Source organism: Onychomys torridus, chromosome 4 (assembly GCF_903995425.1).
Source record: "Onychomys torridus chromosome 4, mOncTor1.1, whole genome shotgun sequence".
Lineage (NCBI taxonomy): Eukaryota > Metazoa > Chordata > Mammalia > Rodentia > Cricetidae > Onychomys > Onychomys torridus.
Window position 1 is genome coordinate 22825522 of NC_050446.1, and position 72089 is coordinate 22897610.

General features: G+C 39.5%; 1 long non-coding RNA gene across 1 annotated transcript; it reads left to right on the top strand.

Moving 5' to 3' along the window:
- The first annotated feature begins 39178 nt into the window (after positions 1 to 39178).
- Positions 39179 to 45216, top strand: LOC118581319. The gene is made up of 4 exons (XR_004944681.1): positions 39179 to 39343; positions 39890 to 39912; positions 42872 to 43024; positions 43751 to 45216. It is a non-coding gene; the product is annotated as an uncharacterized LOC118581319 (long non-coding RNA).
- The last annotated feature ends 26873 nt before the right edge of the window (positions 45217 to 72089 follow it).

Consider the following 72089-nt stretch of genomic DNA (forward strand, 5'->3'; position numbering starts at 1 on the left):
TGATGAACTCAGCACAACGTTGAATGGGAGCTTTTTGGCAGCTGAGACACTGGGGCTAAGCTGCAGGTCAGAGATAAACCAGTGCGGATCTACTCCTGCACGCGGCTCCTCGCACGCTTTCTTCCCTCCTGAGTGCAGGAAATGGCTCATGCTAAACACGTTCACTTTTCAGCTTGCCTTTCTTCTAAAATGGAGCTTGACAGATTGGACTTTGCAGCTTCCCCATATTTTTTTCATCACCTCTGCCTTCTACCTCAGAAATCCTCTTCAGGAAGCAGGAGTTCATCTTGGTGGGGAAGCAATAGGGTGTTGCTTGACTTTCAAGGATAACAGAAGGCTATGGCTGCCTGGTTGCTGAACACAAACTTAACAGCTGGCCATCTTTGAGGCTCCCTTTAGCATTTCCCTTCCCATCTCTTCAGTACACACCAGTAGGATGATACAGGGCAGAGTCTATTGTCCAGATGAATGCAGGCAAACACCATGCAACAGTAGGCCACATGAGAGGAAAGAAAGATCAGATTTGGGAGGTCATACTGATTTTAAAAGATTATTTCCCCCACAAGCATGTGGCCTTCTACTCACAGGGTGCACTGCTGTTCATTCCAAACTTTGGTGTTGTTTTACATGCAGTTGGGTTTTGCAGGTTTCTGAGACGTAGAGAATAAAGAGGAACTGCCAGTAAAGAGTTACTCTGAAATCTTTTGTGAACATCTTGGTAGAAAGGATTCCATCTAATTCTTGTATCTGCCCTACACTTGGTCAGTCAAAGCTTTAGTTAAAAAGAACATTTGAAGTAGATCCTGTTGTGGTATTAATTCTGGGCTGTGAAACCACTCTCTAACCAAGTCAAAGTTTGAGTCAGAGGGCATGTGCCTGGCTTCAGTGGGACAGGAATGTTTCCTTTTCTCTAAGCTGAATTTCTAATGTCCTTTGAAGTAAAGGAAGTGTGTGTGTGTGTGTGTGTGTGTGTGTGTGTGTGTGTGTATCTGTGTGTATGTTTGTGTGTGTGTGTATCTGTCTGTGTGTGTGTGTGTATGTATCTGTCTCTGTGTGTTTGTGTGTGTGTGTGTGTGTGTGTGTGTGTGTGTGTGAATGTCACTGTAGGTAAGGGTGACAGAAGGGGAGAAAGAGATAGAAAATAAAAGGCTGTGGGTGGAATTGAGAGTAACAGTACAGTCCCAGGGCTAACACCTTGGAACAAGTTGGTGATTCTGCCTTTTGATCTCTGCCACCTCTCACCAACTTCGTGTATTCTCTGCCACCTCTCACCAACTTTGTGCATTCTTTTGGTCTCATGGGGAAAGAGGGAGGGAGGGAGAGGAGGAGGGAGGGAAGAAGGGAGGGGGAGAAGGGGGAGGCAGGGAGGGAGGAAGAAAGAAAGAATGAATGAATACGAGAGAAGGCACCAAATACATCGAGCTGGTAATGATCCCGCTTTAAACTCTTTCAGAATTTTCTCTGAAGCAAGACAGGGGTGCTGGGCCCTCCATAGTGAAGTAGGGTTCCCAGGCCTCCCCCTGCTTTCACACAAGGTTATCTTCATCCTCTCTGAGTGAATGGAACATTAAGTTTGATGTCCCTAAACTTAATATACTTACTCTTACACTATTGAAGGGGGGTTTCTACTGTTTTCCAACTTTGCTTACCTGTCACCCAAGGCCACTAGGTAGAACAGGACAGCATTGAGAACCCAAAGAAATAGAAATGGCTGTAAAGTATGATGTTCACTAGTCAGCACACAGCAGACACTGTATTTTTAGTGTTTCTTGTGAAGACTGAAGTTGGCTTTACTTCTTGTTCATTGTACCCTTTGGCTGTGCTTGCTAGTTGTAATACTGTATGAGGAGGCAGTTCAGCTTGGTAGGAGCTCCTATCTTGAATGGAAGATGGGATTGTTTGTACTTTTCTATCAGTGTAAAAGTGTGACTATATGAATTAACTCCAAATATTCAAATTCTAGATATGTGTGTGTGCAAGCCACTGTCAGGAGATCCAAGGGAGACAGACTCTGTGACTTGAAGAATCTGAAATCTCTCTCCTGGATAACCGTGGCATGTACCATCACACCCAATATTTCACTAGTACAGCAATTCCTTGAAGTAAAATCATGTTTTCCTGTAGTTGGATACATCTACATTTTCCTGATATTCCTTTTGTGTTGCAATTGTGATATCTGACAGGGATTGTATCCTACACTGCGGATTATGCTGACTTCTTATTTACTGACCAGAAAGAGGGAAACTATGTCTGTCAGCTAATTGGAAATTACAGCTATATTATATATTACATATCTCATGTATATTACAGTTTTTGACCATAGAAAGGGTCAAAGAAGTTAACTAAGGTTAAGGTTTGTGTTCTCCCAAGTAATTTGAATCTGACAAGATGCACAGATGTCAGAGAAACTTCTAGTCAGTCTTGTGGAACGAACAACGCTAAAGATTTCTAAACAATACCTTTAATTTCTGACCACTTTACCCTCACCTGCAAGAGGAGCAACTTGAGCTCACATTGCCTTGTACAATTCAGCCTCTCCACTAGCTCTGTCTCTCTGTCTCCATCTCTTTCTCTCTTGCAAGTTTTGACTTTCACACTGTTACTAAGGCCAATATTGAACACTTGGGCTCAAGTTAGCTTCCTCCTTCAGCCTCCTGAAAGCTCACATAACAAATGTACCCTCAAGCTTGACTTCACTAAATATGGATGCTTGTCTTTTGGGGAAGACATGTTCCTCTCTCCTCTTGTTCGTGTTCTCTATTTTTATTTACGACTACCATGTAGGTGTTACTACTTTAAACAATAGACTGATTACCTGAGTGTTTGCTTTCATACTATTTGAATGAGCCTTGTCATTACTATTATGAATAAGACTCCCTGTGACTGAGTACATACCTTTGCATGTATGCGTACAAATATATGCATCTGAAATGTGAAATAAACCTGTTGTAAGTTTACAGAATGTTTCTGTAAATGGTTATGATAGTCTTGTGTTTTTGCATCTATAATCTTTATCCTTTGTCCTTTGCTCCATCTAACCCATGATTTTCTCTCTTCTTTTTTTCTTTTTTTAAAGACGTTTATTTTTATTTTATTTTTTTGTGTAAGTGTGCTTTGCCTGCATGTATTGCATGCATTTCTGTTGCATGTAGGGGCCAGAAGAGGACATCATATCTGCAGTTACAGTGGGTTGTGAGCTGCTACAGGGGTGCTGGTAACTGAACTAGATCCTCTGGAATAGCAGCAAGTACTCTTAATTGCTGAGCTTTCTCACCACCTCATTGTCTCATTTTTTTTGTGTGTGACTTAAAAATGTATATTGTTTTCTTTATGACTGCCCCAGTTCTATATACATACTGTGTAATGTTTTGACATACAGAAAATATGGGCAAGAATAAACTTACCTATAATCTTATCATTGAGAATTGAACACTGCTATATTTTGATTGTTTTTTTTAAGATTTATTTATTTATTACGTATACAGTGTTCAGTTTGCATGTATCCCTGCATGCCAGAAGAGGGAGACAGATCTCATTACAGATGGTTGTGAATCACCATGTGGTTGCTGGGAATTGAACTCAGGACCTCTGGAAGAACAGCCAGTGTTCTTAACCTCTGAGCCATCTCTCCAGCCCCTTGTTTTGTTTTTGTTTTTTTTAAATCTTCTGGTTTATTGTTTTATGTACCAAAAATGCATGTATTGCTTTACAGTTTAAAAAAATGTTTCTTCTCTTATGTACTATCTTCGAGTTCTACTCACTTTCTTTCTCTCTTTTTCTTTTCCTTTTTATAAAGGATTTATTTATTTAAGTTTATGTGTAAATGTATGTACCTGAGTTTATGGGAGGGAACCATGTGCATGCAGGTGTCCACAGAAGTCAGAAGAAATATTGGATCCTCTGGAACTGGAGTTACAGATGGTTGCAGGCCACCATATGGGAGATGGGAATCAAACCCAGGTCGTCTGGAAGAGCAGTCAGTGCTCTTAACTGTTGAGCCACCTCTCCAGTCCCAAGGCTTTTTTTTTTTTTTTTTTTTTTGCTTTGTTTGAGACAGGGTCTCACTATGTAGATTTGTCTTTCCTGGACCTCACTGTGTATAACAGGCCTTTCTCAAACTCACAGAGAACCACTGCCTCTGCCTCCTGAGTTCTGGGATTAAAGGATCGTGCCACCATGCCCATCCTTCTACTCATTTCTTTTACATTGATGGGCCCATGTGGGGTTGATATAACACACCTGAGTGCTAAAAGCAGGATCCAGTTTGTGCTATAGGGTGGCTATCTCACAGCATCTGCAGACTGTTTTGGTCTTCTTGACATGTGTTTTTTTTTTTTTTTCTTCTTTTTTTGCTATGAGTTGGTGATTTTGTTTTTGATCTTTGTTAATACTTCTTTCTAGTTCAAAATAAAAGAAATTAGCTAAAAATAACCAAATATTATTATCCAAGACTTTAAAGTAGCATGAAACAATAGGTTGATAACTTTGGTTCTTAGGTTAAAAAGTATAGCTCTTTTATTGGCTCTCTGCAAGAGGAGGAAGTTGGGGCCAAGTACACGGTTGATGCTACTCTGTGCATGAAGGAGCCTACTTTTGGCAGCTAGTGAATAAGTTTCAGTATTTTAAGAAAAAGTAGCTCATTCCTTTCACACTTAGTTGATTTAATCCCTTTCTACATGGCAGACACTGTTGTAGTCATAGAGATAGGACAGCAAATAAAACAAATCAAAACATGTCTTTGTGATAGCTTGCTACTTACAAGTAAACTAGCTGAAAGTTTAAGCTTCCTACTTGATTTTACACTTTAAGAATGGATTTCACTCCGTCTTCTAAATTCAGAATCAGCTTTGGGTCATGTAGGGAAAGGTTCATTATTACAGAATTATTCGGATATCATGTCTCTCTTTTCAAGTCTCTTTCACTTGCTCCTTTCCCTGTTCCGACTTTCAGTAGGTAGGAAGGCAAACAAAAGTAGTGGTCCAAACCACTTTTGATGAATTAAACATCAATACCTTGATTTGAATGCATATTATTTCTTGAAGACGAGGGTAGGAAGCCAGGAGAAGTAAGAGCAAATATGCTTTTCTAATCTCTCTCAAGAGCAAATGATAGATGCAAAGTGTGAGAGGTTTTTCACTTTCAAATAGAGCTGAACAGGTGTTTATTTGCAATTACGGGCTTTGCCACTTATGATAAGTAATGGAGAAGTATGAATAGCAAGGAAGAAAGATAAAAAGAGAAAGACAAGGTCCAAAAGACCAAACATGAACTGAATTCATGCATGAGTCCATACGGTTCTGGATATGAAGCCATGGCAGACAGTGAAGCATGAAGAAATTAAGAAACAGGATTTCATGGTTATCTTGGTGGTTTCCTCACCCATTTCTTTCAGACTGAGTGTGCTCTAGTTTCTCAATCAGACATCTGGAGAGATGAACTTTATGCACAGAATTGGGCAGTTTTTTTTTAACATCATAATTCAGGATATGTCACAGATTGTGACGTAGAAATTTTGATAATTTAAAGGGTGCTGCATTAGAAATTTAGCCTGGGTTTTGTGTTACTGTGTAAGAGTGAAGTCTTTGTCAGTCTCTTCAGGAGTTGATGAAAAAAGTATGTGCTATAACTGAGCCGAGAAAAGATGAGTTAGTCGACGAGACAAAGATTCCTGCAGTTAAGTGGCTCAGTCTGTGGACCAGAGGGTCGCTGCTGACTAGAGCCTGAAGATACAGCCTATCAGCTAAGAGAGAGTGCCAAATTGTTTACAAATGGTAAAGCACGCAGGAGAGCAAAGGGAGGGGATGGAAAAAAGTGAAGGTAGGTAAGGAGGAAAGCTCAAATGAACAGAGAGAGCTGTAATGAATTATAGATGGTGTAATTGCTCTGGAGTTTTAACATTAGTTCATTACTGCTGAAAAATGCTATTCTTTAGGTAGGATGGTAAAAATTACCTTTATAATTACTTTGGTATGTGATTACCTAGGAACAAGGAATATAATAAAATCATGTTCATGGAGATGATAGAAAATCCTGTTTAGGAAAAAAAAAACCCTCCTATTTAGCATAGGTGATGTTTTGTGAACAGAGATGTCCAGCCTGCACATTAACATAGCTTTGGTGCTGCTGGGATGATACCTGCAGCCTTACCTGACTAAGCATTTGGTGCTTAGTTTTGAAAAAGGTAAGCTCTGATCACTGTTGATTTAGTTTCATATCCACACACTTCCCCTTTATGTCTCCACAAAACTCTGTCCCTGTGATATCTTAAAGTCAGGAAATACCTATATGTTTGATAAGGTTTCCTTTCTTACATGCAATGAGATTCTACACTATGGACAAACCTGTGGCACCATCAATGCTTATTATTAACTGTGGTCATGAGCAATACATACATATAGAAACATAGTCTCACAATATGCAGCCCTGGCTTCCTGGAAGTCATTATATAGACTGGGCTGGCCTTGAAATCATAGAAATCAGCCTGCCTCTTCTGCCTCCCTAGAATTAAATGTGTAAGTACATACATCTTGCATGAACATTCTTTATTGATGTAAGAGAAAGCAGACATAAGATCTTTATGTTTAAAGGACATGTACAGAATGACCTGACTCGTGGCCCATACCCACACCTTGTACAAGAAATATTAATTGGTGTTGATGGACACGTGTCACCAGCAGGAATATCCCACCTTACTCTGGTCTTCAGATTCCCCAAGTCTTATGAGCTAGAGTGGTTCCTTGCTGCTGTAATTCCTTCTGTTCACAGCAAATGGAGAGGTTTTTTTTTCTTTTTAAAAATATTTTTCTTTTTTTAAATAGAAGCATCCCTGGTGACCTCAGCAAGACAATTGTTCAAGAATTTAATTCAGGAAACCTTTAAAATGGACAATAGTTTATATGCAGAGATACATACATATCTCTCTATGTGGCATGCATATTTATACACACATACGTATATATTATAAAAAATGGAATTGTAAGGTGGGGAATAAAAGTAGTTCTACCTTAAGGGGATCCAGTCTAGCTGGGTAGAAGTTATAAAAATGTTTTTAAAAATTGGTTGTTTTATGTTCATCATTTAACAACAAAAGTCAATAAAATATCTTCCAAATATCTTGAAGAAGGCTTCATTAAATCTTTGGAGGGATTTTATTTATGAGGGATATGAACATACAAAATGCACTATATGTTCAAGGCATGGGAGTATCAGGCTCCTCTCAGAGAGCACAACCATGCTGGAAAGATGGCTGCCACTTTCACAGGCAAAGCCAAGGGACAGCAGAAGAATGACAGCCCTTATTTCACTCAAGACAATGATGGCTTCAGGTGTGTTGCCTTCCTGAATCCTGATTGCTTTTTAAGGCAGCTGCTTCCTCTGGCCTGTTTCCCCACCTCTTTAGCCTGAGAAGGAGAGAAGGAGTTTTGGTATTTAGCCAAGAGTGTCCCATAAGAGGGACAGGGCAGCCTCACCTCCTGATGTAATAGGAGATAAGAAAGAGCTACATATGAATTCAATGCCTGCAGAAGGATAAGGTTAAAAAGTGAATTTCTACCTCTTGAGACCTTCCAGTCCCAACTAGGGTCTGCATTATACTTAATGGCTCACCATCTTCTCGGGAAATACAAGTTATGACAACTTTATTACACCCTCCTTCTCTTCTCAGTTAAAAATATCTCCTGCCTTGCTGCCCTTCTTCATTTGCTTCTTCAGGGAGGGCAACACCACTGTCATGCCAAGGCGCTTCCATGTCTTACATCCTCTGCAGGCTGACCACTATTTTAGAATACATTTTAGCCCTGAAGAACCTCAAATTTCCAGCCCTCCTTTGCTTACTTAATTCAGTATGTTTCAGCCTTCTGGCTTCTTTCGTCTTTCTTAAGCTCACCTTGGAACATTTTTACCTACTTTCTTTTCTTTTTCTGAGTGCCTCTCAAAAAAAAGAGCTGAAATGTCCAGTTCTTCCCTGGGCAACTAAACTTAAGTCCTGTGTTGTGACTGCTTCATTTTGCCACTAAAAAAAAAAAAAAGTGTGTGTGTGTGTGTGTGTGTGTGTGTGTGTGTGTGTGTGTGTGTGTGGTAGAGGTCATGTGTAGAGGTCAGAGGATAGCTTGCATAGTTTGTTCTCTTCTTCCACCAGGTAGGCCTATGTCTCAGGGATTAAACTCAGGTTTCCAGTCTTGTCAGAAAGCATCTTTACCAACTGAGTCAACGTGCTAGCCCTGGCTCCTTTCTGTCATTTCTTAGGAAGCAGGTCACTGTCTTCATATTTAAGAACAGTAAAATTTCCGCAGTTCAATCTTTATTTCTTTTCCCCAAATTGCATTTTCTTTGATAATGCTTTTGAAGTTTAGAATTTGAAGCGTCTGAGTTGTCTTTCTGTCTCCACATCACTATGAGAATTAAAGCTGGAGAAGGAGATTTCCTTTGTCTTATCTGGTGCTAAACAGTCTGTACCAACCAAGTGCTTTGAACACCATAGGTGCTCAATGAGTATTTGTGAAATGAAGATGGGTGAAGTCACCAGTGAGTGAGGGTGTGGCAACAGGGAGAAGCTCGTGTATTGCAAAGTAAATAATTTGGAGAACAGGATAAATTATATAGGTATTTCTCTACGTTAGCTAAATTGCTTTCTTTTTACATACCAGCTTATTGATGGTGGGTAAATAAATGGATTAAAAGTCTTTTGGTGACGGTGAGGCTGTGGTTGTTGGAGAGGAAAGAAGCCTGGCCTGAGATTAAAAAAAAAAACAAAAAACAAAACCCAAACAAGCAAAACCAGGTCTTGGCTAATCCAATGGGAGAGAGAGCAGAGGCAGAGTTCCCTCTGGAATCCAGACACTTCAATGACAGTAGCACAGGGTACCAGTGTTGGGGACAGCAGGTGAGTTGAGTTTGTGACATGTATGATCATTCTTGTTGTATTTGACTTTTCTGCAGCCTTTCACAGTGGCGTTAAATCTGAATGGGAATTGCCTTCTCATATCTAGTTCCTTCCCTTGCCAGTCTAGGATTGATCCTTCAACGCACATTGGTATGCTCTGTGGGGTCTGATTCCCGAGCATCTTAACAGATGGAGTTTACAAGTTTATTTTCTAATAGAAATAGTAATTTCAAGACAAGGAAAGGGTTGCAGGAGCTATTTATTTTCACTTTTTAAAAGTAATACCTTCCTGGCGAGCACGCACGTAAATAAGCAGGCGACTCCACAGCTTTCTTGGAAGGCGTCAGCCACTGTAGGTATGGGAGAAACTCTCTGGCCAGCCTCAGCTTTCCTGTGCTTTTCTTCCACTTGTGTTGGCACAGTTGGCAGATTTTATTATTAGCGGTGTGTCTTACAAGCCATTCATTCATGGAATATGGCCCTGGGAGAGGAATTTTAATGTGAAAATAAAATTGTCATTGTTTTTCAGGGGCTTTGGGAATATATCACATAATGGAAGAAATCCCTAAACAGTAAGACCTCAATTCAGAAGAAAAAGGGAGAGAGAGAGAGAGAGAGAGAGAGAGAGAGAGAGAGAGAGAGAGAGAGGTTCTCAGTGGGCTCATTGGACACTGAAAAGTGAAGGTTTTGTGTTGCGGGCACTGCTAGTTGCCCGGCCAGGCTCAAGCTGGCACTGTGGGTTTACTGTAGCTGCTATGTCTGAGCTGAGGAGAGCAGACAGCTGCCTGCTTGGATCCCTCAGCCTCACAGTGTGTTTTTGATTTTGCATTTTAAAAATAAGGTGAATGATCTCAAAAGGAAATCATTGCCGGTGATTTTATTTTTTGCCTTTTTCTAATGGACAATTAAAAAGCAATCCTGGTCCCATTCCAGAGATTTTCTCATTTCTTAGTACAACTGTAATTTAGGCACATTGAATAGCGTAATGGTGTTATTAGATATTATCGAGTTTATTTTATTCATGAAAGTATGTGACACACCTTATTTGCATTCTTTTAGAGGAAATGTCCTGGAATGGGTTTTGTCTTAGTTCCTTTCTGAGTGTGTCATAAGGTATGTGTTAGAATTGAACTTCCTAGGAACAAGAATAGAGTTTCTTTTCTTCTTCTTCTTTTAACTTGTGGAGTACATACTGGTTTTTAAGCTTTGAGGAGTTTCAATGACTATTGTTGCTTATTTTCTCACAAAGTTCCAAGTCCCACAGTGACACACTTCCTATGTCTAACAGCAGATTTTTTTTTTTAACATTTCAAATTAGGATAAACTCTAATTAATTTTCTCCAGAAATTGTTTTGTAATTTTGTTTTTCACCATCTAGGAGGTACTTGGAGATACTCCAGGCTACTACCAAACCAGAGCGGAGGATCACTGCCTTAGCTATTAGTGCTTTGTCAGCCTTCCAAACTATCAAAACTATGATCTAGTGTCTAATTTCTGATGGACTTACCCTTCAGTATAACGTCATGTGTTACCAAATGCTCATAGAGGAGGTTTTGGGTCCCAAAAGATAGCTTTTGCAGAAGGTTTTCACACAGATTACTCCAAAGAGCAAGAACACAGAAAACTAGTGTGTGGGGGCAGAAGGAATAAGGTAGATCAATTAAATGATAGAGAAATCTCTAAGAAAATAAGATGGTTTAACTCAACTCAGTCCTAACAATAACATTCTCATCATTGAAACCAATAATACCATCATAAATGCATAATGACTTAAAAAAAGGACTCCCTTATTATTTTTTGCCTGATTGGTTCTGAACCAATTATTGAAACCAGATATTGCTTTAAGAATGATAAAGTTTTCCTTCCAAGTATCTAAAGAGAATATCTCACATGAGGAAGCTAAAAGGAGTAATTTGCAAATAAATTCACCTGCTGACTTTGTGCCTGGAGCCTCCTGTCTTTACCTAATTCATTTTTGGCTCCTGCTTTGCTCTAGCCACGGCGACGCACTGCGGAATTCATGCCAAGTCCTCGCGGGTTTCTGGAACGGTCACACAGGGCCATGGTGAGTAACCGAGGACAGAGCAAGCCCTCAGGTTTGGGTCCCACTCAGTAGGAGTTCCTCAGATTTGGTCCAGTGGCAGTTCTTGAAGACCCATTGTGAGCTGGCTAATTGGTACTGTTAGCCTGTTGCCATTACAGGGATCCAGGAAGGCAATTTGGTTTCTTTCCACATTCAGAGCTGGTTTTTTAACACACTAGCAGTCCTGGATTGTGAGTTCAGGATCCATTAATTTGATACTAAAATCTAGATCTGCTTTGTGCCTTTCAGGGGTAGAATTACAAAACTTTTTTAGTGCCCAAAGATCGCCTACAGCGGAATAAAAAGTTCAAAAAGAGATTTGGGTAAGTCAGCAGGTAAAAGGAGATGTCACACTCCTTAGAAAACATTTCTGCTTTTTTGTCCAAATATCTTTTGGCAGGCAGGTCTGTTTTGGGCTTCCTGCATTTTTTGCCTGGGGATCTGCAGGGTAATTGCATTCCAAGAGATAGCCCAGGCTGCCTTCCTGCTCAGACTGGAGGAGGTGTTCCTGTGTGACAGATACCTCTGTCCCCAGCCTCCTTGAGGTGGTCATCTCTTATTACCTAGTTCATTTGGGGAACATCTGATCACTACTCCCGTGAGTCTGAATTTATTTCCACTTTAACTTTCTCCAAGAAATAAGGTACTTTCTTTAAAAGAGGATGTCTGATATTGTTTGGAGAGGGATCCCTTTTATTGTTAGACATTTCTTACATTTACTATGTAGCATAAATACAAGTGCAGAATCACTTCATTCAGCAGTGTTGCTCTGGGCTCCAAGTTCTCAACTTCTGTTCATTTTCTCCTCTTTCAGTTTGTTCTTTAAAAGTGAATGTTTATTTATGCATTTTTCTCTTTAGCTCCATCTAATTTTTGTGTCTGCTTACATTTTAGGATTTGCTAGGAGAACAAAATAAAATTTAGAAAACCCACAGAGAGAATAAAACTTAATGAAGTTTTATTAAGTAATGAATGTGAAAAACAGCCCTTTCTTTCCTATTCCAGACTGATTTAGAAGGGGCTTGGTTTGTCCTATTCTGCTTCAGGCTACTTGGGTTTATCATTCAGTGGCTCTGTTCATTTGCACCTGATTTCACTGGTGCCAAGGTCAAGGGCTTGCTCCTCGGAGCTGCTGCACATTTTCCCAAGAATATACAGAGAGCTATCGCGGTCACAAGAAAATAATGCAGGTTCTGAAAGGGACCAGGAATATGAGTGGTGGGTTACACTCCAGCCCTGGTCCTGTGGTTCCCTATGTCTGTACAGAATGTGACACTTCAGATGGGAGCTTGTCATTCAGCCTCCTTGCATCTCTGTCCTCTCATCTGTTGAATAGAGATAAGATTTCCTCCTTTTCTACCTTAGCAGGATCTGGGAAGATTAGATACTGTCCTCAAAGTCCTTCTACAAAGGTACTTGCATTATCCTAAACAAGATTAGTCAACGGGTAGAAGGGGGAAAAGCATTTAAAGGCTCCCTTCCCAGTGTATTTCCTAATACTTTTGAAAGACTACTAGTAGTTAACAACACAGTCCACCGACTTTGGTTGGTCAGGGAAAGTTAGGTGTGAGGTCTGTCTATTTATTTATAAGGTTAAAAATGGTTTGATAGTGAACATTTGTATTAATAAAAACAAAGTGTGCTTTGAATCTGAAACAGGTTTTATTAGAAAAGAAGGTGTAGGGGAAGGTCTCTAGGAACATATGTGCCACTGAGGGATATTTGCATATATTTGATCTGCAAGCATGCTCCACTGATTTTCACAGTATACCTTGGAGTTTTAAGTTGTAGCAAAGAACCGCTGCCATGGCATGGCAATACAGTCGCTCTCTCCAGCTTTATTGCGGCATACAGCGACAACTTCATTTTTAGCGTTAAAAAAAAAAAATCCTCTTCACTTCATTCAGACAGTGACCTGCAGGCCTCATTCTGACTGAAGGAGCCATTCAGAATACTTCCAGACAAAAGCCGGGCTTTTTCCTAGCAACCAGATCAAAGGCAGATCTCCCAGAATAGCTCCCGCCCAGGTTTCCTTTGGCGCTTAGGTTCACAAGGATTCTGAGGCTCATGGTATCCAGTTCAAACTGCTCTTTCAAACTGAAATGGAAAGGAAAACTCCTGAGGAATTTTCGTAGCCTCAGAAAGCTGGCTAGCGTTGCCACGCCACTTAATCTTGGGAGGACATGGTGGTCATTCGAAGCATCTCTAACTTGGTTATCGCCTGCATCTGCATGTACCTTCTGCAAGGCTCCTAGAGAAAGGACGCTCTGTTTCCTCTCTGCCGGTACCTTATATCAGCTATGCCCAGGAGTCGGCTGATGAAGACTTCCTGTTTGTTTTGAGTCATTCTTAGGGTGATAAATATACTTTAGCTTTCTGCTTAGAGAAGAAAGAAACCAGCTGCCCTGAACTAAAAAGAAAAATGCAGAAATTCACTGAATGGCCTTGTTATCATAGAGTTTCAAGGGCGGCCTAAAAATGGGAATTTTAAGACGGGGCAAAGTAAATAATTTCCATACTAAAGCATCTTGCCACAGGCTTAGACCTAAGCTGTTTGTCTTTCATCATTTGGGCAAGGCATACATTTTTCACTCTTCTAACAGCATTGTTTAGAAATTTTGTAAAATGTAAACTTACACTACGGAGTAATGGTGAGCTATATAAATAAACAATTACAGTTGTGGTTTTTTGATCTGACCACAAGCTTTTAATGCCATTTGTGTATGAACATATAATGCTTCTGGATAAACAATAATGTTTACACTGTTGGGTCATCCACTGCTATAGTGAGCCATTTGCATACGTGATTGTTTGGATTTAGACTAACCCAAGAACAAAAGAATATTATAAAATTACTTAAAGTAAGAATGACAGGAAATCCTTTATAGCTCAAATATCACTTCTTCAATAAAACTGTGGAATTTTGTCCTGTTTTAATCTTACTTTTGTTCTTTTGTTCCTGAATAGGTTTTGGGTTTGGTGACCAGAATATCCTCAGGGGGAATCTTTACCTATGCCCTAGAGACTTAAGGATTTTTTTTTTTTTAATCTGGATATCCTCTCCACTACATTTTGACTTTTGTTCTAACTTCAGTATGAGTTCCTAAAAGTTGTGTGCTACACATCAGGTTCTATCTTCCACGTGCTCAGAGTGAATTGCTTCCTTCTCTCCAATAGTCAGTTTCTGAATGTTATTTTGTCAGTAGAAGAACAATTTACTAATAATTAAGTTTTCCAGTCCAACAGAAAGGAAATGCTTAGTTAGTACAGTTCAAAGTGAAGTTACTGTTAAGAGTTTCATGGTGTCAAATTAAGGATGCAGGTATCCAGGCAGGGGGCTGTACTTGGCATTATGAGTAGGCATCTCCTTGTGTTTGTAAACTGAGATTTATAAGACTACAGAACTTCTCGTGAATAGTTGAGTGTGGATGTTCTCTAACCCATTGGTGTCAATGACGGAGTGACTGGAACACAAACAGCGGTTTCTTGGAGGAGACAAGAAAGTGAAGGCTTACTGGAGACAAGATCCAAAGCTCACATTAAAAAACCCAAAGACATTGGCCACTTATGAAAGACAGAGCAGGCCGTACTTACATGGGTAGGAACACACACACACACACACACACACACACACACACACACACATTAACAACAACTAGTGGAAAAGGAGGGCACAATTTTGAAAGAGAGAAAGGAAAGATATATGGGTTTGAAGGGAGGAAAGGAAAGGGGGAAATGATTAATCATATTATAATCTCTAAACATAAGAGAAATAATAAAAAAGGCTAGAAAATAAGCTGGAACTTACTTGGCTTGGGTGGAACCTGTCACTTAAGAAATAAAAAAAAAAGTGTGAAATACCCTTTACTTTTTTAGTGCCATTTAATGTCATGCATCAAGTAGTGAAGCGAACTTTTATGCTCCCATTGACTTGACACACGCCTCTCACCTTGTCTTCTCAACAACAGTCCTTGCTTAGACTGGTCAAAACCAGCTGGGATTGTGACAGCGCTTTTGTAAACTAACCTTAAAGGAGCAAGAACACTGGAGGAATTTCCTCCACTTAAAAGCAACACACACTCATATTCAAATAAAAACCTAATGTGTCAGTGTAGAGCCTTACAGTTTACAAGATGCTTTCCCTGACACCACCTCCAGGGACCATCGGCTGTATCTAAGTGGGGAGAGCAGGTGGCATCTTCCCAGTGCTGATGGCCATCCATACAGCAAGGTAAGCTCCTTCTTTGGGAGAGGAGGTGATTCCTCACACTGAGGAAGAACATCTCAAGAGAAATCTTCCTGTGGCACACAGGTGCCAAGGAATATTTCTGAATGTGGTAATGTGGAACAGAGCGAGAAGAGAGTGTGTCCCATAGCAACTAACTCTGACTGTGCCTGAACCTATGGTGACACCAAATTTCTGCTCCCAAGAGTTTCAGAAAATTATGTTTTAAAAGGTGAGGTTTGGGCATGAGGAACAACAAGGTATTTTGGTTCATTTGCTGGTTGAGCAAAGGCTCTAAAGAAAAAAAACCAAATTATTTATTAGATGAAATAAGGGTGGGAGAGGGAATGTTTTTCACACCCCTTTTCACACTTCTGAGGTGATAAGTCCAGCCCTTACAAAGTAAGATGGTGGGTTTCACACTAAACCCACCCAGACAAATTCTTGTAGTACCTACTCATTTAGCCCTTCAAGAATATAGAGGCACCGAGTGAGCTGCAAAGTGGACTTTTGCTTGGCTCTACCCTGTTGTCTTCTTGGGACCCCTTCAGCATGCCATGTATGTATGGTTTTCCAGAAGACTATGGTTTTAGAGTTCATTAATACCAACTGAGCTCCTAGCTTGTACTTATCTTAGATTCTCTTGGCTGCCTTTTTTTTCCTTTTCTTCTCTTCTTTCTTTCTTTCTTTCTTTCTTTTTTTTTTTTTTTTTTTTTTTTTTTTGTCCTAAGCTGCTCATTGGTATGGATCTAATTTATCTCCCACCACCTTATACCTTTCAAATGGCTTATTTGGTTCCCACGTGTGCTTACAGAATGCCATCATTGGAATCAGTCTCAGAGATTACTCAGGGTCATATCTGGAAGCCAAACAATTCTAAAACATGGCCATTGTCATTTTTCCTCCATGCAAAGGAACACCACCCTCAGTTATAGAGCTATTGAAAAGGAAAGCTCCTGGGACTCATCCAGGAATCCTATGACTTTCATGGCCTTCCACGTAGTAAATCTTACCTTCTTGCTATCCTGAGCCAATTCAGTTCTTTTTCAAGATGAGACAACCATGTCTTGATGTGGTAAAAACAAGACATGTGTCTCTTTTCTGCCTCCACTGTCACACGTCCCTGGGTTACTTTTCTACCTATCAGTTTCTGACTTCCTTTATGGAATTTCTGTCTTTGCAACTTTCTGGTCCTCCCACCCTTTACCAAGCTGTGAGTCTCAGGAGAATGGAGCCACTGGAAGTGGAGTGAGTGCAACTTGGTTGAGTAAACAAATTTCCTCCTCCCCAAATGGTAAGTATAGGACACAAAGAAATCAAGTTAATTTGTTAGGCTCACAAGATTAGTAAATCTACAACGAGAATTTTGGCTCTTGCCTCAGTCTAAAGCTATTGTAATTATACCACACTGTGTCTACTATTGTGATTACTGTCCAAGACTATACAATATGAACTTAAGGAATGCAGTCTCATAGCTCCTGGCCTGCTCTGTAGGCTGTCTGGACAGTCAGCGTAACTAATTATAAGATCAGTAACTAAGTAGCTGGCTAAAGTCCAAGAAACATCTAGGGCATCAAATTTTACTCCAGCAGAGTTTGAACAAGCTACCCAGCACTGCTGGAAAACCTTATAAACTTGAACTTTTAGGTTACCAGTCAATTTCATTTCAGTTGTATTGGTATTTTCAATTATGAAATTATTATTTTTTCTTTTCAAATTGGAAATAATTTTTTCCCATACGATATATTCTGGTCATAAATTCCCTTTACTCATCTCCTCATCCCCCACACCCTTCCAACTCCATGCCTTCTTTCTCTCTCTCTTTAAGAAACAGGCAAATTAAAAAAAAAGGAGAATAAAACAAAAACAAAGAAAAAGCATGAGAAACACACACACACACACACACACACACACACACACACACACACACACACACCACAAATCGGAAACCATAGTATACAAGCAAAAGTAAGGTTAAAAAAAATGCCCAAAGAAAGCAAATTGATACAAAAAGAAAGTCTCCAAAAACATCATTGTGTTCATTTTGTGTTGGCCATCTACTGTTGGGCATGGGGCCTGCCATTAAGTGTGATTTGTAAACCCAGTGAGAATCAATGGATTTTTTTCCTTTATGTGCACTTATCAGTTGAAGACACAGCTTCTTGGTTAGGGAGGAGAGCTCCTGTCCACTTTTGCCTTCAGCACTGGGGCCTGTGTAGCTTGGCCCTGTACATGCTGTGAGTCTCTGTGAGTTCCTATGTGCATCAGTCCTGCTGTGCCCGAGAGGGCATGTTTTCATGGTGTCCCATCCCCTCTGGATTTTACCATCCTTCCAGCTCCTCTTCACATAGATCCCTGATCCCTGAGGGGAGGGATTTGATGAAGACATCCCATTTAGGACTGACTGTTCCAAAGTCTTTCACCCTCTTCTCATTGTCCAGTTTTGGGTCTCTGTGTTAGCCACCATCCACAATAGGAGAAAACCTCTCTGACGATGGCTGAGCCAGACCCTGATCTATGTGTATAGCAGAACATCATTATAAGTCATTTTATAAAATTATTTAATTTCTAATTCACTGTTTTTATTCTACTTCTGAAAAGCATATTTCTACTTTTTTTTTTTTTTTTTGGTTTTTCGAGACAGCATTTCTCTGTGTAGCTTTGCTCCTTTCCTGGAACTTGCTTTGGAGACCAGGCTGCCCTTGAACTCACAAAGATCTGCCTACCTCTGCCTCCCAAGTGCTGGGATTAAAGGCATGTGCCACCAATGCCCAGCTATATTTCTACCTTTTAAAGTTAGTTTGACGTTTATGTTTTGAATGAAGATTTCCAGGTTCCTTCCTACACCTCGATTTTCTCCTCTGAAACATCTGTATAGTGTAGTACATGGGCTGTGGAACCTGTAGGCCTCCACTGAGCCTAAGGCCCTGCTTAGTAGATTTAAAATACATATTGTTATTGTTTTATGTATATGAGTGTTTTACTTGCAAGCATGTACATGTGTCCTGTGTGTACAGTGCTCTTGGAGATTGTTAAGAGGGTTATAATCACCCTTGGAACTGGAGTTAAAAAAGGTTGTGAGCCTCCATGTGGGTGCTGGGAACTAGACCTCTGTCCTTTTCAAGACCAATAAGTGATTTCAACTGCTGAGATGTCTCTCCAGCTCTGGCTTACTAGATTTTTGACACTGAACAAGTTGATCATTTTTTCTGAACCTTGATTTCTTTCCCTCTCTCTCTCTCTCTCCCTATCTTCTTTCATTCCTTTTTTTTTTGTTTGTTTGTTTTGTTTTTGTTTTTGTTTTTGAGACAGGGTTTCTTTGTGTAACAGCTCTGGCTGTCCTGGAACTCACTCTATAGACCAGGTTGGCTTTGAACTCACAGAGATCCACATGCCTCTGCCTCCTGAGTGCTGGGATTAAAGGTGTGCACCACTACCACCTGGTAAAACTTGATTTCTTTAAGGAACTAAGAAGGGCATTTACATAGATTACATAAGAAAATATGCATGGAGAACTTTCTGTTTCATGGGGCTGGAATGTAGCTCAATTGGAGACCACTAGCCTAAAATGTGCAAAGTCCTGGGTTTAATCTCTAAGACTGTAAGTAATTAAAAACAGATAAAAATTTTTTTCTTATGTAAATTATATACTAGTAACAATAAGTATTATTATAAAAATAATTAGGTTTCCTTGGCTGGAAAAAAAGCATCAACAAAATTGAAAGTATCTCTAAACTTCTCCACATAAATAATCATAATTTGACCATCAATTTTTTTTTTTGTGGGTAAAAATCTTGAAAAACTACACTCTTTATTCTTTTTTCTATCTCATTGTACTGTTGAATTTGTATAGACCAGGCCCTGTGTGCTATTCAGGGTCAAAGGTTACACTCTTGCAAACCATGGTCATTATTAGGATTTTCTGCTTCTCATGAGTCTCTGTTGTCTGTGTTCTTCTCTTGTATGATGAATTCCAGTCTTTTAGGATAATGAGACAAAGGTCACTAAGCCAGCCTCCTGGCCCAAGAGAATTGTGGTTTTCTCTTTCAGAAGAAAATGTCCACAGTCTTGCAAATATAGTTAGCAAAATTGTGAGGCACTGAATAACCTAATTAGGTAGAGTTAGTTAGTAAAGAGCATTTCAATCCTGACCAACATAGTTAAGAATTAGGATAGGTGTACCAGTATTTGAGAGGAACCTACCAGAATTTTAGAAGGAACCAAATTACTAAAATATAACATATACCTCATGAAGAAATACTCCTCAGGGTGAGATTCTATTTTTTTTTCATTATAGTTAAGAATATTGGTAGGTAGTGACCTTTATTGAAAGAATTCACAGAAATTTAGTAGAAAGTCCAGAGCCAGCTATTGTAGCAAATATACTTTTTAGGAAAAGTAAGAAGTGAGCTTTGTCATATAGTTTGTGAAGATCTGCCTATGGGAAGAAACCATCTCAATCTACATCTCACAGAGTACATGGTAAAGCCATTCCAAGGGGGATGACAAGAAATAATGATGTCTTAGATTGTTGGTGTTCTTGCTTTTAATTAAATGTCTATCTGCTACAAGGTAGCCAGAGCACAAGTGTAGCTTCCAAGCATCTGTGGTGGGACTTAAAACTAAAACCAGTTAGAAGGCTAGGAATTTGCTTGGTTCTCAGTGCCACAACATCTGGAAAAGGATGCAGAGCTCGGGCAGATTGTCTTGCTAGACTTGGGTTTCTTCAACAGGACAAGCTCTGAGTCTATGCTCCTCAACCCACACTCAGTGACCAGCAGACCTGCATTATTTTATCCTAACAACAAGAACTCTCTTAGAACAGCATTTCAGTGCCTAGTCTGGTTTGGAATAATACAAAAGGGTAGGTCCTAATGATGAAAATGGGTCAACCTCAATTGGCCAAGGCTCTGTTTAAGTCTTTGGGGGGGTGGTAACAGACATTTTGAGATCTCTAAGGTGCCTCTCAGCACATGATTCTTCAGAGGTTTCCCCTGAGACTGGCGTGAGTTTGCCTGGATAGAGAATCCCTCTCCTTTTATTGTTTTGTGTTATATTTATCATCATCTTATAGTTACTGTGTGCCAAACAGTTTTCCATGAAATGATTTATTCTAATAATTAAAAGAAGGCAATATTCTTCTGCTGGATGGCTGTTTTGTCTGAGTTATTAAATACAATTTGATTTTTTTCTTTGTACTATTGTTACATAAAAGATTCATCTTTAATTAGTTTGAGGTGTACTGTGACTTACCTTTGTCTCCAAGCAAAAGATTTCTCTTCTTCAAAAATAAATGAGTTCTGAGTTGACAGGCTAAAAAAACTGCAGTAAGATTAAAATTACTAAAATTTTCCAGTAAGAAGTCACTCCTAATCTACTATAACTGAGTATTTTAGGTATTGACCATCTATTAAAAATACTTATTTGCATTATGTTCAATGTAAATTAGATGACTCACTTTCCCCATCTCTTTCTCTGTGTTTATTTTTAATTCTGTTCTAAAGCAGGAACTAAGTCCAAATGAAATTAAAGCATTGTTCTAGCCTGATTGGTCTAATATTCTTCAAAGAGCTGAGGATGAGTCAAAGATTGTCTCCTTTTATTTGTAATTAGACTAAGACACTAAAAGATTATAGACACTCAGATTGATTATTACCTAACAGTTTATGATTAAACTGGTATTGTTCAGTATTAATGTCAGATAGTTTTGATATTAAAGGATAACTATAGCAAGGCAGAGTAATTACAGAGAACCATTTCCCGTGTTCTTTTATCTGCATTGCAAAGGGATTTTCACTTTTAGTGGGAAATGCTTATGACAATGAATGTGCTTGTTAACATACATTACTTTTGCTGTGTTTATACATTTCCTATGTAGTTTGGTAGTAGTCATTTCTGCTTTACCTGAAAAGCACATTCTAGAAAATCTAGGAAGTCTAGATGGGAAACAATTTAAATCACGCACTATTGTTAGTATTTTAGTGCACATTCTTCTAAACATTTCATCCATGTAAAATAATGTAAATCCTACCATAATTTCCAAATCTTCCCTTCCAAATAAGAGTATCTACTGAATATATTTCACTGTCATCAAATATTCTCTGCCATGCCTTTTGTCTTGGCTGCACTGTTATTTACTTAAGCAATCCTCCATTGTGAAGCATAAGGTTGTTTCCAATCTTTTCAAGAATATAAATTGGGCTGGCATAAATGTTCCATATAACCAAACATATGTTCACATTCTTGATTATTTTCTTAGAACATATTTCTAGAAAGGGAATTACTGGATGAAAGATGTACAGAGACTGTAAGCCTTTAGTTATAGTAACTAACTGCTTTAACCACTTTCCTTACAAAGATTATACTATTCAAACATTGACTTGGTTGCAGCTTATTGGTTTATTATTCTCAAACCTCATAGCTATTCCCTGGTGACATCCAAACACACTGACTCTGTGGTGTTGGAAGTTGGCAATGAGCAAGTCTCGAATAATTGGCTAGATTCGACAGTGCTTACTACTTCAGATTTATTAATTTGGCATAATTCTTTTCCTTCTCTGCTATTGGCTGGTTATGTTGGGATCTGTCACATGTTTTAGTATTTTTCTGCAAAATGTCTCTAAGAAATTGAAGACAAGAACCACGCCCTGTACTCTATGAGGGTATATTAACACTCACTCCAAATTTAGGCAATTGTCATCCATCAATCATGGCCACAGCTAGAGGTGAGACTTGTGATGAGGTTAGCCAGGAAAATGTGCAAAGAGGGCTTTGGAGCACAAGCTGCTCCCTGTTCACCCATCCCATAAGTGTGTGTGCTCTCTGTGGGCACTGGCAAAGTTGCCTATGCACGCCCAGGTGGCTGCTAAGTGACATTCAGAGAAAAGGTCATTCTTCAGTCTTTGTTGCCTCTTTGTAATAGTTTTCTTTCTCTACCAATTTTCCTGTGGAGTTTGGTTGATATTATACATCATTTACCCATTTAGATGGCAAATTATGTGAAAAACATCATTGATAGAGCTTGACGTTTTCAGTAGAGTTAATAAATGCTCCTGTGAAGCATACAGAACTTCAGTGAGGCATATAGGTGCACAGAACATCAACTAATGCATCAATGGGCAGTCAGCTCTCCCCCTGCTTTTACTATGAAAAAAGTTTCTAGCCTCAAAAGGGAACTTAGTTCTCGGCAACCTTAGCATAAAATGCTTCTTCAGCTTTTCTTAGATACGACCGTCTCAAAATGCAAGTGCAGTCAAAAGTAGCTCCTAAGATTAATTTTTTGTGATTGCACTTACACCTTCAAAACTAAGCTGTTTCACTTCCTTGTGAGAAAACAAATTTCTTGAAGTTAGGTTTCCATTTCCCATTATATTCCCTGAAGTGCCTACTCTTCGATAAGCATGTTTGAGAGTTAATGAAAATGTCCTTCATTTTTGCAAAAGCAAACTTGTGATCGCCAACCACATGCTGTGGTGAACTCACTCAGGTGGGCATGGCTCCAAATGGGTCTTCTTCCTGTAGGACTGGCTAGTGGCTGCCAGGCCACTTTCTAATTTTTTTTTTTGATCATTGGTGTTCATTGTTATAAAATGATGATACAAATAAAATTTCTCCTTAGAGAGTAGGTCGTTCTTGAGATCAAAGGAAATACAATAACAGACTATTAGGTTAACTGGTCAGTACACTTTAAAATTATTGTAATGCTGTTATTATTATTTGAGAGGCATATGTTATTGTTTTGTGGACTCTTGTGAATTTATCTCCCTTGTTGTGGTTGGAATGAGAACCCAGCTATAGTCAACCCCACTGTAGGAAGTGCTCAATCTTAATTTCTGGAGTTATTTTCTAGAAATAATAATTGCAGTGCATACATGTATTTTTATTGTGTCTACTTTTTTCTTTTTCTGTTTTGAACCCAGAGCCTGGAGCATGCACCTGTCTTACCCTGGAGCTGTATCCTCAGCCCTCCTTTCTTAGCTGACAAATAGCATCCCTGTAAAGAGTAACTGGGCCATGTGAAGAGCACACCCTGAGAGCCTGAAGGCTCAGAGAAGTGGAAAGTCCCCACTTGTGCACCTGTTCCTTTCTTCCTTCACCTTTGCTTTTTGCCTTTCTGCTTCTCCTTGGCATTCTGTTTTTGTTTTTTTTTCTTTTCTTCACCCTCCTGCCCCCAGATCTTGCTATGAGGCTTAGTCTAGTGTGGGCTTTCATTTGCAACTGTTCCATCTTCTCAGACCATTTCCAAGCCCTACCCTATTCCCTCTACTAAGACAGAGACCAGGATCCCAACTTCCAATAGTATCACTTAGTTCTCTATGAGATGGTATCAGACAGGGTAGAATCTGGTTTGTTATTTAAAAAATGAAGGGGTTGGACAGGGATGTAGCTTGGTCACGGATGTACCTTGGTCAGGTAGAGTGCTTATCTACTACGCCAAAAGCCCTACACTGAGCTCCAACACTGCATAAAAATCAGGACTAGTGGCTCTACATGCCTATAACCCTGGCATTTTGGAGGAGGAGGAGGAGGCATGAAGATCAGAATTTCAAAGTTATCCTTAGCTAAATGAGGAGTTCAAAACTACCCTGGACTACATGAATCCTGTCTTAAAATAAATGAATAAATAGATAAACAACAAGCTGGTCACTGGGCATGCTGGCTTATGGTTCATGTCTGTTATCCTAATACTCAGAAGGTTGAGGCAGAAGAATTGCTATGAACCAGCTGAGCTACATAGTGTTTTGCAGGCAAATCTGGGCTATAGAATGAGAACCTATCCCAAAAAGAAAAAACAAACAAACAAACAAACAACAACAACAACAAAAACAAGAAAGAAAAAATAGAAAGAAAAAAGAAAAAAAACTAACTAAAAAAAGGTTTAAAAAGAGTTGTTTTCCAGCGGTGTGGTGATGGTGCAGGCCTTTAATCCTAGCACTTGGGAGGCAGACAGGCGATCTCTGTGAGTTTGAGGCCTGCCTGGGGTACAAAGTGAGTTCTAGGACAGGCACCAAAGCTAAATAGAGAAACCTTGTCTCAAAAAACCAGAAAAAAAAGTTGTTTTCCACTTCCATGTCTGATGAATGTCTACAGAGCACCCTACATCTGGTGAACGTCTACAGAGCACCCTATGTCCGATGAATGTCTACAGAGCACCCTATGTGACAGCCGGTGCTCTTTGTATAAACATCTTCTATGCTTTGTTAGCTCAGGTGAACTTGAAGAAGGCGCTTTCCCAAGGAGAGGGAACCAATCCACTTTATCTTTGGCCGTGAATACAGTGTATTTCCTATCATCAGGGGTCAGGAGGGGTCTGTGAGAGAGGATTGCTTACTTTAAAGAAAGAGGGCTTCCCACCTCACCCACGAGGCTGGAGGGATCTCTGCCCAGCTCCTCAGAGGCTTTGCTGATGCATCAGGCAATGGGGTGAAGGTGGACTTCTGCACTTAGCAATTAATGTCCTACTAGGGCAGCAGTGCAGATGGCATGGGCATTAAAATCTGCTCTTGCCTTAGCCATACAGCTTCGAGAAGGAAACTCTTGTGTGACTTCTTCCTCAGAAATGAGTGAGATGAGGAAGAACAAGTTGGATAACTTCCTCCTAAATTCGAAACAGTAAGCATGGCCATCCCCTCCAGTCTTGTGACACATGGTCTGCTATGGATGAGCTTTCTGTAGTTCTTAGAGTTCTTCACCACAAGAGATACATTTCAATGAGCCTATAATCTCTGATTTCTGACTGACTATTTTTTCAAAGGGAAATGGTTCACTCCTAATGGAATTGAGAAGAATGATTGAAAAGTTACTTTCCAAAAGGCCTGGGGCCCTAAGACCTAATGCTCCTGATGGAAAATACACAGACCTCCAGGAACTGGAGCCCACTGCTGAGCACTTCCTAGTCCAGGTCTGAAGCAGGACCCAAGTTTTAGTCTCTGACCCAAAGTAAACTCTTCTTCAAGATGCTTGTGTGGTGAGGAATAGCCAAGTCCTTTCCTTGTGAAACACTTTTTAAAACCGCATGGCTCAAAGACTAAGGAGAACTTAGCTGTTCCCAGCATGGTGACCTGAAGAAAGCCTTCAACTCATGGTCATGACTGCCCAGGACGTGGCTTTGGGAACCACAGTCTCCCCAGGTCCGATGTTACACATAGCACCACCATTGCAGAAAAGGCGAGACGCATCCCTAAGCACCACATCACACTTCTGTCGAGAAAGCTGCATTTCCCCGCTGAGGTGCTTTCTGCCCCTTCACTGCAGTTAACACTGCTATCCAGTGTTGCCCCCGACTCCTCCGGTGCTCGACCAGAGGCCTAAACCTCAGATGTAAACACTGGACTAGTGGCTGTGAACTAAAAATAAGTTTTCACGTTCAAAACGCTTGTGCTTCTGTGACTGCAAATCTTTCTCTCAGTGCGTGGGAGTCGCTGCCGTCCTGGTGGTAGGCTGTTGTCTTGGTCTCCTGGCAGAGGAGTTTTCTAGGGTATTTTTCAAACTTTCCAGCTTAGCGAAGCATAGGCTAAAATTAAAAGGAGAACTAGGCGGCGGCGTCGGTCAGAGGCAGCGTTGTCCTTGGTGGGGGGGGGGGGGGGGAGGGGAGATTGCTGACACAGCGAAAAGAAGACAAAAACGTTTGAAACTTTAGGCTCTGTACTTCTCAAATGCCTCTTTTAGAAATCGCTTAAGTCGCTATTAACATCCACCGCCCACCTTCCCTTTTCGGTCTTGACACTGGGTAATAATAGATAATGTTGACATATGTTCCCCGCTGGTCAGAAATACTATACTTCTGTGAAAGGTAACATTTTCAAGCTATGACAAAATGTATTTTACTTGGACAGAACATTAGTTATTGGACTAATGTCAGAATGTGGGCTGGAGGGTAAAAGTTTTAACATTTTAGTTGTGGGAGAAAGTTTGTTGGGAGAGCAAGGCATCAGCACAAGGCCTGTTTATCTTTCACCGATTCTAAAGGTATTGGCTTAGCGTCAAACAGTTATGTCCTTAGGAATGTAAAGGAAACATTCCCAGTATGTATGAAGAACAGCTGTCCATGGGCACAGCGATTTTTAAAAGCGATTATACCCAGCTTTACTGTAGTATGGAGTATGGAATCAAAAATATTTTTTCACTGTGTACCAAAGAATTCTGTTTATGGGCCAGTTCTGCATGAGACATATGCTGTGGTTGTCATTTGTTCTTTATGAGACGTACTCTGAAATATGTTTTTAAAAAGAGAAGAGAGAAAGAGGGGGCAGGGAGTGGGGAGGGGAGGGGGAGACTGACTTCTGATGGACTGTGGTCCTCAAAACTACTTTTGAAAGTAATTCAGGGAATGAGCTAGGAAATGCCCCAGCTGGCTTCCAAACCTCCGAAGTCGGAGCGGCCCTATGCAAAACTGGAAAAATTGATTTTGTTTTGAAGGCGCACGCAGACTTAACTGTTGTGGAAGTTGGACAGAGTTTTTATTGAATCTGGTCCTTTGTGTTTTACGATAGTCTGAATGGGTGTTAAGATTCCACGAATAAATCTCCTGCCGCTTCCGAAATCTCTGATATAAACAGGAGCTCAGTTAATTTGTGCTCCGCGCAAATGTCTTTCAGAATGTTAACAAACATGGTGCATTGATGGGCGGGTTGGCCCATGGGAGAGCAGTCTGCCTTGCTTGGTAGGACATTCTGGTTTGGTTTTTCTTTTGTTTCTCACTGTTGTGGTTACTGAGACGTAGGGATGGTACAGCTTGAATTTGAAATGTTCTTCATCTGCTCGTGTGTTTGAACACCTGGCCTCCAGCTAGTGGCGCTGTTTTAGAAGCGAGGAACCTTTGCGACCTGAAGTTGGCAAATGTATGCCATTAAGGCCGAGCTTTTGAAGCTTATGCACTCCCAGATTCTTGCCTGCATCTCTGTTTCCTGTGGTCTGCCATGAGAGGAGTCTGTTGTAATGGTCCTTCTCTGCCATAAGTGGACAGGTCGTCCAAATAAATCATCTTTCCCCTCATAGTCTGTTCTCTTGAGCATCTTGGGCACCGTGATAAAAAAAAAAATAACTAATACAAGGAACAAGTAGAGATGAGCTGGTGGTGGTAAAAACAAAGCCTTTGGAACAGGGAAGAATCATTTAGAGGCCGTTTGGGGAAGTGGTTCTATGAGCTTTCCACTGAAAGCTTGGCTAAGTTTCCACACCAAAGTCATCAGATGAAACGTCTTAGTCATTTTCCTCAGGCCTCAGGTGAATTACTGGGGGAACATGAACAGCAAAGATGAGAATATAGTTTTAACATATTGTTTTCCTATAGATTTCATATGTTTGAGATGTTTTAGTATACTTTAAACTCACGTGCAGAATTGATAGTAATCGAAAATTGGTTTCCAACTGGTTACTGTCATTTAAAGCCAGCAAACCAAAGAGGGGAAACCTCTCCATCTTTACAATAAAAATTAGGTCACCGTGTGCCAACTAAATACGTTTGATGGAAATTCATGATAAAACTTTAAGAATCTCATGTCACACAGTTCATGGTGGTAAAGAGTTGTATATTGAGTAGCTGGGAGTTTTATAATGTATAACTATCATTCTGAATAGAACATTGGCTTCTCATTTTGAAGCATGAGCCTAAATGTTAGTAACTTAATCTTATTCTTCAGATACTTAATGCTGTGGTGGCAAAAATGAATGATGTGGCTGAAGTGTCAATAACAGCCAGCTCTTTACTCAGTTTGCACACATTTGCTCTTCAACAGCTGTTATCTGGCATACAGAGCAGTTACCTATGTGTGTTCCACCTTCTCATGGCTTTTCGTGCAGCCGGGGTAAAAATGGGAGCAGTCATTTTGGTTGACTTTACATTCATGATGAAATCGATGCCCTAATGGGAGAAATTTCATGGGAAATTTTAATGTACCCTTTATTGGCATTATAAGTGGGGCCAGTTAGTTGACATGCTTCTTTTTGAGGGCCCAAATCTGGCCCCTGTTTCTTACTTGAGGTTTTCACTGAAGTAGTAATTACCAAGTAGAAGAATACCAATAATGTTCTGCAAAATTTTGTTCTAAGTTTCTGTCTTATAATTCCCAATGAAGTTAATTATGACTCAGTAAGACTGGGTGATACAGCATCTTAAGGGCTTTGGAACTCTGTGATCTGCCATCCAAGACACCAGGCCAACAGTGCTTTTAGAGATCTCTTTTAAAGAGGGGCAGTGAGTCTCCTGAAGGTAAGAAATGGCTCTACTAGCAGCTATTTATGTAATGGGGTTTAAAGAGTAGAACTGAACATCTTTGAACTTAAAGAAGTTTGATCTTTTTGTAGTTTCCCTCTTTGGGGGAGACTGATTTATACAAGCCTGAATTTGCTCTGGTTCGTTAAGAGTACATTGGTATGGCTTACCCCCTGTCTCATTCTCTCAGCATCCTTTAACTGTAATAATATGTACTTTTGATTTCCATTAATTGTAAAGCACTTGCGTAAGTCATCGCTGCTTGCTGCTTAGCTATTATTTCTTGGAGTTAAACCATTATCTTCCTTAAATACAGATGTTTACATTTTTGTATAATATAATTTTTACCATAAAAGTTCATTATAACTTTCAAAATACTTTGCCTCTCATTTAGCATATGTCTTAGTTTAGATTTAGAAAATGGATTAAAAGGTCCCATGACCTTTTGGATAACAATGTAGTATATGCCACTAAATAGGCTCCTCAGAGAATTTTGTCACTGTACAAATAAAGTTTTAAGGGAAGAGGCATGGCATTGCTTATGGCCTGGTGTGAGCAGAACACCCTATAATTAGTATCATCTGCTGGGATGTCTGAGGATAAGACTATCTGTGCTCTTCAAAGTCAGTGTGGGGCTCCCCAGACTCCATGATATTCTGGGTAGTCCCTGAGAACCCTGGTGGCCCAGTAAGATTATGTTGTATCCCTTTTCAATTAAACATAAAAATAATGGTAAGCCATAAAATTAGCAACAAAGACCAACAAAGTTTTGGTTTACCTAGCGTAAGGCTTTTATTGCTTTCAAATAAAAAAAGAATGCATTTAATTCTCTTCTTAGCTTTTGGATACCCCTTTTAGTGAGCATGTAATGGGCCTGTTTGATCTAGCAGTAGAAAACTGCTGATTGAGATGGAGTCTTCAGAGACAATTTGGAAAAATAGGTGATGTTAATTAAATCATATAAAGTGGAACTTCTGGAGGCCATGTTCGAGTTCGAGGAGTGGCTTAGCTGGGTCTATGGAAAAGGATGAGATTCTGTGATCGGTATGTGTTATTGGCTGGCAAAGTTCTCCACACAGATGAGCCTGTGGTTTGGTGTTACTGTGCTTAGAAGGAGGTTATGTGAAATTAGGCCTTATTATGACATCTTGAAGAGTTTGTACAATATTTGAAAGAAATAAGCAAACCCGGAGGATTTTGATTAAAAGATCAGTAAATGTGTATTTTAAAATAACAATTTGGCAATCTTGGAAAGAGGCTTAGAGACAGCATTGAAAGTAAAGGTAATGGATTAGCTGGGAAGCTACTATCACATTCTCAGCGGATGATAAAGTGACTAAGAAGATAATTACAAGCTTGAATACCATGACATGTGAAAATTTAAATATGGGAGTGAAGTGTTGATTTGAAGAATTACATTTGTGTTATTGGTTTGTGTGTGTGTGTGTGTGTGTGTGTGTGTGTGTATACATACACATATATACATATATATATATACACACACACACACACACACATATATATATATATGTATGTATATGGTTTATATTTTATTTATTTGCTTTGGGTTTTGGTGAATTATTTCATTCATTGAAATTTGGAAATTACATGAAGAAACATACCCATCATGGGAAAGACATTCTGATCTACACAGATTAGATTTGATGATTTTCTAAGATAACAAAAAGAAATCTTTGTTGAATTGACCTGAAAGAAATATGTATTCTGGAACCAGAAAGTTGGAGCTCAAGGGAAATTGAGCTTTTCTTTTCTTTATTTTATTTTATTATTTCTTTGTGTGTATTTTTGTGTGTATGTGTGTGACATATTAAAGGATTTGGACATTATTTTGTCTTATGTTTCATTTATTCATATCTGACCAATTTACTCATCATTTGCAAATATCTGCTTACATATATGCCAATTGTTTTGAATCTCTGCTGACTATGGAATTCTCTCTCTTTCTGTTTTTTTTTTTGTTTGTTTGTTTTGTTTGTTTGTTTGTTTGGTTGGTTTTTTTTTTTTTTTGTTTGTTTGTTTTTTTGGTTTTTCAAGACAGGGTTTCTCTGTGTAGTTTTGCACCTTTCCTGGAACTCGATTTGGAGACCAGGCTGGCCTCGAACTCACAGAGATCCATCTGCCTCTGCCTCCCGAGTGCTGGGATTAAAGGCGTGCACCACCATTGCCTGGCTGGAATTCTTTCTCTTATCTACCATCAACATCATATTTAAACTGAACTAAACTCATCTTTTGGTTTCTGTGGCAATGATCCATCATGGTCCATGTCTTCTCCTCTCAGGTAATTGCAGAAAATGTCTGCTGCTGCCTGCCTCCTCTGGCCTGGCAGAGAAGACATATATATGGGGTCAGTTTTGGACCGTGACCTAGGTGTTTTCTTTGTATGCTAGTGCAGGTAGAGTTTGTGCAATCTCTCCATACTGTCTCTAACCATTTCACTGACATCAGAAGTAAGAGGTAGGGAGCAGAGGGATAGGCCTGCTCCTGTATGAATAGTGCTTAGCTGTTGTTTATGATCAATCAAAACAGCATTCTTTTGTAGACAGGGTTAAGAACATATATGCTCCTTACAACCAGCCTAGGTTAGAGTCCCAGTTCTGAAATGTAACGGCTATGGGAAAAATGAAACCTTCAACTACATTTATTTCTACATAAATAGGGGTGGTAATTATAATAGCCTTATTGGGCATTTGCTGGGGTGAAATATGATAGAACATGATAGAACACTCAACTAAGTCTCTGATCTAGCATGCAATAAAATTAGCTAGTTTCAGAGTTTGGGATGAATTTCGGGGAATTTGTGAATACCTAGTTGAACATATTATTTTATGAGAATTCTACGAATGCAGGGAATGACGTATTATTCTATCTATGGGAGAGACTACAATTGTGTACAACCTAACAATGGGATGTATTCTGCGTAGCTCATTAGACAGCTTCATTGTCTGAATATCAGAGAGTACTTATTCAAATCTAGGTGGTACAGGCCAGTCATTCAGCACGACCTCCCCTTTTCATCTAAATGTTCTCCATTTTTGCACTCATCTCTTTGTATTTTTATTATTTTTTTCATTATTTAAAAAATTATGTGTGCAGGTATCCATTGCTACTAGCTACTTTGGATCCGCCAGAGTTGGAGTTACAGACAGTTGTGAGCTACCCAACATGGCTGTTGGGAAACCACTCAAGAGTGGTCTGTGCTCTTAACTGCTGAGTCCTTGCCCTCATTTCTTGATGTTTTCAAATGTATTTCATTTTCATAATGATGTTCTAATGTAGGAAACAATCTCGGTTTTGAAGGTCTTCATGAAAGGTGGTACGAATTCTTTATGTTAGCCAAACTTCTCATAGTTGTGACAAATTCCCAAGAAAAACCACTTAAAAGTTAGAAATATCAAATTTTGCTCACTTTTTCAGAGGTTTCAGGTCATGGCTAGCTGGTTCTATTGTTTGTGAGCTGTAATGACAGAACACTGGCAGTAGGGCATGTCAGAGCAAAGCTGCCTACTTCAGGGTGTTGTACCTGTTTTGCGAAACCCCCAGAGACCACCAAGGAGCCGGTTTCTGATGTGAGCACATAAGGGGTCCTTTTATTCAGGTTCAACCTGGGCCACCATAGGGTAGATGGAAGGAAATGTGGCAGTAGCCATGAGTCCAGGTGTAGAGGGTTTTTATAGGGAAAAACTACAAGCTGGGAATTGGTAAATTTATTGGGTAGAAGGGGCAAGATGAATTTTAAAACTATTGGTCTAGACTTTGGGCATGAAACCACATTTGAAACCATTGGGTTAGACTTTTGGCAGGGAACCACAACCCACAGAACAGGATCTGGACTGCTCAGCAAGATTATCTAGATATCTTCAAGGGCCTAAACTACAGACAGGATGTCTGCAGGAGGATACTGCTCTGTATCTGTTCCAGTTGTCATGGCACATTCCTGAGGTCCTTTCTGGAAGTGAGTACAGAAGGTGGTCTGAGATGGTGATCCTTTCTCTAAGGTAGAGCCTATAAAATTAAGTCTAGGCCTTCACAAATACAGCTAGCAGTAGATGGCCTCCTGATGTTATTGAGTGGTGATAAACAAAATGAGTCTGGGTGCTTCTGATGTAACACAGAATGCAATGTTGCAGCACACTTTTATGCTTTCTAAATAAAAGGAGTATACCCCCAAATAGAGAAAATAAAACAAAATAGTACAAAACAAAACAAATGAACACAGATAGCAGTTCCATGATCTTTTATTCTTACAATGCATTATGCATCATATGTAACATACATGCTGTGTTTATCTATACTAGCATCACCAGTACCAGGAGATGCTTTATGTTATGGTGTTCTGATGACTGTGGTCACTGAGTGATAGATAATTCTCAGCTTTCCTATAGTATTATGAATCCACTGATATGAGGTCTGCGACACACCAAAAGATCATTATGTAGTAAATGATTCTGTACCATTGAAATCTCAAAGTGCTATTATCAGTTAACAACAAAAGCAACAAAACACCTCCAACAGCAAAACAGAACTTTTTGTGAAGACAATCCCAGACTGATTAAACAGTTTCTTTCAAACATAAATAACATATTTTAGCACAGGTTTATGTCTGTGGCAAAATTAATACAAGTGCAGGAAGTTCCTATAGCTCCCCTTCCTTCTGCATTATCCATTCCCCAAGACTGAGTAATGCATTTGCTATTATGTATGCATCTACATTGCCACCTTATTGTGCCTTCATTTCCACACTTTATTTTAGGGTTCCTTCTGGCTGATGGTACACACCCTATGGGCTGACACAGATACCATGACCTGTGTCTCTCACTGTAGCCCCTTGTTTAGTCTCACAGCCTAAGAACTCTCTGCTCCTACTGTCCTCTCCCATCACATCTCTCACCTCCTAGTCTTCTCACTTTCTTCGGTGTTGACACTCGCCTTTTCAGAATGTCCTATGGTTGGAATTATGCACTTGCTAGCTTTTTCATATGGCTTCTTTTGGTTATCGATATGCATTTAAACGTCCTTCCTGGCTTTTCATGGTTTTATAGCTAATGTGTTTTCAACAATGAAAACTGTTCCTCTGTCTAGATTTATTCCCTCAACTTAGTTGTTTCCAAGCTTTGCAATTAAGACTGTATCTGCTAAAAACATCTCTGTCTAGACTTTCATGTGCACATGCTTTTCTGACTCTGGGTAAACATCAAGGAGTCATGTCATGGGACAGACTTTTCCCCTTGTGTCTCTGAAGTCTTCAGTACAAGTACTCTTTCTCCTGAAAACATCCTAATGGTACCCATCCTGCCTTGATGGGTCTGCTTCTTACCATTCTTTACCCCCTCCTTGTCATTCAAATGGCAGGGCCCTACAACCCCCTTTTGCAGTCTAGGGTCTCAACTAGCCGGTATAATTTTCCTAAGTCTCTACACTGAGTACTTTTCCCCCTTTATTATCCACAGTCACTTTCTGCCCTGGACCCTAGTCTCTGTGGGTCTAGGTCATTGTTAGGAGACTGAAAAATAAATCCGTCCTACTGAGCTGATGGCTGGCATTGTTATTCCTCCAAGGTATGAGATTTACATTTTAATGGAGCAGCGCTTTACACTAGGGTGGGCAGTTTGTAGAGGAGCTTTAAGCCACCTGGCTGATTAGTTATTTGGGGTCTGGCGGCTTTATGAACTGCCGAAATCCTGCTCTGTGATTGACTGTTTCCTCTCTCTTGAATAAGAGCCACACCTGTGAGTTTTCATTCACCTAGAAGGAGGAAACCTTGGAAAGCCAAAGGGAAGACATAAATTTACCTCAGTATTCTTTTAGCAAAATGGGAATGTACCAGCCTGTGCTGCATAAGAATCAAATGTAGATTCAAGCCTTTGTTTTTCATCTTGTGAAAGGCACCTAGAAGACAGATTTGTGAACTGAAGTATGAGATTTAAAACACAAACTATCACTGAATGAATAGGTAAATCGGATTTTTCAAGAAATCCCTTTGGGGAAGTTTAACTTTCGTTTATACCATGTAAGCAATTTTTATTTCGCTTCTTAACATGATTTTGTAACACGTACCTTAACACAAACAGAAAGCTTTCTTCTTTATGAAGCACTTCTCCGGAGTGAAATCATCTTGGTAACATTACATTTTGTGTGGCATGTGAAAAGAAAATCCTGGAAACACATGTTTATTTTTTCCAGTTCCTGACCACTGTGTTTGGAAAAACTGCCAAGTGTGACTTAAAACTTGCAAATGCAGTAACTTGCTTTGAAATTTGGGCCCATAGCATCTTTGGCTGTTGTTTGTAGAAAAGGAATTGTTATGTTAACTTTGACTTCTGACCACTCTGCTGTTCAGAAATCAGTTGCATGCAGATTAACAGTGAGTCCAATGAATGGGTACACTAAACGGAACTGACAGTCCTTAATACACAAATACTGAACGGGGACATTATCAATTTTCCAAGAAGTACTCTTTATGCATTTTTACAGGCATGCCAGAGCAGTCTTAAAGGAGGGACATTGAAACCTTGGCAGGCTTTCTCTGTCTCTGCAAAGTTCACATCAAGGAGGGTGGTAAGTAGTGTGGAGTATGGGAAAAAGGAACCTGTCAGCATTGTTTTCTTTTAAAGATGAAAAGAGAGTTCCAAGGAAGAGCCCCATAATCTTTGAAATATGTGCATGCTGTTTAATCAGTTTAAACAAATGACTGCTGTAGATTTATTATTCTGTATAACTAGACAAAATAACTCACTATCCACTATCTCCAATTCTATAGAAAGGTCACTGCTTGTTTTATCGAAGGCAAATTTTATTTCTATTTTACCTATGTTGCTAGTTATAGGTAGAGTGGGATAGATGAGAGTTTCGAATTTTCAAAATTAAGAAAGGATGTAACACACATACACACACACACTCTCACACACTGGAGTCTAAATACAGCTGTGTTTATTTTTTCAAAATACAGTAGTTAGTCGTTAAATTTTTCCTTCTACGCTCTGCACTTTATCTCAAAGACACTTGTCTGTTAAGTATTAACATATTAAAATATTTGTGTGTGTTTTGTGGACAGGCATCACTGCTACACATTTTTGACCATCACGATAATACAAAAATGTTTGTAAAATTCTCTGTGATCAAGCAGTGGCCATCAGTGTGCTTGTGTTCTAAAGCTTGAGGTGGCTGTTGATTGATTTATCAGTTGTCTATGCAATAAGAATTAACTTTAAAAACAACAACACAATACTTTAGGAGTTTCGACCTCTTTTGGGAGATAAGAATTAACAATTCTTTGTCTTCATGTTATTGGTGTTAATATTCTGACCCGCCCTTGAAATCCCACCCCTTGGGGCTGCCCTGCATCCTGACTGGAAAGGAAAACCCCCTCCCCTTCCTCTCTCTCTTCCACTCTCTCTCTACTCCCAAGAGGTGTGTACCCCTTGACCCCCTTTCTTTCTCTCTCTCCTCTCCCTCTTTCCTATCTCTCTTTGTCTATTATGATAAACCATTTCTGCACATGAACATGTGGGCAGGGGTTATATTTTATAGGGGCAATCATGTGGTCAGGCAGCACCATCTTAAATAAGATCAAAATGGACAGATCATATGACCTCACCACTATCTTTATACTAATGACCCAGGGGAAGTCACTTCCTGACTCAAGTTATGGGTGGGGCATGCGGCACTGAGTCGTCCGGGATGGAGGTTTAGTCCTTTCCAGACTGTGAATAAGTGGAGTAATGGAGGATTGATTGCCCCATGCTGCAAAGTCAAGGTGGGTCAGTCTTCCCAAATTTCTACTCCACAGAAAAAGTATGTCAGATTTCCTAGGCCTATCAGCTGAACAAGTGCGGCCTTTGGGCCTTCTGCCCCCCAACAACCAGGGAGAGACTTGGGATTGCTGTGTAGGTAGCTGGAAAGCTGTCTCATTTCTTAAATTTATCCTTCTCAGATCTGACAATGTTTGATGACTAGGGTATCAGTTTAACAGCCCCAATCCCAAGGTTTCTCTCTCTCTCTCTCTCTCTCTCTCTCTCTCTCTCTCTCTCTCTCTCACACACACACACACACACACACACACACACACATGTATATGTTATATATATAGTCCAATTACAGACAGGTATGCCTCATTCACAGACTTCATGGTACAGGCTAGACCGGTTTCAGATATAATTCCAGAGGTTCAAAGTTTTAATACTGATAAATGTAGCTTTGATAAACTGATAGGACATTGACTACAAAGAGTTCTTAAGAGTCCTTAAATGGATTTTTAACCCCTTTGCCATGATGTAAATCCATTCCAGCTGTCTTACAGATACCTACAGGCTCCTGGGAAAAGTTTTGCTACTGTATCAAGAAATCTGTTCTGATGAAAGCTAACAATCTCCAGAGCCCATTGCTGACCCCACCTATTTTTCGAGCATATTTTGCAGATTCATTTTTCCTGCCTGACCTCCAGAGAAATAGCAGCTGCCATGGCTTCTATACTCCTGATTTGGCATTCCATTTACCCCCAAGCTCCTGGAACACCACTGCTGCAACCTGCCTCCTCAGCTCCCTCAAGGAACGTTCCTGAGATCTTCTGCTGTGTGTGACTCCTGGTTCCCCCCTCCCCACTTTGCCCCTTGTCAGCTTGAAGTAGTCTTGGGAACTCAGTGCCCCCTTGTTCCCCACTTGCTTCCATCACTCACCTCTTTTGATAATAATCAAAATGGAGGAATGTTAATATTCTGACCTGGCCCTTGAAATCCTGCCCCTTGGGGCCACCCTGCATCCTGACAGAAAGAAAAACCCCTCCCCTTCCTCTCTTCTACTCTCTCTCTCTCCACTCTCATGATCCTGGACCCACCTCCCTCTATTCTATCCATCTTTCCTATCTTCTTTTCATCTCTCTATTATAATAATCCACTTTCACGTGGATGCAGCGTCTGGATTGTGAATGTCCACCAGACACTCCAACACCGCCATGCCCACATGACATGGGTTGCCCTCCTCCAGCCCCTCGCCCCTGCATCTGCCCAGCATGTCAGCATGTTTCCCTGCACACACAGAATACCCTCAGGGTCTCCCGTGCACAATTCACAGCAATTGGTACCTAATGATGAACAGAAGGTAGAGGGATTTGACTATTAAGATGGCCTATCTAATACCCATTGGTGTACATACTGTGGTAGTGTTGATATGACAAAGTTTATTTTACATGTGTTCAGACAGCAGCAACTTCTTCTTCTTCTTCTTCTTCTTCTTCTTCTTCTTCTTCTTCTTCTTCTTCTTCTTCTTCTTCTTCTTCCTGTCCTCGTCTTTGTCGTCCTCCTCCTCTTCTTCCACTGCTGGGCTAGAACTCACTGTGTAGACCAGCCTGGCCTCAAACTCACAGAAATCTGTCTACCTCTTGCCTGGCTTCTTCTTCCTCTTCTTCTTTTTTTTTTTTTTAAAGATTTTTTTCCTTAGCGATTTATTTATTTATTTGTTTGTTTGTTTGTTTGTTTATTTATTTATTTATTTTTACTTTATGTGTACTGTATGGGAATGTTAGATCCCCTGGAACTGGAGTTACAGATGATAGTTGTGAGCTGCCATGTGGGAATTGAACCCAAGTCCTCTGGAAGAACAGCCAGTGCTTTTAATTGATGAGCCATCTCTTCAGCCTGGCTTGCTTAAAGGTGAAAACTCTAAAATGACTATGTGTCAATTAAGGACCTTATGAAGATGCTGATTATGGCTCAGTGGGTCTGTAGTACAGCAAAAGTTCAAGTATCTTAGAAGTTTCCAGAGACTATGCTTTTGGCACTTGAATGACACAAGGCACAGTGAGGCACTCTAGTGCCATGCCTCCTTTTTCTAGCTATTTCCTCTGGAAGTGGTTTTGTTCTGCACATTTTCTTTTCTCTTGGTAAGGTCTGCCCTTTTCTAGACTTTTTTGTGTGTAGTAAGGAGATGAGCTGACTTAAGACACTGAGACTAGGAGAGAAGCTGTGTTTGTTTGGTGTGAACAGAAGCCACAGTCTCCAAGCACCTTACCAGGAAACATGGAACACCATCAGATGGCTTCTTCTGACCACATTTTCCCTTTCCCCACTGGCTTGGCTGGGTAGAGAAGCATGTTTAACTATCATGGTGAGACTAGCAATCCTGGTTTCTTGACTTTGAGTAGTTTGCATTCCAGAAGAGGGAGACAAATGATGAACATATAAATAAAATGTATGGCATATCAGATTGGTTGCTCAGTGTTTTGTGGAGGTGGATAAGGATGGAACAGTCAAATATTATCTAAGATGTGATCAACTGACTGGTAAAGGGTGAATGCACAAAAGATGTTACTTCTCAATTCTCTGTCTCATGCCTTCAAGGTGTGGCCTGTATTGCTGCTTCTTTCTCTGCTGCTCTGATGGCTCATGACTATTGTGTCCCCCTGGTTGTAGTTCACAAGTTCAATGGCATTTAGAAATACTCCACTGGGGTCTTATCAGTGTGGTCTTTACTTTGGTGTGACATAGGAACTTTCCATAGTCAATAACAGATGACAATCTCCTTGAAGAAGTTCACTTGTTCTGGAAAATAATTCAACAGAAAATTAAATAAAGGTGATAACTGGAAGACAGTCAGGAAAGGCTTTCAGCTCCTTCACTGCCCAATGTTCCCTGGGGCTCCTTGGATTCTTCAAAGTGACAGAGTGAGTTCCGGAAATTCTGGGATGATTGGCTTGTTGGAGTGGATTGCACAGTACCAAGCAAGTACTCAAGAACTGTTACTTAATTTTTTTAATAAATAAGAAAGCCAATGATATTAAATGTTAATCTGGCATTGTGTCCTGAACAAAAGGCACTGAAGTGTTCTTTCTCATTCTAGACCACTGTTCATGGTGCTGCAGGGAAGTAAGCTTCTGGTTTATATGAGTGACATGCTGTTATGATCCTCATCATCAGCTCAGGTCTATTAGTATGTATACCTTGGTCTTAAGGGGAGACTCTCTTCCAGTGTTCTGTAATTGTACAGTAAATTAGACTTGTCGCACTTAGATGGGGTTTTCACAGAGTCATCAGCGAGTCACCAAAGAACTTATTCTGAAATCCACTGTAATAGCTATTTGTTTTAGGATTGACTCTTTGCTATTTGAATATGTCGTTTCTTTTGTTTTCATTATAAATGTATTACACACATTTCTGGGTCAAGATTAAAATAATGCCCAACTAACCAAGCTAATTTGGCACCGTGACACACACTATTCTAAAAGGTTTATGCTCTGAGTCTCTTACTCAGGGATCTACAATGGCCAGCTGAAATTCTCTTGACTCTTTGATTTCTTCATCTGTAAACTGGGCAGAGCCTCCTCCTACAGAGGAGGCTGTGACCATCAATTAGGTATTTGTTGAAATGGCTTTGAGAGCTTGAAAGAATGACCGTTTATAAAAACAGGATACATTGTATTTATCCTTGCTGTATTTTCTTGGTTCTAATTATAACTTACTTTTTTCTAACTCACAGGAGGAGAACGGAAGAGGGAAAATGTAAGTACAGAAACTGGCTCTCATTTCCATCACAAAAAGATTTTTACAAAGCTGTGGGAGAATGTCACACTACTGCCTAGACTGATCCTAGGTGGGTCTAGTATTAACTTACCCTGTAAACACAAGATAGCGGATTCCTTCCAAACCTCCTCAACACTAGGGGAAAACTAAGAGTTGGTATAGGTTTCAATCTATGTAAACGTAAAACTCAGGAGCCATCATGATGAGAGGGCCTTTTTGCAGATCTTTTATTTTAATTACATCCTTTCCTAGGCAAGGAAATGGAGATTTTGAGTTATGGGATATTCCCCAAACTACAGCTATTGCATCTGATCTCATTACATTGATTATTATTTTGTATATGGAATGGCTGTTGGGTGCTAAAATCATCACTTCCAAAATAGGTAATAAAATTAAAAGGAGTCTTAGTGAGCCATGCTGAGATTTTGACATCTCTTGTTGGATAGCAAGGGAATACGATTTATTTGATGTAAGTAAGTTTCTTTTCATCTGTGTTATTAGGATCCTTGTATCTTTTAGTTTTCTGGGGTTTAGAAGTGGGCACTGGCTAACTTAAATATAATGAACAAAAACAATATGTAAGTAAGCAGGTTGTTGGAGAGATATAACGTGACCCTTATATATACATAAGGAAGAAGACAAACAGCCAACATTCAGAAAATTCCAGAACAGCAGAACTAAGGGGACCTATTAACAGAGCTAAAGGAGAGTCTATTCCTGATCCAGGGCAGATACAGCACCCAGCTCCTGTATCTTGTCATCCCAAGGAAAGCTTCCTATTTCAGAGCCAGAGGCTCTGACTAGACTGTCCAGGAAGATAGTCCTATACCTGAGTCACATAAAGATGGATGGATAGGAAATGAATGGAACATTTGGTGGACAGAGTGCCAAGATTGTCCAGGATGCATATAGAAGGGAAATAATTGCTTGTCCCAAACTAAAACAAACCAACAAACAGCCTCACTTCTCCACCAAAACAAAACAAAACAAAACAAAACAAAAAACCCAAAAAAACCCCCCAAAACAAAACAAAACAAAAAAAAAAACAAGAAGAAAGTAAAACACAGGAAAAAAGAGCTTAGTTACCAAAAGAGGGTCTAAGACAGAGGCAAATATATGCGTGTCCTGAGAAAACTCCATGTGGGCAACTTCCCCTTCCGAAGTGACTGAGAATCAAATTGGTTAGTGGCATGCAGTCTTGGTGCTCAGACACATTTTGCTGTTTTATTTATCCAGTTATATTTACATTTTAGTATCTCATTCAAATCAGCAAGAAATACCACAATAATAATAATGGGTTATTCAATTGGGTTGCTCACAGATTCATTAGCTCATTACTTCACTTTATCATATTTAGTAAAGCCATAAGCTTTCTAAAGGAAAACAAGAAATTGATTTATATTAAATACACTACATTACCTGTGGAATTGTGGCTCCCTAGCAGCTTTATCAGAAGGTGGGTTAAAACTCAATTACTCTGTCTCTACTTTTTCTTACCATCCTCTCACCTCACTCTTTCCTTCTGCATCAGCTGGAAGGGCCTTAGCCTTAATGGGTAAGCAAGTAAAACAGGTTGGTAAAGAACTGGGCTGAAAAAAAAAATGTGTTATTGTATTAACAAGTAAATTACTGAAGCTAGCCATAACTTCAAATAGTAGGGAACATATCTATTTGGGGCTAGATATCTCCTCTTGATTTTAGAAACAAGCATTCTAGACAAGTGTGGACTAAACAAATAAGAACAATCATTGTGGGAAATAATAAATATGGAAATGCATGCAGCTAGCTTCTTGGCTTAACTTTGTTGGGACATTTTTTTCTAAATATATGACATATAATAAAAATTGAAAAACTGATTTCAGTAAGCTCTACCAACTAATTGTATACTGCCATGTTGTCTTGGGCTAAGGGGACTGGGGAGAGTTGATATGTGATCAACAGAGGCCAAGTGGTCCTACTAGGATCAGTATACTCTGCCTGAGTTTAAACATTTGTGAGTATGAACTTAAGGACTAAAAATCAGGAAGACCTTTTATGTTAAGAGTAATTTCTGCATCTTCAAATTATCTAAATTGTTAAGATTCTAATAGTCACATATATAGTTTTAGTTTTCTTGAATATGGAATTGTTAAGTCTGAAAGGAAAGTAACAGAATTCTATTTTTGTATAAACAGGTTCAATGCTTTTATTTGGACTGTTGAGCTCACATAAAAGTATGAAACTAATGAGTTTCAAAAATTGCACAAAGTTTATATACTTGATTGTGGATTTTGTTCATGGCATTGCCTGCTGATTTTGATTTTATGGTTTTCTATTACATTTGTGTTCAAAAGGCTTGCATCTTCCTCTGTTTTAAAAAAAAAATCTTAAATTCAGCTTCCAGGACATACCCATCTAGTGAACCAACTCAGTTCAGAAGGAATTCCAGAAGTAATCTTTCTGTCATTGATGTGATCATGTTTTGAGCTACTTCAGTAGTTGTGTTTCAATGGGCAAGTGAAGTTATCCCAGACACCTGCTTGCTTTGGCAGCTGATACAAGGGTGCCTCAGAGGAAGGAACGTGACTTCTTACCTAAAGAAATGTTATCTTTTAACAAAATGGTAGATTGAAGAGCAGGAATATATATATATATATATATATATATATATATATATATATATATATATATTCCAATATACAAGTTCTAAACAGACAGGGGACTTAAGACAGGCTAAAGAAATGCTTTGATGACCTTTGGACCTGGGGGTATTAGACTACTGACTATCTAAATGTGGTGACATTATGCTTATGAGTAAGCTGATAATTCACCTTACTTTCATGGTAACTGCTTTTCTAGAAATGATTCCGTCTTACAAACTGAGCTAAAACTGTGTATTTTGTTTCATTCTATGTCAAAGGCAATTTCTGAAACTTTCTTTTCATTTTGCATATTCTAGAGTTTTCCCAAGGAAATCCTTTGGATCTAGAAGTTTCTTCTAGGGAATATGAAACCTGGTATCTTAGGTGATACACTCATCCATGCTCAGCTTAGCTTGCTTAGCTTCTTTGGCCTGGCAGTTCCATAGTCTTCACACTTGGTTGCATCTGAGGTGAGTTTATATAAAACCAGATTGTTTCAGTTAATCAGTGAACTCAGTGTTCTACCTGGACTCCAAGAAGAGCTGCCAACACCACCCCCACGTTTTCATTCAGAGGCAGAGTGGACAAAGGTGCCATGTTTTTTCTCACAGACCTATCTCCTGTGAATCTAAGTCTCTTTCTTCATTCTTTAGGAAGACTATTCTAAATTTCTGGTTTATATATTCATTATGTTTAGTTTAAAAATTCTTGTGAAGGATTTTTAAAAGACAGATTTTATATTTTATACATATCCATTGACCAAGCATGTTGATTAAGAAGGCACATGCCCTCATTTTTAGTCAGTGTTTACATTCATGGAAATTTAGATATTTTACCAGCTACTGAAATACCTTGGAGAGAGGCAGTGATTGCACCAACCATAGTCAAAAGATAGTAACCAGGGCCAGGGGATAGTCTAGGATGTGCAAGACTCTGGGTTTGAACCTAGCTTCACACATGTACATGGAATGCAGTAAGCATTTGAACATAAATGACCATTGGGAGTGCTACTCACAGCTTCCTAAACTGTAGGTCACCACCACATATCAGGTCAGGTAACTGAATGTGGGGATTATGGAAATTTTGGAAACAGTAAAAGAGTTCTGAATGTACCAACTTAATATTAATATTAAGTCAAAGTGGTGCATAATAAATCCACGGTGTTCCCAGAAACATTGTATCACTCTGCATTTCAGGTCTGGTCCTTGGTTCCTGTATATTCAGCATGGACACCTCCTACCACATGCACGTACCATCACACCCCAGCTTACCAAGGACTGAGCACCTAGGCTTATATTCAAGACTTCTGTGTTTTGTCAATTGCAGCATCTTTGCTATGTATACAAAGCTTTCTGTTTTCCTAGAAGCATGATGATTTAATTATCCTTAGTATTTTCTTACCACCCTTCCTTAGTCTATAAGTCTCAAATTAGTGCATCTTCAGATTGTGTGTGTTAGAATATCTGATTTAAAAAAAAATTACTGTTCGATTGGCTGATAAGTCAAAAAATTGCTAAAATGAATTGCTACAATTTCTGAAATGGCACTAAAATGACCTCTGTCATAGTTGCATATTTTTGAGACATGGCATTCTAAGCATTGATGATTATAAAATCAAATGATCAGTTTCTGAAAATGCTGAAGATGCTGCATGCCCGGCATTAAGACATTAACTCTTTATGTGAAAGCAAAATAAGCACATCAATCTCATTCACATACAAAATTTCTTTTGTGTTTAAGATTATGTCATATTTTTAAAGTACATTTCTCTATTATTTATTATGAGTGAATGTTTGGTTTGTGTACCTATTATGTTATACTAATATACCTCAGAATTTCTTGGGCAGAGGCTGCCACAATGGGCAAAGTTTAAGAATCCCTTGGCTCTACTACCTGAAACAACCCTTGGACAAAAAATAATAATAATAAAAAAAAAATCATGGTTCATTCCTGCTGGATTCTGCTCAACTGTTTTTCATGTTTAAAAGCAGAAGCACCAAAGACAGAAAATGCTCGACTAAATCTTCCGCTATTCCTTACTGGTCATGTGATATTGAAATAGTTATTCCATCAGTTTCCTTACCTGTAACATATTATAATGATGTCCACTTCATAGAAAGATTAAAGTGTTTAGTATATTGCCTGTCTAAAATGAGAGATCATTAAATGGTATTTTTCTTGTGAGTACATTGAATTTATTGTGTTTGTTACTAAATGTAATTCCCTACTTAAAAATTACTTCTTACAGAAATATTTAGTCTGTATTTGAATATCAGTTAAGAGCATGGTGGAAACTGGTAACTGTTTTAAAATATTAGTAACCACTCATAAAATAATGTATAAATTCCAGCGAGAAACAATTATCAGTGACACACTTGAAAATTTCATTTATATCTTTTATAAATATGCTTTGCATTTATTCTAAAAGTATGGATGATGATGTGTATCTAGCATTTTGTCTTCAAAACCAAAAAAAAATAGATGACTAAGAAATTTTGTATTACTCAGAATAAGAAGAATGTAACTGATTTACATATTCTCTTATTGTTGGATATTTAGCTTGTTTGTAATTTTTTTCATTATGAAAAACATTGCCACAAACATCCTTCTACACGTGTATTTAAAAGTATAATTAATATTGTATTAAATATATGAATATTTTAAAAGGAATTTCGTAAGTGCTTTTCTGAAACTTGTAGCAATTTATCTGCACTTCAGTGCTTCCTAATAGATTTGTCATCTTCAAATTACAACTTTTAAAAGTTTTGACCTATCTAAGGAGATGGTTGGAGAGCCTGCTCTCCTTGCCTAGGCCCCAGGCTTAGCAAAGCCTCAAAGGAGTTTTTAAACCACAGGCTGATGGGAAACTCAGTACACAGGGCTGCTTTGCATATGTGTATATGTTATTTCCCTGACTAGAATTTCACCAATGAGAGTAAAAATTACTCACTATCCCACTGAATAAAGTATTTATTCTATAACACATGCACACATACATACATAAAAAGTTTTGACCTGTTAATACCAAAATACGAATGAACAAATACTTACCAATTCCTACCATGTTTAATGCACAACTAGCACACCTGGCTATTGCTACCCACAAATATATAAATATATAAACATTTTATATCAGCATGATTAAAAAAATAGTTTAAAAAGTGTGGTATAATCCCAGATCTTTAGAGAGAGGTTTCTCATAGCACTCGGTGTGAACAATTTTAAACGAGTCTTTTGTTTTTCTGCCTAAAAAGGGATATGCAATCAGGACAGAGTAAAGAGAGTAAAGTGTTGATCTAAACAAAGTGTTAGTGAACAAAGGATTATTCTACCACTTGCTAGGATTTCTGAAAACTGTAGTTAATAGAGAAAATGTTAGAGCCACATTCTTCTCTCAGTGTTATATAAGTTACCAACTTGATCTTAAGTCACTTAATGTCTTCAACTCATTGATATTAGTATCGTAAGTAAAAGTAATTTTTGATTGTAAATTAATAATGATTATTAACATTAAAATGTATTATATGTATATGTAGGTGCCTTGGTAACCGAGTTAGATAGACCTGTAAAATGGAATTACTATTGTGGAAGTACTTAACCATCATATATACTCCTGTTAATGTTGACTCTGAGGGACAGGTTTACTGTTTTCATAAATTTCACCTTTTGCAACTCAGGGAACATAATATCTGAACCATAAGAATAAAAATTCTTATGAGAATAAACAGTGTCCTAGAATATGTTCGCCAAGAATAAGTAACAACTGTGCAGTGGTGTTCTCATTCTTCCTACAATGTTTCTCTTAGATGCCCCATCTCCAAATGTAAGCAAGAGAGATGATGAAGTGGGTTATTTACATTTCCTGGAATGTCCTTTGCATGCTCTTCATCTGAACCTATGAATCACTCAGGTGTTGATTCCAATCATAATACTAGTACTTTCTTTTGTGAAAGTTTAATAGAAATCAGCAAATATGTAGCTGAAAGTTTTTCTGTGTCCCACCTGGTCCACAGCTGCTCAGACCCAAGTAAACACACAGAGGCTTATATTATTTAAAACTGCTCAGCCATTAGCTCAGGCCTACCACTGACTAGCTCTTACACTTAAACTCAGCCCATTTCTGTTCATGTATATGTCGCCACATTTTCCATGGCTTTACCTGTGTGTCATTACATGCTGCTCCCTGCACAGCAGGCTGGTGTCTCCTGACTCAGCCTTCCTCTTCCCAGAATTTTCCTTGTCTGCTTATCCTGCCTGTACTTCCTGCCTGGCTACTGGCCAATTAGTGTTTCATTAAACCAGTGTACAAAAGCATTATCCCACAGCACAAATATGCTAGGTAGTTCATAAAAAAAAGGCCCCGACTCTACACATACAGGTGTTCCCTCAAAGCAACTTTCAATTTTTTTAAATCTACATTGGAAGGATAAAAAGTGAGTCTATAAAAACTATTTATGTTTTAACATGCAACACAGAATTGGTATACATACTTAGTGATTTGTTCTTCATTAATGTTCTCACCATTGCCTTATATAAAAGTGCTCATTTTGAAACTAGCTGTGGATGATACAAAGTATTTCTAGGACCACAGCTGAAAGCATATGGACACCATAGTTGTATTTCTAAGAATATCATCTACCTGAAATGAAGACACATTGAGGCTGCTGAGGTTTGGTTCACTGAACAGTTGGGTTAAAGACTCATCTCATCATAGTTTGTTTGGCTATGACAGTACACTTGGAATTTCTCCTAGCAATTGAATGGGTGCTGTGTATGATGCTACCTAGCATGGCTAGTATAACTCATGTGTTAGTTCTTTTCCAAGATACCAAGACCCAGGGGGAGATCTTAAGTAGATTTGAGAGAGGACATGAGAGCAATGTGAAAAACAAAAGGAGGCTGAGTGACCATGTCCTCTCCCCTAGACAAACTCAGGTTAGTCAAAGTATTTGAGTACACATGGAATGCTAACTAGTGCTTAAGTTGAACCAGTCCAGTGATGCTTTGTACATTAATGTAAGTACTCCCAAGGTCCTTCACTTTGCTGAGTGTCAGCATCATGGCAGATGTGAATGGTCTAATGCTATGGGATAATGCTCTTGTACACTGTAAAGACTTGTTACTGGAATTGGTTTAATAAAATGCTGGCCAGTAGCCAGGCAGGAAGCATAGGCGGGGCAACTAGAGTAAGAGAATTCTGGGAAGAGGAAAGGTATACTCACCAGCCAGTTGCAGAGGAAGTAAGATGAGAATGTTGTGCTAAGAAATCATACCAAGCACATGACTAACATAGATAAGAATTATGGGTTAATTAAGTGTAAGAGCTAGTTAGTAATAAACCGAGCATCTGTAAGTAATATTAAGCCTCCAAGTCAATTATTTGGGAATAGGCAAATGGGAGAGAAAGTTCTGCCTACAGTCTAAGTCAGGAGTTCACAAGATTACAGTGCATCAGAATCACCTACAGAGACTTGAAGCCTAGATTCCTTGATTTTCTTCAGAGCTTCTGCTCAGGACAGGGCAAGCCTAAGAGTTTTCATTTTCAATAAATGATATACTCCACGGGATACAGATTGTAGACATTTGTTAGGAGGACTATATTTTGTAACCCTTTGGAAGCAGCTTCTCTCTACATATGCATTTTACAAGTGATCCAATCAAACTGCATAGTCCAATTATTGTGAATGAACTGCCCCCTCCCCTTTTCTCCCCCATAGCAACAATTTGTGAATGTGTTGCACAGTAAAAGCTTTGGAAGTGATCAATGGAAAATCATTTATAAAAGACTCTAGCTATTGCTTTCAAGAAGCACAGAACCTGGTGAGAGATACACAAAATAATTATGATCTTCTGATAACACAAATTAGAGCAGAGGGAATTAAGAATTGAGAAGAAATTTAAAGTTGTTCTTACATTAGAGTAGGTTCATTTCATGCTTTTTGAATTAATCTCTACTCACTCCTAAGAGGATGCATCAATTTATTTTTCTGATGGGAAATGGAAGCTAAGAGGTTCAGGGCTTGTTTTAACATCAGAATTAGTAAATGGTCAAGCTAGAATCTAAAGCAAGATTTGTCAACCACAATGCTATCCTCATTGCAAAACAGTGCTGCTTTTCATGGGGAAAGAAGGGAAAGTAAAAACGATGCTCACACAACACTGGGTGAGTGACACTTTACCAGCTGTTACACAAGGTTTTCTTACTGTATTAATACAGTCCATCTACTTCTTGTTCTGAGTTTCAATCCTTACATCAGGGCTCTGGGGGGAAAACTATCTTAGATATCACTCATCTGTATCCCTAGGATATCCTCATGCCATGAGAGCCATTTAGGATCAAAGGTCTACTGAAGCAATGTCAGATTTGCATTTCTGCTCTCAGAGAAACACAATCATTGAGGGGCACATCCATAAGGCTGCTACTTTCACTGTTTGCTGTATATAGATGGTTTAGTGTAGACAGTGAAACATCAGAAGCTACTCTGTATGGTTACCGCGATAGGGTTATAGCATGGCTGACCCCGTTTAGCTTTTAGCCCTCAGACTAGCTCTCGAGACAGGTATCTCCTCTACCACTCTTGTTCTCAGAAAGACTGTGTTGTGGAATGAAGGTCACTGAACTGCTAAACTGCTTTCCTGGTTCCAAATGACTCACATGTGGACATGCCTGTTACGATGCACATACATGGCTTGTAATCCTTGCACTGGGCAAACAGAGCCTTCCTGTTGGTGTGCTCACCAGGTTCCCCAAGCATGTGGCCTGTCCTTCTGGCTTAGCCTCACTTTCTGTTTCATGTCCATTTCCCATTTTACCCCATTTCTTCAAAGATCCCTAAGGTCCATGTTTTCTCCTTAGTCTCTGCTGGAGCTCATCAGCATCTAGGGATCATCTTGAGAATTTGCATAATTAAATCTGTAAGTAAGGAACAAACTCCTACTTCAGACAGCATTTAGGACCATGTGACTGTTCTAGCGGAAACTCAATAAACACGTCTTTGTTAAAGGAAAAATTAGTTCTTTGCCTTTTAATGCTGTCAGAGCAACTGTTAACGTTTGAAGGCTTGCAGGCTGAGAGTATGACTCAGGATTTGATCCCAGCAGTGGGGAGGGGGAAGAATACTTGCAAATATCAATTTAAAGAAAGGCTCAAAGAGATTGCTTAGTTCACATCATCTATAACTGATATTTTTACTTGTATAATCCCCCTTGGAAATATTTTTTTTTCGAAACTGTTTTTGCTCGTCAGTTCTTAGTGACTCTGGGTTGTCCTCTTGTTGAACTGGGCAATAGCACCTGCTTGCTTGAATGATTCAAAACTAAATTTTGACTCTGGATTGGCTTTACATGTAAATTCTTGTCTGGAAGGTATCCTGAGCTTTGAGGAGGACTATTCCCCTCCGACACTATTTCTGTTGGTAGGAAAAAGCAGCCTGTGATGTTACCAGTTCACTGTCCAAGAACAATGGAAAGACTCAAGGGAGTCAGAGATGAGGAGTGACATCAGACTACCACATCTTCATTTGCTGGCTCTCCTGTATTTGAAGCTGAAAGAAGGCAGTGGTGACAATTAATATATGAATGTCATCTAATAAATTTGGTTGCAAGTATATTAAGATGTTGATTAGGCTGTATAGGCAAAGGGATACTTTAGCAATCTATAACACCCACAATCTCAACGGCTAATCCACAGTTCATTTTGAGTTATACAAACTTGCTGGTCTGGGGCTTTCTCTGTGGGGACCCAACATTCTCTGCCTCTTCTCTCTCACTACACTTCCCCTCAGTATTGGGGATTTAGAGTCTGTCCCCCAGGAAGAAGGGAGAGAAGATGATTGCGGGGCGTTTACCCACCAACCCCACAGTTCTCCAGAGTTTTCTTGAGTGTGAGCAGCAGGAAATATTAGATAGAAGGATTTAGATTGTGGAGACAAAAAGATAGAAAATACAGGATAGCCTCGAGAGGGCCTGGAACCTATTCCACTGAGCCCTGACTGTCTCTGGCCCAGGCTATTTATAGAGATGCCAAGGGCTGGAGCAAAAGACCTCCCTTCCCCCCAGCACAGCCAAGTGCAGACCATTTCAGACACCCGCACTCAGGCCTGTGGTCCTAATCATCCTCTATGTGGACCTGCTGGGTAAAGTCATGAAGAACCTGAAAATGGGCTCCCACAGATGATGGATTGACTTTTAAATGCTTCTTTCTCAGAAGGACTATGTGTCCCAATCCTTTGGACAGAAGTTCTCAGTCCCACTCCACTGCAGATGGTTCTGAACATCTAAGAAGGGCCCCAAAACTAAAGTAGCATTAGGAATATTTATTACAGGTACCATAGGAAAATATCCCTCTATGTCCTTGCCTGGGACATGGGTGTGGCTGAAGATAGTTGTATGAGTGTTGGGATAATATATTTTCCCCACCTTAAAGATGATTCTTAATATCTTTACCTACAAGCTTGCATGATAAACTTCCAAAAGTTTTCTCATATACCATGTTGGCACAGAGACAAGGCAGGGAAAACAGACTAATCCCCTTATAATTCAGAGTAAATAAATATGCTTTTATGAGATAGTTTATAAGGCAGTCAAGAACTTTGCATTAAGGGCCCAGATTTGGATCCTCAATGCAAATATAAGTATAAAATACACAAGTGCAAATTTATATATTTCTAATTTTGTTTTGTTCAAGGCTTAGTGTAGGAACTGAAAATTAAAAAAGAGTTCAAGCAACAATGATAAAATCAGAAAGGGTCTGTGGGAAGCTGGGCCTGTATGCAAAGGGTAAACTCTAAATTGTCAAGGGACAGGAGTGGATCTTTCATTTAACACATCTCTCTGTGTGTTATTCTGGCTGCAACTTTGATATTACTTTCTCATTATGGGATAGTGATCAGTCTTCAGGCCTTAAAAGCCTCCTTACATATGTCTGTATACAGTCTTGCCTCTAAGTTTTCAAGGTAACAGAAAGTAGTATAATTGTGTGGATAATTAAAAACAACCAAAGCACAAGTCTAAAACTTGCACTTTTATGACTGTGATGCAGGGTATCAAAGTGACAGGGTGTCTGGAGGGGACCCTTGCATGCACACAGATTAAATGAGTCCATTAGTTGATTGTTTCTGGTATGAAGATAAGTACAGAAAAGTATAATAATGTTGGCGTTTAAGTGGACCTAATTAGGCTTCAAGTTTAACACTCCATTAAGATGAATGGGGAAGGGTCAGCCCTGCTCAGGCTGTGCCATTGTCTTAGTGTGTCTGGATATTGCCTCTGAAGACAACAGTCTGTCAGCACACGTTCTTACAGTCACCTCTGGAAAGCAGACTGGAAATTTAATTCTTTTAAAATGAAATCTCAGGTTCTGGAGGCTGCAGTCAAATCCACAGGGAGACCTTAAATCCTCAAGTTCTGCAGCTGTATTAGTCATAAACAACAACAGTAATGATAATTCTTTCCCACGTCTACAGAAACTTTCAGGCACATACTTCAGTGTTTCCTGAATAGGATCTGGTGAAACTGACAAGCTCCAGGTTTACCTCTGAAGGACCTGAGCTGTGGAGAGGGTGAGTGACTTGGCTAGAACTAGGGTGCAGTGTGGGTGAGTGCACAGCCAGAAATAACACCAGGGGACTTCACAGGTTTGTTGTTGTAGTCCCGCATCCTTCACAAAAGGCAGTAAGGCATGATGAATTCACACGCACCTTAGAAAAGCCTGAGAATCAAAGCGCAGCATAGCATGATGGGAGGTTTGGGGAAAATGGTGATGTGAATCCTGCTCCCAGCCTTGTGGAAATTTGCCTCAGTAGTGTGTGAGCAGGAGAAAAGCTTTGATCATATGGCTAAAGTAGGGCACAGCCTTGAATGTGGAACTCTGGGACCATATTTCTAGTTGTCCCCCAAAGAACACAAAGTTTGTCTTATGCCTTTTAGTGACTGGCTTCAGAAACTGTTATCTGGAGACTGCAGAAGTAAACCAAGTGTGTCTTGAGAAGAATGTCTGGACAATGATCCCCTGACTCTGATAGTGCTGGCACGTTGTTAATTGTGATACGGTTTCAAGGCTGGTTCTCTACAACTCTGGCTGTGTTGTAGACTTGCTACATACTTCTGGATAAATATTTTCCTCTTGTTGAGTTCCAGTGGCTCACTTTCTGAAAAAATATGCCAAATGTGCTCTGCTTATCAAAATTCTGGGTTTCATGGCTCTGTAAGTTTGTAAAGATGGAGAAGAAGTCTTGGTGTAGAATTGGTGCTACACAGATACAGCAGAAGCTGAAATCATCCCTAGTTGGCTTTACTTGTGGAACTATAAATTTTAGACCTGTTTATATGGATCCATTTTTAAGTAAAAAGGTGTCAGTGTTTCTTAAATTAAAAAATAAACAATGTGTGGGATCATTCATCTTAGGAATCTGAAGTTGGATTTAAGAAAAAAGCAGTTCTGGAGCCAGGCAGTGGTGGTGCACACCTTTAACCCCAACACTTTTGAGGCATAGGCAAGCAGATCTCTGAGTTTGAGGCCAGCCTGGTCTACAGAGCAAGTTCCAGGACATCTAGGGTTACACAGAGAAACCCTGTTTCAAAAACAAACAAACAAACAAACAAACAAACAAGCAAACAAACAAGCAAGCAAGCAAACTGCAGTCTCCGCACTGCTTTCTGACACATGTGGGGGTTCTTACTTCTGATCCCCCATTGGTGTAGCTTGCATATTTCTAGTAAGAGGCAGTTGAAAACGGGGTGTTTTCCCCGGCCACAGCTTTCTTGTGTTTTGTTTCCTGTCTTCCTGTCTCGCAGTGTTCTATCCCAGTTGCTATTGAATGTGGATGTTGAACAAACAGCAGCTATTTTGCTCTGTGGTTTGACAGCATCCAGATACCTTAAGCAAGTGCTGATGTTACTCCTCCGGTTTTCTCGTTGTCTTACACGTCAGGACATAGGAAGTTTTCAGAAATGCTGTGGCTTCAAAGCTTTCCCTTAGCTTTAGAGTCCCGTGAGTTTGACTTTGCACTTGTTCAGTGTCCTGCCCTCAGTATTCTCTGGTAATTCCTATTACGTGAAAATAAATAAGGTTGTACTATAAATGTACTCTTTCTCACAGCACATTCTATCTTTTAAATTATTTTAGTTCTATGGGAAAATCAATTTAATTCGCGTTTATTCTAATTCATTTTGAAATTCATTTAATAGTTTGCTTTACTCTTGAATTGGTCCTTTAATACTACTTTAAATAATACATTGACAAAATAATAATATGGAAATATCAAAGGGAAGTAAAATGAAAAATAAAATTAAGCTGGGTAAAGTTCACTATCCAAAATACATTAATGAGGTTAATACATACATACATACATATATATGATGAGTCTCAGATTTAATTTAAACTTGCTAGCAGCCAACTGAAAGAAAGAAGATCAGTTGCCCCTAATAGCATGGAAAGTGTTTTTAGAATATCTCAATTAATCAGAAGAAACTCAGTGATTGCTGGGTTCTGAGAGCAATTTGTCCCATTAGTTCTCACAAGAAGGACTTTTCTTTACGACGTAAAGATCACTATCTTTAGCAGCAGGGTCCCGCCATGAAGTGCAGGCTGGCCTGGAACCCTCAATCCTCCTACCTTGGTTTCTCAAACAGTGGATTACAGGCATCTCTCACTGTGTCCCGCTTTAGCAATGTTCTTAGTCATGAATTCTTCCATAGATTGTGTAGCTTTTGCTTCTTTTTTCACGATGAAATTATGAAGTACCTAACTATAAGTGTCTGTCACTGAGTTCCAAACTAAGTACTTGTTGTAATTGTAGAACTGCATGTCTCCCCACTCCCAGCTCCCACCTTCCAAAGATATTAGAATCCTACCTAACCCTGCTATCTGCTACAATAGCCTTATCTAGGACTTGAGAGAATAGACGTCTGCATTTGCCACAGTTCATCTTGTGGTGCTGAATTACAACAACCTATAGAACCAACACACTGCTCAACAATTTGTAAATGTCTAGATGAATTTTATGTACTGATTGAACCGAGGGCCCTTTAGAATGATGCTATGATCATCTATGAAAAACTAGTGAGGTCAGCAGCTCTAGGCCAGCCTCAGCTAAATAGTGAGAGTCTTATCTTAAAAAAAAAAAAAGGAAGAAGAAAAGGATGAAAAGGACACAAGTAATTCCATCAAACACATTTTAATCCATTTCTATTTCTATTGAAGTCAGTATTTCTGCATAAAAATGTACTTGCTATGTGCCTAAATGATTAATAATTTACCACCTAAAGGTCTGTTGTATACATTTAGCCCCTACTATGTGTCCATTTTATTTGCAATGATTTGTAACTTTATATGTTACACATTATTGGTGGGTATCTGTCTATAAACAAGTATTCAAAAATATTTATAAAAACAATATATATGGAAGAGACCACTATTACACAAAGTATTTAAAACTTTCTCTAGAAAGTTCCTGTCCCATCTGAGTATAGTGGTGCACACCCTAATCCCAGCCCTTTTGGAGGTAGAGGTAGGCAGATCTCTGTGAGTTCAAGGCCAGAGTTAGTGGCAGGACAGTGATATATATGCATAGTGAGACCCTGTCTCAAAAAAAAAAAAAAAAAAAAAAAAAAAAAGGAACAAAGAAGGTTCCTGTCCCTATACAGCATCACTACAAAGGGGCATTTTACACTTAATTATTATTATTTTTTTTAATAATAAAATTTCATCATGTTTGTTTTCAAATGGACTTTTATAAGGACAGAGAGAATTTAATTAATTCCTCATAATCTACTCCAGATTTAACAATTTCTGAGGACTTGTGATGCTGTTTATTTCTTTCCTCTATTTTTCCTTAATAATTTTAGGCACATACCAGATATCATTTCTTTCTACCCTTACATTCTTTTTATTATTATTATCATAATCATCATTGTTATTATTATTATTATTATTATTATTATTATTATGTGTTTTAATTTTATACATCAGCCATGGGTTCCCCTGTCCTCCCCCCTCCTGCCCCACCCCCACCTTCCCCCCTACCCCTCCCCTCCATTCCCATGTCCTCCAGGACCAAGACACCCCTGGGGACTCATTTAAATCTGGTGGATTCAGTACAGGCAGGCCCCGTCCCCTCCTAGGCTGAGCATGTGTCCCTGTGTAAGCCCAAGGTTCCAAACAGCCAGCTCATGCACCAAGGACAGGTCCCAGTCCCAAAGCCTGGGCACCTCCCAAACAGATCAAGCTATTCAATTGTCTCACTTATCCAGAGGGCCTGAACCAGCTGGGGGCTCCACAGCCTTTGGTTCATAATTCATGTGCTTCCATTCGATTGACTATTTGTCCCTGTGCTTTTTGCAATCTTGGATTCAACAATTCACGCTCTTGCAGCCACTCCTCCTTCTCGACAGTTGGACACCTGGAGTTCCACCTGGGGCCTGGCTGAGGATCTCTGCATCCACTTCCATCAGTTATTGGATGAGAGTTCCAGCACGACCATTAGGGTGTTTGGCCATCTGATCACCAGACTAGGTCAGATCAGGCTTTCCCTCGACCACTGCCAGCAGTCTACAGAGGATGTATCATTGTGGATTTCTGGGGACCTCTCTAGCACTCTGCCTATTCCTGTTCTCATGTGGTCTTCATTTATCATGGTCTGTTATTCCTTGTTCTCCCTTTCTGTTCCTGATCCAGCTGGGACACTTAAGTATTTGTGTTATAGAACTCTTATTATATCTATGCGTGAATTCTACCCTATGTAGTTACTCTTGCTTGCTTTTCATTAGTCTGTTTCTTAGAAGACATATCCTTGATACGAAGCCTTATCTTCCTCAACCATCTTGAAGAAGTTGAATAAACCAAGGACTCCCTGAACCTAGAGAAGACGAGATTGAAAAATGAGTCAAGAAGAAAAATTGTGTTCTGAATTTAGTAAGGGCACTGGCTACTAAAATTGTCACAAAACCTGAGTCCTTCCTACTTCATCCAGGCGGCTCTGGTGGGTCTCATACCCATCACAAATCATGGAACTTAGGGACGTTTCCAAACAAATGGGAATCATGTGCCAGGAGCTTTTTTGGAAAAAAGAAATCCACATTCTTTTCCTATGATTCAATGATGTACTTGAAAGACACTTTCTAAGAACAATGATAGCTTCCATTTAAAAAGCAGAGATTAAAATCTCTCAGGTTTTCAAAGTAAGAGCTATCTTTGCTGACTAAAAATGTTGAACAAGAAGAAAACCCATAAGAAATTAAACAAAAGCAAAACCATGGTAAGCAGTCCACTGGGCCATGGAAAATGGGGCATTTCAATGCTCACATGTTTGCATGAAGTGTTCACCCAGTCTAGGCTCATCTTTCTCGACAGAAATAAGAGGGCTCACACTTGTAAGACTGCCCGGTGCTTGTAGCATTCACAGGTTCCCCCCACCCCCAAATTTGAGCAAAAACACTCTTCCTTTCTAAAGAACAGCATCTGGCCTCTTCGGGTGCTCATTTGCATGCCAATACTGGATTGCTCTCCCAGTGCACAGCTATTTAATAGTGGTGCTGGTGTCCGAGCTTTGGGAACAAACCAAATGGTTTGGGTGTGCTTTTGTGTGCACGGCAGGTCGTTGCTACAGTGTGTTTATTAAGAATAGTACACATTCATTATAACAAGATTGCTCTTTTGCTCAGGGGCCATCATGGCACATTCTGTAAATGAATTAACAGTTGCATGCATTTGTGTATTATGGGCCCAGAAGATGCATTTGTTTATTAAATAAATCTGTAACACAGAAAGTATAGTTGAAAGAAATTGAAAAAAATAATGAGAGCGCTCGAGTGTGCACGTGCAGTAGCTGTGTGTGTGTGTGTGTGTGTGTGTGTGTGTGTGTGTGTGTGTCTGTCTGTCTGTCTGTCTTTGAAACCTTAACATCTTGGCGAGTTTTCCTCCTTTGTTTCTTTTAAAATTACAAGAGATCAGGGGGCCAAACTGTGGACTCACAGGCTGCAAAAACTGATGTAAAAAATAGAAAAGGAATTTAAATTACAGAAGTGTAAAACATTTCCAGAAGTGGTATTGCAAATTATTACCTACCTCTAGAATGTTTTAATATTAGATTCTTTTGTTGTTCTTAAAAATGCTTTTTCTCTAAAATTATTATTATTATTGTATCTATTTTTAGTTTTGGCTAAAATTTAGCTTGTAATGTACATATAATTTTCCCCATTGAACTTTATGTTCTTTTGATACGTAAGCTGTGCTTTTGAAACACAAATTTGGTAAATGGTGATCTTCTTTTTTTCCCAACATTTTGGCTCAGGTGTAGCTAACATAAGTATATTTACTAATATGAGTTAGTCTGCTGGATTTTATTGCAACTAAATAATGATTTTGTGCCAGTCCGATGACAGTTCAGAGTAACACTTAACATGGGGTATGTTTTTGGATGTGGCTACTCTCCATTTCCTTCAATCTATACTTTGTATCTTGCAAAATATTTAAAAATATGAAATGCCATAAGACTCCAAATACTCAACAGCACTACAAGGAGGCCCATTAAGATAGCCAAGGAAACCAGAAAACAAACAAACAAACAAAAGGTCATATTCCCCAAATTTGGAAATTCTTATATTATTAAAAGAATAATTTAAAAAAGGTACATTGATTCTTAACTTTTAAAAATCTTTCTAATAAATGCAGGGTACTGACTGGATCTTGCCAAAACATATTAAAGGGGAAAGTTTGTTTCAACGAGTAGATTAGGATTTCATAGATTTTTAGCTTAGCAAAAGATCCATAACACTATTTAAGGGTACCCACCTAATTAGTGCACATGCAACACAGCGAAGTGTGTTTTGTAGGAAACATGGCAGGATTTAGAGCCATTCCCCATGCAGAGAGGACACGGAGCCCTGTGAGGAGTCCAGCTCTGCTCTCCCATGGCATCGCAGACACTCACTGTTTTGTCCTTAAAGAAGGTATATTCAGCTCGGCTGATTACTGAGAAGAAAAAAAAACTGACTATTTTAACAATTGATTTAATAATTATGAAAGGGAGAAGAAATTGTTTGAAACACAGTTTCTTTCCTTTCATCTTTTTTTTTAAGCTCTATTTTTCCGGGGCATTTTATTTATTCTGCTGCTTTTAGAGAGGCCAGCCAATCAGAACGCCTGCGTGGGCCCAGGCCCAGGCTCAGTGCTGAGCTCCAAATGCGATTCGAGTCCTGACAGGGGGATTATAGGAAACAGATGACTTACGCTTCTAATTTGTGGCCTTAAATTGCAAACAGAATTTCAGGAGTCGAGCAGAGTAATAAATGGCAATAGAAAAAGCCACACACAGCCAAATCAGTATGTGGTGGTTGTAGGTTAAACTAAATGGGAAGAGACAGGTTATGATGGTTCAGTGTATTACAGAGAAGAAAGTCTTAAATTACTCGTGCTGAGAGGTATTGCTCCATGGCAGACAGTATTGCATTGTGTAGTCTACAGATATCACGAACAGAACAATAAAAAAGCGGCTTTACCATGGAACCTGTTGCTGGAGGAATCCTGGGCTTTTCCTCTTAGAAATGGAAGCCGTGTTTTATGCTTGTTTTGACCTCTGTTGTATACTTGGCCCCTTAACATCTGTTTCCTACCGTGGCTGGTTTTCACACCAAATTAAATGTCGAGGAGTCAGATAAAATAAGTTCAAAATATGTCCAAATTATTTTTGTTGACTTCTAACAAATGTCTCAGTAACTCTTTCCACACGGAATGATACCATTTAAATGCCAGCATTGAAAATAATTTTCCTTTCAACATTTTTACGAGCTAGAGAAAGGAATTTTGAGGTGTACTTAAACTCAGAAAATACTACATTGGCCTTTTTGGTAACTTGTACGCCTGTTTCAGACTTGCTTTAAGGCAATTTCTCATGTAAAATTATGTGCATTTGTTGGATAAAAGTTCCAGGAAAATTGCTTAACAATAGCATATAAAGAGCCATTATCCTGAGCTGTTTCATGCTATAATACCAGGCTGTATAAGAAAAGTTCACTGTGTAATGTGTATCAAATAATAGGTACTTGTTTACTGTAATAATCCGTGAATTTAAATGTTTATGTAAACACAATATAGGAGTTAAGATGATAAGATTTTGCTGCCAAAAGCCTGACCTCATGAATCAATGGTATGAAAATAAGAGAATGGCACTGTTTTCAATTTCTTATCACATATACATACATATATATATATATACATACATATATATTTAAAATAAATCATCTTTCTTTAAGAACACCACTGACTTCTATGTTTAACATATCTATCTGGGATTGACAACCTCTTTATGGAAAGGGTTTGTAAAAATAATTTCCCCATTCTATATCATCTATTGTCACTCACTCTATGAAAAGTCACCTTCAATGAGTGATCAGAGAGCAAGGCTGATTGCAGACCACAGTGAAGTGCTGGGTGTGGGGCTGTGGAGAATTAACAGCTTTTAAAAAATATTTTCCTTGTGAGTAAGACTTCCATGGAGCTAAATTTTAACTTGAACTGTTTGATTTGTGTGCTAACGAGAATCTATTAGCTGATGCATACTGGAGAAACAGAAGATTTTCATTGTGATGCTAATCAAGTTTGTTGATAATTATTGAAGATGACTGGTAAACAGATTTTGATTAATCACCTGCAAAAAACCATGCTCATAAGGCCAGGTATAGTCTGTGCCGGTGATTTCAATGGGCAATAGCTATTTCTTTGTGTATGCTGTAGGTTTTGTTTTTCATTCACCTGGCAAACGAAAAATGAACCAGAGCTGGAAGGGTTGACTCTAACACAGAAACTCTTTTCATGCCTGTCTTTCTTATCTTTTCTTTTTTCCCTAGAAATGCCCAATTATTATTTGTGTCATAGTGGGAAGACTGGGACTTTATGGGACCTGAACCTTTTGAAGGAGCAATGGCTTTTGTTTTTGTACCCCATCAACACTGATCACCTAATTAAATCTGATATCTCTGGCTGAAGCAAATGATTTGTAATAGTGTTTTTGGAGTATACTTAATTAGTTTCGATGCCTTTTGTGAGGTAACTGTGGTGGTATTTTAAAAAATGGGGTGGAAACAAGAGGCGTTACATTTAGTCTCTAGAGTGGTGGGAGAGGTGACTGGGAGGCTGACCTGGTGTGACCAAGCCATAAAGCAAGGTGGAGTTCCAAGGCAAGGGCTCGCAGATGAGTCATTCATTAGCTGGTATCATCAAGCAGGCCTAAACTGGAGAAAGGCTTTGTGTCAAATACAGGTCTGAACGTCTGTCAGGCCCCAGATTCCACACCTTGATCAGCCCAAGACACCGACACCATTTTCATTAACAAACTACAACAGTCTTTTGTCTCCTTTGCTTTAACATTTCTCAAGGGTTGGCTTCCCTCTCTTCTGCTGCTCTTCGGAGAGTAAAGGGAGCTTGTTAAGTCGCTTAGATATTTTGACTGCGGATGCTCCTTGGCCACTTGCCTGTGGCAACAGTGTCAAAGCATAACTTGGTATAATTGCTGCATTGCAGGCAAAAGAGTGTCTTGTCTTTATGTTCAAGCTGCTGAACAAAAAGGAAGTGTCGTTTTGGAAAAATCCTGTGAATTATCCTCAAAGTTCAGGCAAAATTTAATGCATATCATACCTGTTATGATTTTTATTCCTTGCCTGTAAAACAAGGGGAATGTAGCTCAGTCAATTACATGATGTTAAATTGAATGTTTGTGTGTTGGGGGTGGTGGTGGTGGTGAGATTGAGTAACAATACAACAAAATTAAACTTAAAAGTGAAAGCAGCGAACTAGGCTCTTAGTAACTTTAAAAGTAACTAGAAAGCATTAAAATTTTAATTAACCATTGAGTCACAGTTTATATATAACATGGAGCACAAATGACAATTTTGATAGACGTCTGTGTGACAGAGACGTGCATAATTTACATGTATTAGCAATACCCACTCTGCGTGCGGAAATTAAGATTATAGTATCATATAAACTTTAAAAGAATATAGCAATCCAAACCATGCTTATTGTAGAATGTACTTTTGAAACTATGATGCTGTGTATGTTCTGTGTTTAGTACATATTCTGCAGGAATAACTGAAAAAATGTGATTCGTGCTTGCTCTCCTCCATTAAATAATACAAAATGTGGGGCACATGGTAATGAATGATAGAAAAACCACAGATTTCCCTTTAGCCATTTCCATGCAAGATGCATATATGTAAATCTTCAAGGATGAGTCTTAACAGAGAGTGTGCCCTCTACATGTTACATCATACTGGTTCGCACAGAGCTGCCAAATGCTGGCATTCTTTAGTCTGAGAAAAATGATCTTTCCAGTTAAGTACACCCTCCCCATGCCTCACAAACTGTACAAAACTGCATGCTGTTGGCAGGTAATGGCTTGTAATTAGCATGGCGGGCAGGTAATGACTGGAAATCACCTGCCAATTGTTTCTGAGTGTTTGCTCTCTTTCAAAACTGGGATGAGAGGAAAGTCATAGGGGGCTGTAGGGATGCAAACAGAAGACGGGGTGGGGGGGCACGATCCAGGGGTCTCTTTCTGCATAGACCATCTCTCTATTTGTTTCTTATTTTACCCCCAGGTTCTCTTTGAGTGGCTCCAAAGAGGCACAGAGAATTGGCAGGTTCCTTTACCTGCCCGCTGCTCCGACTGGGAGAGATGGTGCCTGGTGAGAAATTCTAAGCTGTTTTGGAAGCAAACCAATCTTCTCAGATTTAGCCTGTATGCTAAAAAATTGGGATTGAGAGAGTATGGCAGTTCAGCTCGTTTGAAAAGAACCATGAATCACTCAAAGCCAGATTTCACTTCCCTGTTATGACCTACTTCTTTTTCTTTTATGAGTTCTTCCCAACTTCATGGAGAGCTGTTGATGTTGAAGCAAGAAAAATTGGGCAAGAACCTTGCACAAAATAGAGGCTGGACCAGTTGTCTAAGAATCTTGTAACTATCTTAAGCCACATGTGCGTGCACACACACAGCACACACCCACACACACCCACATACACACAACACATGTATTTATAAGTCAAGTTTGAAACATAGTTGAATACTTTAGGGTAGCACAGGGTGTAAAGGCAAGCTGGACAATACATGGCCTCTGAGGGACACATGTACTCTTCTCCAGACAGTTGCCATATATAGATACAGAGTGGCTAGATTGTCAGCACTTTTAATAGGAATCACAGAATCTGGAATTTTATATAAATACACTTATATCCTGGAAAAAAGTTCAGAAAGTTAACACTTTGTGTGAGTGAAACAAACCAGCGGCCTGACTGCAGTGTACAAGCTAATAAATAGATCATATTCTGTTTCCAATTAGATTTTTTTCCCCCTCTCTTCTGTGACCTTTATTTTTATTTATTTATTTTTTTTGAGTCCCAGTAGAATATTAAAGGGGAAAACAGAAGAAGACTTGCATGTAAAATAAATGTTGCTTGTTTTTTAAGAAGTTTCTCATTGCTATTATGTCCCAGTGCAGGGACTTTCCCCTAGTCAGGTCTGCTTGGTTATGAGTTTTCTCTAACTGCTGAGGATTTCATTAGGGCAGCATGGAGGGGTTCTTCCAAAGGCCCTTCTCTTCAGTCTCTAAGCCTGGGCTATGGAAAAGACATTGTGAAGCAAATGTGCTACCTCAGGCCAGCAACGCCCAGGCTCCCAGGAGGCCCGGCTAGGAGCTGTCTAGTACTGCCACGGAGACACTTCATCTAATGGTGTTCCTTCCTTCCGCTAGAGCAGGATCCTGAGTCCCTTTGCCAAATCTTCTAACGTTCATATGACACCGAAAAGCACATTTTACTTACTGGAATTGACATCCAGACACATTTTCTGTTGACTATTGACATGAGTTTAAGCCCTTTGATGTCTTTCCGAATGTTTAAAGAGAAATGGAAAGCTGTCTTTTCATTTTTATTCAGAACGTCATCAAATACGTTCACGTTTTGACATCTAGCATACTAGCACAATTAATTGATGAGGTTTGTTTTTTCTAAAATAGGCTCAAAAGTCAATCATAAAAATGTACATCTAAATCTAGCTGAGTGGCGGTGGCGCACGCCTTTAATCCCAGCACTCGGGAGGCAGAGCCAGGCGGATCTCTGTGAGTTGGAGGCCAGCCTGGGCTACCAAGTGAGTTCCAGGAAAGGCACAAAACTACACAGAGAAACCCTGTCTCGAAACAAAATAAAATGTAAATCTAGATTTTTCATGTAAAACCTGGGGGTAGAATTTGCTGTCTTTTATGGCTTAGCCTTGAACAAATTATGAAAGCGATTTCCCGTAAGCCAGGTTATTTTTCTTCTATACAAAAACAAGAAATTGTTGTGCAATGAAGATTAGGAGCGATTAGTCATACTTACATAGAGTGCATCAGTTTGCAGGCAAGTGACGGCAACAGGCAGAGGTAGTTCTCAACGTGTCATGGACTGCAGAAAAGCATGAGCCACTGAGAGAGGAACAGATTCCGGACGGGCCTCAGCAATCCTAAAAATCATTGTGTTAACAATTTCATTCCCCCCAACCCCCATGCATGTACTGCAATCTTGGAAAGCAAATTTCTAAGTATATTACACCAACCACAAAATTATCTATTATGCATTAGTCGATTTTTTTTCCTTCAGAGCAAGCAAATAACTTTAGTTTTAGAACTTTATTGTCAGCCTGAGAAAACTGGACCTATATAAAGGTAAAGTTGCAACTAAGTGTGGTGTCCTTTAATCCCAGCACTCAGGCGGCAGAGGCAGGCTGCTCTGAGTTTGAGGCCAGCCTGGTCTACAGGGTAAATGTCAGGGCTACACTGAAACCCTGTCTCAACAAAACAAAACAAAACACAGCAAGAACAACAAAAAACAACCGTGTAAGGGCCGCGGTGCCTACACAGCTCATCTGGCAGTGCCATGGGGCAGTGAATAGCAACCAGGTCTGTATGATGATAAGATAAAGCCCTGGTGGGGTCAGGTTGACCTGGTAAGTAACCAGAATGTTCTATTAGAATTTACAGAAAGTAACTGAAATTATGTCACACTTAAAAAAAAATCATTGATATCCAGGTTTATGAGTCCTTGTAAGAGTTTGTGCATTTTCTCCAATTAAATTATTATTTTTGTCGAAGGCTAGCTTGGTAGGGCTAGGGTGGAAGGAGAGCAGAGCTGGAGGACATACATAAATTGTCTTAATTTCTCAGAAGTGTAAGTCTGGCAATCACTTAAGACAATATCGTTGATATAGCTGTCAGGGCGGACTCTTTCCAAGAGAGTGTTTTTTATAGAATATCATTGTGCCACTTTGTTCAGATGGATGTCTTTAGTAGTATTTGATTAATGTAATGCAATAAAAGAGATGCTCACCAAAGTGTCTGTACATGTCTTGTTAAGTATGCTTGATTCATTATATGTGGTTCCCCATTCTTTCCTCTTTCCTTAGTTCATTTTTTATCATTTCAGTAATATATCTATAAATATGAAAAAGTTGGCACTTTCAAAGTATTTGACATATATAGCTATTAATTCATAACTCTAAAAAATTGTATCTTTCAACCTGTCATTTTAGAGCTTGCAGAGTTTATTACCGTAAGTAACCTGTGTTAGAAATTAGATTTTGAACTTTACAGAGAAGATAAATAAACTCACGGACTCAAATGTTGTAGAAAAATACCTAGACATAATTCTAAGATAGGATTGCATGGAAAGGTCTCTCATTGGGGACTATAAACTCTGACAACGTTCCACTGTGCTTGGTACTGGGTACTAGTTTCCAACCTATTTTGGTTTCTCTCTAGGCACCAAACACAGAGCAAGTCTATGGCGAACTGAGCTATCCTAATGCAGTTCCGATACACTGTTGCAGTGGACGGAGGAAGAAACCTCATAGGTGGAGATTATTTTACCCAAGGTTATTCTGAAGGCAAAATCAAAGTTGGGTTGACTTGTGGACACATTTTACTTACTGCTGTCTTAGCTACGGTAAGCTGTTTATGATGAGGAACCTAAGATCGGCATCACCGGCCGATCACCATTTGCTAAGGAACAGAGCTGGCCTTCAAACTCAGCAGTCTGCCTCTGGAACCTTTGACCTCCTCTGGGGCTGCCAACCTTGGAATGTTTCTTTTCTTTCTTTCTTTTCAAGATTTATTTTTTAAAAAAGCTTTATTTATTTAGTGTACATTGGGGTTTTTACCTGTATGTATGTCTGTGTGAAGGTATCAGATCCCCTGAAACTGGAGTTTCAGGCAATTGTGAGCTGCCATATGGATGCTGGGAATTGAACCCCGGTCCTTTGAAAGAACAGTCAATGCTCTTAACCACTGAGCCATCTCTCTAGGCCTTCCTTGGAATGTGTCTGTCTTCACTTCTTTGGTCCTAATTTATATCCTTTACTACATAGGTCTGAGAGTGTGGCCTGTTAATGTTCATGCTTCTTTCTTCGGTTCAATTAAGAAAATCATAGCCAGTCATCTGGGGTGCAAGTCTGAGTGCTGGAGGAATGAACTCTGGCTCATGAATGATTTGGGGGTATTTGGGTGCCAAGCTAGAATCAAGTGTGAATAAACCTGTGGCGGAGGCTGAAGGTGAGGTCTGAGGACACAGTTTGTGTGGGAGCCTCACTGTCACTCTGTGAGACTCATTCAGACTCTGTAGCACAGCCGTGAACTGTCTGCACACACCTGGGACCAGGGTCCTGCTGTGGATCTTCTTCCTTGCTGCTCCCACTCTCAAAAGCACAGAATGGCATTTGGCCTTGTCACTGGGAGATCATGAAGGAATATTAAAGAGCAGATGTCCCTAATCCTCAGCTTCTCTCTTCCTGGGAAGACTGCTACAACTTCTGGGTTATGACGGACACCGGATGGTCCTTTCCTTTCTCCTGTCCTGCAGGGAAGGGGTGGGTTTGGGGCTTAGCTAGGCCCCAGCCTAGCTCTCAATAATGCCTTTACCAACTTCAAGACTGTGGGCAACTCACTTATTATTCTTGGACTCATTACTTCTTGGAAAGCTATAACACTTATAGAATGAGATGGGAGCATTTTTAATGCATTTATGGGAAGTTAACCCAGAAGTTTAAACACGATCTTCAATGGTCTCTTAGTCAAGTGCTCCAGCTTAAGAATGGTGGCAGCAAGAGCAGTAAGTAAGAAGGATAATTCCATTAATTTTTCTATCTATTTAGCGTCAAGTAGGAGGAAAAGAGTGCTTACAATGTTTGCTAATGATTTTTTTTCGAGACAAGACTTTTCAAAATCAATCGTAATATCTAGAGAACTAGGCAGGATGTAAAAGAGGGGCCAAATGAAAAGAAGTGTCAAACACTTGTAGAGAGAAAACACACCTGTCATTCTCTAGAGAGGAGAAATCATGGGAACATGGCCCTTCCTTCTTTGTACACAGAGCCATCCACTCCTGTCCTCTCCCAAGACTTTTCAAGCCTCTGAGCTCTGCTCCTGCCAGGGCCAGTTGCTGTTCATTATGGATGCTGTCCTGTTAGCCAGGGCCAGAGGAGATAGACATCAGGAACAGACTGTATTGCTTAGGAACGTACATGTTGAGGATACACTGAAGAGAACAAATGATAAAATCATAGTTCTGAGGGTTCTTTTGTTCCTGGAGAGGGAAAGGAAAGTTGGGTTGTAATCTTAAGGGACCCAGGTCTATCACTTCCCCTCACCTTTGGGAGCTTAACCTACCTGAGAAACGAGGGGCCTGAACCCAATCATCTCTAGAGCTTTACTCCAGTTTGCATGCCATGGGCTTGGCTTTTCTGAGTAAACAATAAGTAAACCCAGGGTTGCGAAGCAGAAACAGGGTCCTTGCTCATCACTGTAAATGTCCACGATGTCAAAACGCAGGACGGTAAAAAGTGAAGTTGAAAAATGAGGAAGGGGTGTGACAGGGTGTAATCTAAACTGTTTTGAAGGGTGTGCACTTTTTAGGTTGCTGAAAGTCAGAGTTGGAAAATACGTCTTCTGTTAGCTTATTTTAGAATTAGCCCAGCTATATTGTGTTTGATACATAAAGCAAGCAAGGCTTGCTCTGCTCAAGTTATCATATTTTCCTGATAGAAGACAACCTTGGATGGTTGTTTTCCTATTGGGGGTTCGAGAGAGAATGCTTCACTCATCAAATGGCCAAGAGTCTTCAAAGGAGGAGTTAGAGAGGGATTGGTGACTTTAAAGACTTACAATTTCATTCATAATAGATCATATTAAGTTTATTATCGAAACTTATATATGCTTCCAAAATACACAAACCATAGTGAAGTATATAATGAATCTCTAAGGTCTCATGATCAAAAGGGAACTATGAATTCCTGGGCAACTTCTGCCTTATCCTTCCATTCAGTCTGGTCTGAGCATGATTCCTGTGGAGGGTAAGTAACCATACCCAAGTCTGTCTTTCTGTGAACACTTCCAAGTGCATCTCTAAAGGACAAGTGAAATAGTAACAGACCCGAAAGTTCACAAAACCCCTTCATGCTGCTCAGCACAAGGCCAAGGCTTAGCTTTCTTGACTTAACCCGCATATCTTAAATAATGTGTTTCAATCTCGAGCTTAATAAGGCCCACAGATGACTTGGTGACTGTGTCTCTTAAGTTTCTTTCAATCTATGAGTTTCCTTCTATATTTCTTTCCTTAACAGCTATTTGGTGAATGGGTCGTGTGTGTGTGTGTGTGTGTGTGTGTGTGTGTGTGTGTGGTGTGTTTATGTGTGAAATTTCTGATTTTAAGGATTAAATTTCTGTCCTGTCTTTCAATATGTCCCTTAGTTGCTTCCATTTCCCATAAATTGATACCTAAAGGCATGGTTTGATTCAGGTTAAAAGAGTTCTATGTGATGTGTAGTGATGATTATATATAACAATAAATATTTTTTTATGCTTTATGAATGCAAAATGTGTTTCTACCAGGAGGCAAACAATGCCCAATTGTCTCCTTTTGTGATATTAGTAGCTGTTTTTAATCATTGTCCAGGTCCCTTAATTCATTAGAGTTTGTAATATATTAATTCTATTAATATAATCCCTTTTTAACCTACTAGCTGAAATATTTCTATTATGAGAAACTTCTACTGTTTGATTACCCGGAGGGAATTCATGTTCATTACTATTTGTATAAGAAACTCCAGAGAAATACTGGATTTAACCATTTGTTTACTAGCTTGCAGCCTACGTTCTAATATTTATCAAAGGAAACTAATGAAAATTGTGTGTACATTTGAAAATGATGCCATTCTGGACTCCTGCGTTGAGGCATAGGTGGACTGTGGATGAACTTACGGAGACGGTGGTGGCCTGCCATGGGTCTCTACCAGATGGAGTCCTTGAGCTGAAAGGAGAAGTAGGAGCAAGTCCCACCCCTAACCTAGAAGCTGTCTCCAACAGACGCCACTTGCAAAGGAAATCGGTTCTTTCCAAGGGAGTCTCAGAGAGACACTGCTCTTAGGAGCAGGGCTCCTGCCCAGCTTCGCAACCCTGGGTTTACTTATTGCTTACTCAGAAAAGGCCAACACAAAACAAACTCAGCGACATCCTTGGACGTTCTTTTCCTCATAGCATTAAGTCAGAGATTTTTGTTTGTTTGGTTTTTACCTTAAAGGTCCTTTGTGTATATATTATGGCTTCTGGTTTTATGTTTTTATGGGATTCTTGTGTGTACTGATGTGTGTGTGTTTCTGCTTTATATTCATTTCTTGGAGGTTTTTTTTTGGGGGGGGGTTCTTGTCTGTTTTGTCCTATTCTGATTTTTTTCTAAAATCTTATTTTATTTTATTATTATTCCTTAGATGCTTGTTCACTTTCTAATGAGAGACAGAACCGGTGTGGACCCAGGTGGGAGGGGAAGCTGTAATCAGAATATATTGTATGAAGAAAAAAAAAAATCTGTTTTCAATAATAAAAGAAATAGATGAGATGCGAACATTCCAGCCCAAATGAGTTTGAGTCTCGAGTCTGCTCTATTACAAAATGCACGTCTTCTGTCTGTCCCAGGGCTAAGTCCCTGCCACTTTTGGTTCTTGGGGAATCTCTTCTGCAGGGATGCATTCTGACACTTTCTGACTAGATCAGATGAAGCTACACAGTTCAGTTTCCTTATCTGTAAAACAGATTCCATGCCACTGAGGCTATGGTATCACCTGGGGATTCAATGAGATGATAGTCCTAGAACACTGGGTTCTTTGTAGACATCTGGCTCTCTAGTTATCTCGGCTTTGTACAGTCTGAGAGGACACACGGACGCAGAAAGTTACCAAAGCTCAGCACGTGTCTCCTGTATATTAGTTATTTTGCTGATGCTTCTATTTTGAAAGTATTTTCTGAAAAACAATCATTAAAATGTAGTTTTCTGCTTCTGTTCGTGATGAGGCTAAATTAACAGCATCCACAGAGGTCTAGAACATTTTGTAAGGTAGAAGAGGAAGTCTCCAGTCACAGTGTGTTGCAGGGGAAACAAGTAAACCATCAAGAATGATAAAAATGGGTGCAAAGGATCCTGGGAACGTGGCAGTGGGGTGAGGGGACTACCTGAAGCCAGGGATTGGGCTTTGGGAGTACAGAGTCTCAAGAAGAGGAAGGCTACCCACTGGAGGGATCTGAGAGTCCTCGGGAATCCTGAAGTTAGGACTGTCCTCTCCTCAGAAAAGGAAGCTGATAGTGACTAAAAGCCCTTACAATACACATGGAGCTAAAAATATCTGTCCCCTTGGTCCTAACACCATCCCTGGAGCCTGGCTTTGTCTGCTGTACACCATATAGGGTCCCACGGCTGTGCTTCTGCTCAGTCTCTAGACAGTCATTCCTGCCCATTCTCTGCTCATTCCCACTTATTTTATACCATGCCAGGAGTCATGGTTCTAGAGCGTCTTTCTCAGCCTTTACCCAAACTGTCCCATGGAAATTAGGGCTTCAGCTATGCTCCCCATAACTCTCTGTACAACTTACTTTAACGGGGTTGACTGTACTGTCTCATAAGGCTCCCATCACTGAATTCTTATTACTACTTTGTTAAGGACTCTTATTCATCTTTGGAACCTCAGCGTAGCATCTGGAACATACTTACTGATTAGGAGACAATAAATGGGTGATTGAAATCATACCCAGTCATTTGTAAATTTAAATTTGGACACAGCATTTAGTAACCTGGACGTGGCCAGTGATTTGAAAGGGACAATACCTAAGTAAGTCTGTGTGATCCTTTCTAGAAGTAGGAGCAGAGCAGCGATCAAGTAGCCTGGTGCAGCAAGCCAGCTGGGGTGGGTCAGCAGCAAGCTGTCAGGCAGGCCTGGCTAGTTGTGGGAGGGAAGCCAAGCTAAGGGTCTGGGTACATATGTACTGTTCCGTTCTTAGATGGCCTTTGTGTGAAAAGGGAGGAGGTTGTTGGTTTTTATTTTTTTATTTCTCTTGACTACATTGTGGGAACTGAGCAGAGGTGAGTCACATAGGGGTTAAGTAGGGGGGTGATAATTGGAGAGTTTAAAAACACAGACTTGTGATGAGATTGCCTGTAGAAATATCCATCATGGACATGCATAGTGGTTTGCACAGACAAAAAGCCATCTTACAGTAGCAATATTGGACAGTGGCACAGAGAATTCGCTCTTGTCAAGGTTCTTCCAACAGTTATCTGTGTGAGCTATTTCTCTGACATAAACAACTGTCTACCTGGTGTTGGAGTTTCTCAACAGATAAGACACACTTGTGCTCAGGAAGGAACTTCTGCAGGCAGATAGCACAGCCAACTTTGCTTGTTAGTATGGGAAGAAAGGCATGCCGCAGAAAAACAGGAAAGCCCATTTTGGTGTCTGCACCTGAGGTGGGGGAGGGCGCAGTTTCTTCCAGGCATACTGACAGCAAGAACACAGTGGTATTCTTGGAGCAAGGAATGTTCTAGATTGCCTGAGTCCTTGCTGGAAGCTTCAACAACATGTGGAGTTTAAATAAAATCCAGTATTATTTCAGACAGTGATAGACATGAAAAAAATAACATCTTTACCCTAGAGTTAGATTTGTCTGTTATATTTTATGGGGCTTAGCAGGTGTCTACGAATCAAATGTTCCCTTCCATAGCTTTTTTGTTGTTGTTGTTGTTTTCTGTCGCATTTTAATGTGCATAGTTTTACAGAGCAATGTTTTCTAATACCTCTGTATCTACTGGTCAAATCTGTTGAAATACAAGGATTCATAAGTGACATTTAGACTTCTGCTTCATATGGGATCTCAAGAAATTACGCCAAATAAACTTTTTAAACTATACTATTATGACATCTGATAATTTTTCTCAGAAGGAAAAATGTCTTGATTATTTTCTAAGCTTAGTGTTTTTGAACACACCAGTCTCACAGTATAGAGATTATGTAAAATACAAATTTGAAAGTTTTTTTATTTAGAATTTTCTTCTTCTATGCATGGATGCAGATAGAATTCCTGGGAAACTTCATTTCTTGCTTCTTGCCATCTACTTTTTGATGTCTCACTCCTTTCTTTTTCTTATTTTCTTTCATTTTCAAAATCTACTAATTTAATCAGATAGATATT